Raw genomic sequence first — 72,089 nt, forward strand, 5'->3', positions numbered from 1 at the left:
TAAAAACTTCTAGCATTGCTTCTTATTAGAATTTTTCCCCTTAGGCTTTGTCTTTATTAGCAGCTTAAGAGTATATTTAGTACTGTCATATGTGAAATCTCTTCTGTTTGCTAAACTAATATGGGATAAAATGTCCTTTTTCTTTACAGTGTTACTCATTCATTCTATAAAAATGAAAGAAACTACTTTAGTGTGGATATAGAACAATTCACTATTTTTACGACAAAAGGAAGGTGACAATACATATCCCTTAGGCACCCCAGGGTATTATGTCAGAGTCATTAGTATAATTGATATCCATATAAAGTGTTGTATCAAACATGATTAAAATGTGCAATATATTATGGAGGTTCCAGTGTTCCAGCTGCTTTGCAGTAATTTTTCTTCAGATAGATATATCTCAACTTCCTTTGTGGGGAAAAAAAATAAAATCATTTCAGTAGAAAGCATCATCTTTTCTTTCTTTACTAATTTAAGGCTCCACTTGTGAAAGACTTATTATCCTATCTGTGACTTTTCCCATGTACTTTGAGATGCACATATACTGTATGTGCACTCATGCAACAACAAATTACCAAGAGAATTCTGTGTTTTATGACGACTCTTTATTAAGGATCATTTCAACAGACTGCTAATAGGCACCAGAAATTCTTGCAATAGAATAAGATAGTCTCTTGATGGCATTCTATACTTTGTTAAGAAACCTAAACACACAGACACATACTTGCTTACACCTGGGCAATGAGGCTGCTTTGCTGTTCCTGAGAAATAGGGGTCATGCAAGATCTCTAGACAGGAGTTTTAACTAGCTCTTTTATCTTGTTTAGCAAAGGTTATTTCTGGTAGCATGAGCCTTAACTTCTAGCTTTAGAAATAGTTTCTCCATTTTCATATGCCAAAAGACAACCCTTTCTTCAATCATGTCTCTCCTTTAAAATCTACTCTTTCCATAGAGACTTTGAGCAAAAATCGCCCAGAAAAACAATAAACTATTTTCAGATGTTGGCCCCAACTGGACAGTTTGGTGTAATCTGTGCCTATAATGTATTGTCTGTCTAGTTTGGACCACAAGCCCTTTGAGACAGAACCTTGTCCACCTGTGTATAGCTCTGAGCACGTTGTCATCTCAGTAGATAATAAGTCCTATAGTTATTCATGTTCCTTGTCACAGCCATGTGAGTTCAGAAATAAAAACTCCACACATTTTGTTTTTTGCTAAATTAATGGTTTGTAACTGTGTCAAATGTTAACTGATAGGGCTCAATTTTTCCATGCTTAGTGTCTGTCTGAGGCTCAATTTTCTTTTCTTTTTATTTCAGTTAAAATAGTTAAGCTGTGTCATAAAAATAAAGGGAAGGGTAAACCCCTTTGAAATCCCTCCTGGCCAGGGGAAAGCTCCTCTCACCTGTAAAGGGTTAAGAAGCTAAAGGTAACCTTGCTGGCACCTGACCAAAATGACCAATGAGGAGACAAGATACTTTCAAAAGCTGGGAGGAGTGAGAGAAACAAAGGGTCTGTGTGTCTGTCTATATTCTGTCTTTGCCGGGGATAGACCAGGAATGGAGTCTTAGAACTTTTAGTAAGTAATCTAGCTAGGTATGTGTTAGATTATGATTTCTTTAAATGGCTGAGAAAAGAATTGTGCTGAATAGAATAACTATTTCTGTCTGTGTATCTTTTTTGTAACTTAAGGTTTTGCCTAGAGGGGTTCTCTATGTTTTGAATCTAATTACCCTGTAAGGTATCTACCATCCTGATTTTACAGGGGGGATTTCTTATTTCTAATTACTTCTATTTTTATTAAAAGTCTTCTTGTAAGAAAACTGAATGCTTTTTCATTGTTCTCAGATCCAAGGGTTTGGGTCTGTGGTCACCTATGCAAATTGGTGAGGCTTTTTATCCAACATTTCCCAGAAAAGGGAGGGTGGAAGTGTTGGGAGGATTGTTCATTGTTCTTAGGATCCAAGGGTCTGGGTCTGTAGTCACCTAGGCAAATTGGTGAGGCTTTTTACCAAACCTTGTCCAGAAAGTGGGGTGCAAGGTTTTGGGAAGTATTTTGGGGGGAAAGACGTGTCCAAACAGCTCTTCCCCAGTAACCAGTATTTGTTTGGTGGTGGTAGCGGCCAATCCAAGGACAAAGGGTGGAATATTTTGTACCTTGGGGAAGTTTTGACCTAAGCTGGTAAAGATAAGCTTAGGAGGTTTTTCATGCAGGTCCCCACATCTGTACCCTAGGGTTCAGAGTGGGGGAGGAACCTTGACAAGCTGTAGAAAATACATTGCTTTATATATGTTAAGACGATTCTTATAGCCATTTTGTTGAAGTTCTAGGACCAGTTTAGTTGGGAGCAGGGACTTGAAATGTATCAGGGATGTGTAACCCTAGTATCAGGGATGTGTCTTGTGCCATCTCTGTGAAAATTCACCCAAATTTTGACCAAGTTACAAGCCACTGAGAAAGTTGCAGTTCCACATGCTCAGTAGAGACTCGTTAGTCTGGCAGTTAAATTGCCTGAAAAATATTTCATCTGTAGTGAGTATGCTCCAGCCCAGAGGTGCAGGGGCTAAGCTATTTCCCTGCAATTGCTCCTTCTCCAGAGGCTGCTGTGGTGGCGCTGGGCATGGGAATGGAGAGCAAGGAGACAGTCTGCTGAGCTCTGTGTCCTCCCTGCTGGCTGGCTCCAAGGTAGTGTGGAGGAGGAGGAAGCTGCCTGATGTGAATACAGAGAGGTGAGAAAGGGGGACAGGAGGGAAGATAGAGAGTAGAGGGAAGCAGGGTGGGGAGGAGCCCAGGTAGAGGGGATGTGATCTGGGGCACGGTGGTGGATAGGAACCAGAATGTGGGAGATAGATAGGAACAGAGCAGGAAGAGAGCCGGGATGGTGCAGATAAAAGGGAAGAGACAGGCTAGAGGGACGGGGCAGAAGTTCTATAACACTAGAGACACGCTCCTCCAGAGCCTGGAATTGAATCCAGGAGTTCTGAATCTTCTACATTCTTTTGCTATCCACAAATAGACAATTACTGCTACAAGTTACTCTGTTAGCTGAAGTGGTAGAGGTCTGTGCTGTGGAGCTAAAGGTCTGGACCAGAGGTTCCCAAACTTTTGTTGTTGCTGAGCCCCACTTCAGAGATTCATGTCCCACACATGCCCCCCCTTTTAATGAGGTTATTGGGGAGGAGTACCCTGTACCCATGGGGACCAGGGTGGGGTGCCCAGTACCACAGGGGGGTTGGGGTACTAGGTATATGGCAGTTGAGGAAATCTTCCACCCCCTGCCGCAGTCAGACTGTCTTGTCTGCCAGGACCTGGCTCCCTGTCTGTCTCGCTCCCCACCTGTGCAGGGGAAGTGAACAGGGCAGCGCAGAAGGGCCAGATTTAAGAGGGGAGTGGAAAGATGGACCCATGAGTACTGGCCCCCTGCTGGACAGGGCCCCCTGCTGACTTCAGCCATTGAGCGTGGCCCCTTCTGCTTTCCCTGTGCAGACTCTGTCTGGCAGGGCAAGTGAATGGGGCTGTGTGCCCTGGCACTGCACTGAAAGGCCAGGGTCAGGAAGGGGCTCTGTCTGGCAGGGGGGGTCAATACTCTTGGGGTGTAGCCTTTCTGCTCACAGAGTCTCTGCCAACATCCCCAGCAGAGGAGCATAACTGCTGGTTGTTGGCAGCTGCAGCAGTGGGGAAGTGAAGTGGGCATGGAGCCTGGTCTCAGCTGTCGAGACCCTCTGCACAGAGCCTTGTCTGCTTCCCCTTCTAGACAGAGACCCCTCTTGACTTTAGCCTTTCAGCATCTTTGTGCCCCCTGATAACCTTATCGCTCCCCACAGGGGACCGTGCTCCACAGTTTGGGAGCCTCTGGTCTGGATCCTGCTGATGACCCACTTTGAGGATCACTATGGCTCCATATGATAGGATTGTGACAGGTTGGTTCACAGAAGCCCCTTTGGGGCTGCCAACTGATTTGCCAAGACTACTTCTGTCCCTGCCAGCTTGGGACTCCAGAGCCCTGCCTTGTTGTGCCAGACACGCTTGCTGGCCACAAACACAGACCCAGGTCTGAACCATGTCCCACAAACTGCAAACTTAACTGAAAGCAGCTTAAGAAGTGTTCCTGTCTTTAACACTCAGATGCCCAACTCCCAATGGGGTTCAAACCCCAAATAAATTTGTTTTACCCTGTATAAAGCTTACACAGGGTAAACTCAAGTTGTTTGCCCTCTATAACACTGATCGAGAGATATGCACAGCTGTTTCCTCCCCCCACCCACCGGTATTAATACATACTCTGGATTAAATAATAAGTTAAAAAGTGATTTTATTAAATACAGAAAGTAGGATTTAAGTGGTTCCAAGTAGTAACAGACAGAACGAAGTGAATTACCAAGCAAAATAAAATACGCAAGCCTATGCCTAATACATTAAGAAGTTGAATACAGGTAAAATCTCACCCTCAGAGATGTTCCAGTAAGCCTCCTTTTACAGACTAGTCTCCTTCTAGTCTGGGTCCAACAATCACTCACACCCCTGTGGTTACTGTCTTTTGTTCCAGTTTTTCAGGTATCCTTTGGTGGGTGGAGAGGCTCTTTCTTGAGCCAGCTGAAGACAAAATGGAGTGATCTCCCCGGGGTTTAGACTCTCTCTTGTGGGTGGACACCCCTCCCTCCCCCTGTGTAGTATTCCAGCTACAAGATGGAGTTGTGGAGTCACATGTCCATGCAAGACTCAGAACTTAGAGGTAGCAACCATGGTTTACATGCTACCTTGAAAGTCCACAAGTAGACTTCTTATGTGGATTGGAGCCTTCCAAGATCCATTGTCCGTTAAGTGTTTCTTGATTGGGCACTTAATTTGCACATTCCTTTCTCAGGAAGCTGACCAAATGCTTTACTAAGGTTACTTAAAATCAAGCAAGTACACAGCCAATATTCATAACTTCAAGTACAAAAATGACACATGCATACAAATAGGATGGATATATTCAGTAGATCATAACTTTTACAGAGATATGTTACATGGTATATGTAGCATAAAATATTCCAGTTAGGTCATTCATATATATATAAATAAATAGCATATTCCCATAAAGCATTATGGGGTGCAACATCACAAGGATTTATGGCTTTCAGGTTTTTTATGAAGAAAAGTACACTTAAAAAATTAAGGTTGCAAAGTCAAGCTCTCAAAAGATAGGAAATGTGAGGATTAAGGCTGCCATAATTTGGCTCTATAACAGGGTCAGCACCCACCTCTGGTGAGCACCTCCTCTGGTTGGGTTTGGGTGTGTCTGTGGTCTTTAAACCAGTCCAGTCCTGGCATGGGGCTGTATCCCCATGACTTCCTCCCTGGAGACACTATCTTCCTGTAGTCCTCCCTAGGTTCAGTCCCTGCAGCCAGCAAGAAGCTCCCTCAATGCTCCCCTGGTCCCTGCAAGCAGACTGTCTTTGGCTCAGTCCTAGCAGCCAGCCAGCAGCCTCTCGCTCCCCAAGTCCCTGACAGCAGACTTAGCTGTCTGTAGTCCTGCTGCTTTTCCACCCAGGCACACAGTCCTTTCTTCTCCAGCTCCAAGCAGCAACTAACTGCTACGCTGTTCTGCAACTCCTTTTATATGGCCCTCCTGACCCCTGATTGGCTGTTCCAGCAACTCCTCTGTTTGGTTGCTTCCTCACAACCACTCTAGGCCACTTGAAGGACCTCTCCACTGCTCCTTTCTTGGGATGGGTGTGGCAGAACCCTGCGGCTTCCCTTTGGGCCTAGTCCCCCTCATCACACCCCTCTCCTCCCCAATAGGATTGGGATGGTAGTTCTACTACTGTCTCTTGTCCTGCTTTAGAAGGGTCTTCTTTCCCTGGTCTCTCTGTCTCGAGAAAGTGTTTTTCTCTGTTCTTTTACCCCCTTTAGTCAGGGTCTGCTCTCCCAGGTCTCTCTTACCTGGAGAGCATTTAAGAGCCCTTATAGTTCACCTTTGCCTCCTGGACTTCGGGGTCTCTGCACACCATAGCCTGTCTATCCCTGTACACTGAGCTTCCATCTTGAGGTCACATACTAAGTGGAGCAAGGTCTTTTTTTCCTCCTCAGCAAACTGGAGATGTGTGGCCAGCTGCTGTCTCCGGCACTTGAGATCCTTCACTTCATGCTCCGTTGACTCCCATTGCTTGGTTAGCTTGTCAACACTTAGGAGGGAACTTGTAGAACTGGCCTGCTCTACCTTTTTCCCTTGGGGCATCCCTGTCTGAGCCCCTACACTAACCTGTTCACTGTGAGGTCCAGCCTGGGTTCCCACCATAACTGGCTGACCTTGAAAATCTGTCTGTGTCCCAACTGTATCCCACTGCTCCTGGGATTCTGTCTGGGTCATTTAGGAGGGAAAAATCTGGTGCAAGGACCAGGGGATAATTCTTGTTTTGAGCAGGAGGGGAGACCTCAGTTAACCCTCACAGCTGTTTTTCCAAGCTCTCTTCACATGGCTGGCCATGCCCCGAATTGCATTTGAAGAACTGCCAAAACATTTAGAATGGTTTGGGCCATGAAATCTGTACAAGAATTAGGAGCTTCAATCATATGTGCCCTATGAGTTTAGAGAGGATTGTGCCCACCTGTTGGATGATTACCGTGTCTCAGTGGGGGTGGAGAGAGTTTTTGCCAGGCCTGAAGGGAAAGGGAGTCTTGCTGCCTCATTTTTCACCCCCACCCCCAAATCCAACAAGTTCTCATACAGCATTTTTTTTTCTTTTGCCTATCTGTAAATTTCTATTTCACTTATTGTCAATGGAAATATTTTTCATTGGTTGGTGTGTGTACAGTGAAATCGACTTTTACCAACACTTAGCGGTAAAAATGGAAACCTTCCTAACCTAAATATACGTTTGCTGGCTGTAGAGCAGAGCCATGCTGCTTCTGCTCTCCTGTTCCCTATGCTGTGTGAGGCAGCGGTGTTCCCTTCCCTGGCAGGCCTGCCAAAGCCTGTCCCCCTGTAGGCATTTAGCATCCGACATTTGCCTTTTTGTTTCTCTTACCTTGCTAGTACTGCTGTTAAATGCTATAATTATTCTCTTCTACTTTATTGTATTTTAGAATGGATGCTGACAGAAAGTCACTTTGTAACAGGTCCAAGTGAGAATGTCTGTTACAGTCCGCTCTGTTTGACCCCCACATGTCAGCTCTGAATGGATGTGGCATTATGTTGTACAGGAGAGGAGTCTGTGTCAATAAGGGACGTGTTAAAAAGAAAACACTTAATTGACATTAATAGAGCTAGTTGAAAAACATTGGTAAAACTGAAATAAAATGTCGCAAAATGTTTGAGTCTTGTTTTCCATTTTCCAAACACTGTAGCCACCTTACATGGCAGTACTACATACTTACCATTTACGAATGATGACCCATTCTGCTGTAGAAACCAGGCTACTGTGGGTGAGATAATAATATGGGCAACAAGTAGAATGAAGAGAAAGTGGAGGAAAGGAACAGCAGCATATCGCGCATAATCGCAGTCCGTTAGGGACTTTTGCAGCGTGGCATTTTAGCCCCTATTTAAATAACTGAATGTTGCCTGTGCTTTGTGGTGGGATGGTTAGAGACACTATTGTAAATATATATTGAAATTGTTTTGCAGTGCTGTATAAATGCTGAGTTTCTGTGAGATGACAGTGGTATAACAGCAGCACTTAAAATGTGAATTTTCTCTTTATATGACTAGTGTTATTGATTCTGGACAACCTCTTTCCAGCCAGCATAGTGCCTTTCCCCATCCTGTAGCGATTGCACATACACAACAGTTTCCTAAGGAGATCTGTGGTTTCCTGAGAGCAGTATAGCCCTCTGCTAAATTAGGTAACCTAATTTCAAATCTGGGGCTTCTGGTTTGCTATGAATAAAGTAGCGCAAGTCTGCACAAGATTGTATAGGGAAAAGGATGGATTATTTGCCGTGGTGGTGTTGTGTATTCTGTACAGTAAGTACTTGGATGCATCCATGTTTCTTTTTAACCTTAGTCCTAGTCGAATTTATAGCACCACTTGTGTAGGTGAAAAAAGCAATCTGCAGGTCAGGTTCAATGGAAAAAGAATTGGGTAAGTGCACTTATGCTCATACAAGTCTTTATTACTAAGTCTTTGTTTTCAAGAAAGAAAAATCCATACCACACAGCTTCAATGCAAATTCTGGAGCTTAGAGTTTTTAAAAGATTATCATACAGAACATTTCCATCGGCCAAGGTAATTAACAATTATCTTTCAGCTGTATCCTTCATTCAACTGATTATTCTTTCAAATTTATTTTCAGCCTCAGGACTTATTCACAAATGTATGATCTCCAAGGAAAAATTATTTTTAAAACAACAATGGATTTTTGCCTATCCAAATTCTAATGCATGCCCCTCTCAGAATTCAGATTGTTTTGTACACACAATAGCAACTAAATATCCAGATGGGAGCTTTGGAAAACAACCTGTGTCTGTGTTAGATGACATACCTTTCACATTCAGGTGAAAGCCTGAATTTCACAAACATGAGAACATACATTCACAGTCCACTTGGAAATCAGGGCTTAAGAATAAAACATACTTGATTACATTGGTTTCATTTTAAAAAGTCAAACCCCAAAAGGCTTTACTACCTGGGTGTGTGCTGATGAAATATCATGACTCTAAAGACTATTTAATATTCATAGGAAGTCTGAAATAATGCATGACTTTCTAGAGTAATGTTAGATGATGTATGGTAGTAAACAGTATCATTTACACTGAACCTTAAAAATTATTGACAAAGACAAGTTCCTAAACACTGACTAAACCTTGTATTTGTTGTTATGATTTCTTGGTTTTATACTTCAAGCAGACTTTCAATTAACTGCACTGTATTCAGAGTAATTATTCATTTATTATAGTCAGTTTAGATATGGTAAAGATTAGACGAGTAAAACAAATCATTCCAGTGACATAGGCTAGTGATACATTGTTGTTGTTCCGATTTCTTTGCCTCGTGCATAAGGAAGATTTATAGCATCCGTTTATGAATGCTAAGACTGATTCCTTGTTAGTCTGTATTTTTATAGGTGCACATTTGCTAATAGAGAGTGTTCCGGTTAACTAAGAGGCTATCTAAATTACGTAAAGTCATATTTTTTTCTTTCCCCCCAGAAGTATAATCATTCCTAGATTCAAGCCAAGAGAATGGGGATTTGTCTGGCATTCATACTGTGTATGTCTATTAATGAAAGAAATAATAGGTAATATGATGCACAACTATACTAAGATAACATGTATTGGATGGCGGGAAGTTAATGGCATGAGGCAAAGCAAAATGCTTTGTCACTCGAGATGTGTGGTTTTTCCGGTGTACTGTGACTGCATGCCCTGCAGTGTGTCATCTCACTTATAAAAGGGTTTTACATGCTTATAAAAGTGTGTTAAATATTGGTGAAGTTTATTTTATGCATTATGCATAAAAGTTGTCATTAGGATTTAACAAAGCAGCTTGCAGAGAAAGATTAGAAATAAAATCTCTGTATACAAAAATGATTTGGATGGTTTAGCTAGATGGTACTGACTTTAAAAAAATTAACATTTCATTTACTGTTCTGAAATGTTCAGAAAAAGAAGGAAAAACATCTCTAACTGAACAGAGTGAAATATATGTTATAGCAGTGCATGGTAGGATGCCTATTACAGAAGTTCTTCCAGCATTTACATTATAAATCCTATTTATTTGGCGTAACACTCGTAATTTCAAATCACATTTGGCTGTAACTTGGCAAAGTCTTCAGCAAAGAAATTCAGTTTATGTGTGTATTCACATTATATGTGTAGACTGTATTGCATACATACACGTGTGTGTACAGGCACATTGCTGATATATATAAGCAATAATTGTAGAATTATCTTGCCTTTTTTGTTCCACTGTCCTAATCATGAGTTTTAAAGGAGATTATAGATGGGATTTTTCAAAAGCACTCAGCACTGGCCTAACTGCTACCATTTAAATTAATCATGAAAGTTCCATTGACTACAATGGGAGTAAGTAAGTTCAATGAACCACCTACCCTACTAATTGATTTTGATGGGGCAAGCTTTTTGAACAGCCCAGATTTCTACATTTTTTTAAATGACCAGAAAAACTTTTTAATCCTTTTCAATTAATAGCAAAGACCCTTTAAAATGAGAGGGTATTTTTCATATTAAATTAAGGTATACATATGTAAATGCCCCAGATGAATATTACAGGTAGTGTAGAATGGTGGTAAGGTAAGTACACAGGTATGTATGTTGATAAGCATACAGAAAAATCAACTGGCAATCATAAAAATAATCAATATTTTCAACAGTATTGTTTTTATTTCTGTTGCATTTACCATATTTTCAAGATATATTTTAAGTAATGAGATGATTTTCTTTAGTGGTATTGCCCTACACATGCGGCCCTGGCCCTGTGTCTGGTATTATCTTACAATAACTACTGGTAAAAGGTAGAAGAAAACTTTAACTGTACCATCTGTACAATGCAGTTTTAGGCTGAATCAACTCAGTAATTCATGTCTTGTTTATTTGATCCTAGGCTGATTTTGTATTTGATTTTTAAATTTGCTTTTGTAGGTAAACATGATGCCAGCCAAGAAGCATCACATGAGAGATTCTCTCAGGTGTTCAGTGAAATGTCACTTTGTAGCCTACATGATATGTAATATTACTGTCTAGAAAGAAAGGGAAGAGTAGTTGGAGATTATTTTCCCTAGGGAAAGATACAACCCTTTGTTCCCCACTGTGTCCCTCGGAACTGCAACAGTGTCTATGTCACAGAAATACCACCCTATAAAGTGGATCTTCTAGTAATGGCATCACTATTCTGTCAATGTTGTAATGTTTGCTCAAGGTTAAGAATCTACAGGGCATTAAATCCAAAGGTGATTCCTTATTGAGGCTGTTGGGTGCTGGCTGAAACCCTACAGTCCTCTCAGGTTCCCAAACTAATTAATACAGCCTGCAGTATTCTTTCATTGCACAAGATTCTTCCGAAGTCCTGGCCCAGGCTGAGGAAGCATAAAATTGTCTGCTGACTGCACCATAAATACCACAATCAGAACCACTGGCTGGGGCAGCCATACATCTCAGGATATTGATCCAGAAAGCCAAGATCCTTTTGGTATGAGATCTCACTTGGACCCCAATTCGGCAACCCAGTTCCCTTTAGCAATGTGCAAAATCTCATTGACATCAATGGAATATAGGCCTGTGCTTAAACTTAAACATGTGCTTAAATGCTTTGCAGCATAGGGAGGGACTTGAGCACATGCTTAAATATTTAGCTGAAATTAAGTCTTGGCTTTGAGTTGGGGAAGACTTGCATCCCCCACTCAAACGTCAGATTTGGGATTCCATTTCAGGGGTTGTGTCCTGTGGATGCAGTTTCCAATGGCCAGTGTATGTTATGACTTGTGTGATGTTACAGAAATACCTTCAATTAACTTCAGTTTGTTAAGCACTATCAGTAACCATTGCTATACAAAGCCCGGTGGTTTACTCAAACCTTATTCTGCTTTTGCTTCTTCACTTTTCTAGATGTTAATGAAGGCTGATTATTCACAGACTTATGTGGCACCACTAAGCTTGTTCCAGGTAAATGCCTGCTTTGCTTGATCATGTACTGCACTTCTCGTTTCTATGCTGTAATTTTAAACCAATAAGAATGTTTTTATAAAAAGTCCATTTACACCAGAAAAGCAAGACAATTTAAGATATAGGTTACCATGGGTAATATCCTATGACGTTGAGGTTTTGCAACATATATTACACTTGAGTTGTTCATTGTTTTGAGTTTCCCCTAATGGAGGACAGTTTAGGCTACAGCATCCCCCAGTAGGCACAATAGATGGGATAAAGATGTTTCTAATAGCCTTATTCACATCTACTGTAAGCCAGTCCTTGCTTACAGACAGCCCCCCCCCATCTGAAGCAAATACTCACCAGGAACTACACACAACACAACAAAAACACGCAAAAGAATAAATGGACACAAATCAGACATCAAGAATTATAACATTCAAAAACCATTAGGAGAACACTTCAGTCTCCCTGGTCACTCAATAACAGACTTAAAAGTGGCAATTCGTCAACAAAAAAACCCTTCAAAAACAGACTCCAATGAGAAACTGCAGAACTGGAATTAATTTGCAAACAGGACACCATCAAATTAGGCCTGAATAAAGACTGGGAGTGGATCGGTCACTACAAAAACTAATTTCCCTCTACTAATACTTACACCTTCTTGTCAACTGCTTGAAATGGGCCACCTTGATTGCATTGGCCTCATTAGCACTACAAAAATGATTTTCCCTCCCTTGTCAACTGTTGAGAATAGGCCACTTCATTGAATTGGCTCGTTAGCACTGACATGTGCTGTGAATTTATATCTGCCTACTGTATTTTCCACTCCATGCATCTGATGAAGTGGGTTTTAGTCCACGAAACCTTTTGCTCAAATAAATGTGTTAGTCTCTAAGGTGCCACAAGGACTCCTCGTTGTTTTTGCTGATACAGACTAACACGGCTACCACTCTGAAATAAATCAAACATTACTTTTAATGTAGCTTTTGATTTTGTTCAGTACCTTCTTGATTCAGGTACTTTGCAGCATATTTAAGACTTTTTGTTAGTGCATTTTGAATAAAACAGATCTAAATGGTTTCACTTTAAAGCAGTTATTTTTATGGAAATGTCTGCTATGTAATACCAAGGAGGCTATTAGAATATAGTTATCAGAGGATTAGATGGCTTAGGATACTGAGAATGGGATTTGAAGCTTTTCACCCCAAGTCACAAGTCCATATTCCACCTGGGCAGAGTAATGACCACAAGTCCTGACCATAGCTGTTCTGGGGCCTATATATGAATGAGTTCTTGCTAGAGTCAAATTCCTAGGATGAGATTCTGGTTATTGGGCCACTTTTGCACCCTCCTGATCCTGCGTTACTCCAGGAACTGGAGAGGCCCCCAGCATAACTTAAACAGTCCAGTGGGACTGTCTGAATTATGGCAGCCTCCTTGGTATACCCCATGGGCTGTAGTATTGTTTGGAATCTCCATAGTGCTGTGGCCCAGCCCATGACATGTTCCCTTCACCAGCACTTGTGAAGGGGTCCTTGGAAAGCAGCCTTCTGCTTGTCTTCGTCAATGCCTGTGACAGGAGGATTCTCCCTTAGCCAGAACCAGCATTTTTAGGGCCCCATTATGCAGCTCAGGCCTTTTTAACTAGCATAAATGTGCTGGAGTGGGTGTGGGATCTTACCTCTGGTGCTTTACATCACAAAACTCATCATTATGATCAGACAAGTACTGAGTAGGTCATCAACATGAATTCCCCTTGCAGTTTCTGGAAGTGGTCCTTTTCAAGCAGCATTGAGAGACATTGCTAAGATGTTGTAGGAAAGTTGCTGCTATTGTGGCTCTTGTCTTGTTTTGTAAGCAACATTTTAGAGTGCCTAGTAAATAACATCAGCTTCTTTAGACTCACTATGGTCTGTTTTGTAAAAATGTTCAGACAGTTTTGGAAAATATTTATTTGTAACCCATGTATTTGAGAAGTAGATACAGGGTTAAAAGGACCACAAGGGTTATCTAGTCTAACCCTCTGCCAAGATACTGAATTTATGTCATGTCTAAACCATCCACGGCAGATAGCTATCCAGCCTCCTTTTGAAAACCTCCAGTGAAGAAGCTTCCAAAACCTCCCAAGGCAGCCTGTTCCATTGTCCTACTGACCCAAGAATATAACAACTCCAAAGATGTCATTACAGAAGAGAATTTCAAAGGAACAAATGGGAGTTGGATGCTTTAGGCCCCTTTGAAAATCCCCACCTCCATGGATGTTTGATTTGCTACATTACCTTGTAAGAGTTCATCTGGATTTTTGATAAGACATTGTGGCAGTGACACTTTACACTACCGCATTACTTAACCAAAATATTATTTAGGGAATAAATGTGTTAATTCAATAATTATTATTCATTATTATTATTATTCAGCAACTAAGGGAATGGGGGAGGAGGGTTTGCTGTAGAGCCAGTAGACAGACCCTGCTACTGCTTTGCAATCTGAGAGGGAGGCTTCCCTTTCTCCCTCCCTCACTGCATGGAATGCCCCTACACACAGCCCATTATTTGGGCTTTGTAAGAGGATGAGGGTTTGCCCAACCATTAATTTAACCATTTACATTGTTTGAGGATTGAAAGGCCAGATCACCAGGTGAATGAGAGCAGCACTTGGTAGAACTGAGGAGAGAGTGGGAGGTGGTTTACTGGCCTTCTGAACCTCGGGACTTGCAGGGGACAAAACAGTGCCCAATACAAATTGAGGCAGCCTCAGGCTTTTCGAACTGCGCTAGTGGGTAGCAGCTGCCATAGCGCTGCTCCGTCATCCATGATTACTCTTTGGCCATACCTCCTTCCTGGCCCTGGTCTTTCCAGAATTTTCCTGATGATGAGGTGGGTAGGGGAGGAGATGGTGTAGGGATAGCTATGCCAGCTGAAAATTGTTACACCAGGGGAATTTCCTCTCCCAGCTGTGCATTAAGATAGCTTTAAATCCTCTTTGCACTGCTAGACTAGCACAAAGGGGACTTCACAATATTTTAAAGCAATTTAGTTATTTCTATAGGGTTTTCATAATTATTTTAACAGAATTGCTTTGCTCTGCTTGAACCATTTATTTTTATTTTTTGTCTTCCTTTCATTTCTTTTGCTAATCAGACATTTTTTGTATTCTGCGAAAGAGAGAAACTTGCAGCAATCAGTGTTATGCCTTGCAATATCTTTTTTTGTGAAGTGGAATTGTCGCCTAACAAAAAGCGGAGATTACCCTCAGCTGCTGTATATTTACCAGGATATAGATGGTCAAAAAAGGTCTTAACAGCTGTAGCTTTTGCCCTAAAGCAGTGACCCAGTTGCATGTGTGTCATGGAAAGTGCTTGCAATTCCCCCCCCCCCCACGCCCCACAAAGCATAAGTAAGTAGGATGGTAAAAACAGCTTTGAGTAAATTATGCAATTGTTGGTGTTAATTTTCATAGTATTATAATCACCTTTCTGATTGCACCATAATAAATAAAGACTCAGAGTCAAAAATAGCAAAATCTATTTTTCCTTTTTTCGTGTGTGTGTGTGTGAGAAAGAGAGAGAGAGGCTTTTTTTCACAAACCAAGTACTAAGAGAAGGAAGCGATGGGAGTTCAACAGAAGGAACTGTTTAACCTGGAAATACAGTTATTCTTTCTTTGCTTGAGGACAGGATGGTTCATTTTGGCCCTGGTGCTGTGCCACTGAAGTTAGTGGAAGTAAAGTCATTGATTTCAAATGTAGCAGGATCAGTTCCTCATGACATTTCCTCAAAGTTGCGTGTACACCAAGGTTAATCTTTTTCTTGTGTGTTTGTACAGCATCTCACACAATAAGGTCTGGTTCAAGACTGGGGCTACCATAATACAAATTAATAATAATAATAATAATAAGACATTTACTTACACAGATTATTGGATCAATAACTGCAATTAGTAGGTAGCAATTACCCCTTAGATAAGGAGGCATTACAGGTTCTTCTGGTTAGGTAACAAATTATATCTGCCAATACTGTAGAAACAATTGGATTTCTGCTATAGCAACAGGCATGTGGCTGTGGCATTTAAAACTGCATTGTCAAGGTCTGTTGAGGGGCACCATAATAATAGCTTTAGTCTTCATGGGTCCCTTCTAGCACTGTATCTAGTAAAAGTCTTATTGTCACATTTCTCAGGGGTAAAGTTTGTCTCCATGCAGAGCATGCACAAGGCCTATACGCTGCTCTGTGCCTTCGCCACAGGACAATTCAGATTATGCAGACCCTGCTAAAACAATCTACACATAAGGAATGTACAAACCTATTTCAGCCCAGCTGTTGATTAGATGATGCAGAGTTACCCTACTACTGCAGGCCTGAGATTTGGAGATAAATTCCATTACCCAGCGTCTGCATAATACTTTTATGACAGAGTGTACCAGGCCTTTGATGCTCCACGGTCCTTCCATACCCTGCCCCAGAAAAGGAACAGTAAAGATGGGTCCTCCAAGCCTGCTTAGAGAGGCTGCACAGAAGCAGCCAATCAGAGCCAAGCAGGCTTAGATAAAAGGAGTTGCAGGACCTTAGCAGGTCAGTTCCTGGCTGGAACCAGAGGCGCAAGGAAGGGTGCTTCTCTTTGGAAACAGGAGCTTGATTAGCTGCATTTGCTCAAACTAGAGGAGAGAGGACCTGAGAACTTTAACCCTGAGATAAGGGGTGAAGTTAAAGGAGCCAGGTGGGAAGAGGCGCATGGAAGAAGCAGCAAATTATTGAAGGGAATGGTATATGTCTGCTATATACAGGGTCCCTGGATTGGAACCTGGAGGAGTTGGTTGGCCTGGATTCCCCAGCTCCGAGAAGGGGACAAGGCTTGTTTAGAAGCCCAAGCAAAGAACTGAATTTAAAGGCCCCAGAGCTGCGGTTGAAGACCCTGGTGAGAGCAGACGGACAATTTTGTTTGATTCTTTGTTATCTTAGAAAGTGGTCACTTTGACTGTGTGACCCAACTAGAGGGATGAACCACTGAAGACAGGGCAAGGGAGGTTGACAACCTGCAGGCAGTGCCAGGAGTGGGGAAAAGGCCTGCAGTATACCACACAGCAGCAGGAGGTGCTCAAGAGGTGAGCGTCCCCCATTACAACTTTCCATACAGTTCCTTTTCTAGGACCTTGTGCACTGGGATAGGGGTAGTGTGAACTGAATTTTAATTAGAAGCAGATAGGAGTGTAAGTAGAAAATTATCCTGCACACAAATACAAAATAACTTGGGGCTCAATGCTGAGTGCTTTGACCTCATCCAGCAAAGCATCTAACCATGTGAGTAGTTTTGTGGGATTAGGTTAGGCATCTTGCAGGATCAAGCCCCTGTAGAAGTACTAGGTACTTCTAGTTTATAAGGTAGTTACTAGTATGTTAGTTGTTATGGAGGTGCCAGTTGTGGCTTCATGGTTTATGCTGAGTTGAATATCATTTGGGTATGTTGGAAAAGAGCATAATTGGCTTAACTATACTATGCTAAATAATTTACGTGTTCTTCTTGTATATTATAAGCTATGTTTTCATGTAGGCACTAAACTATTTGTTAAATTAAATGATGCAAGAGGTTTTTTTTATTGCTAATGCATGCCATCCTATTGATATTAAAACAAAGATCAGAAGCAGCATGAGTGACTCAGTGAACAAAAATTGCTGTTGAAATGGTGGTGCATTAGCAGTATCTATCTGATCCATATTAGATGATGAGAAAAGTGAGGTGAAATAGAAGATTAATGAAAACAATCAACGGTAATTTCTGTCTCTTTCCTAAATAAGTGTCAATTTATAGTTTGTGTTGGAATCTAAGTATGGTATTGGGACCCTTGATCTTGGAAAGGAGCTCCATGCATGTGGACTTTTATATCTACATAGAACTCCTTGCAGGGCTGGGGCCTTGATATAAATAGAAAAGTTCTGTATTTGTAATGGTTGCCTGTAGACAAATCTTTTACTTTTTTATACAGTATGTATCTTTGAGCTAGCCAATATTGGTTTCTATCTCAAAGTCTGCACTAAGCTCTTCCTGTCCTTCAGTAAAAATGCTGCAGAAATATATTTCTTATTTAATTTCTACTACTCTTTGAAATAGCAGTTTGCAGAATGCATCTCGGTGTACAGCTAATGACCCATGAGCAATAAGCAACTGTTTAAGTAAAATGCACTATGAAAAAGCTTTTACCAAACAGCATTTTAATATTTTAAATAGATTTTCCATTGCAGGCTCTTTGTAACTGGATTAGTTCTCTGATGTGTTCTGACAGAGCTGTTGTTAGGGATACTCCATTAACTTTGTCTGTCATCTTATTTTCCCCAGTATCCAGCATAACACCCTTATATTTCATAATTTGTATTGCTATCAGTGCTGATTTGTAAATGTGCAAATTATAATTAACAATGGCCACTACTTCTATTAAATATTAAATCATTCTTGCAGCTTATATTTTCCACAGCAGATGGAGCCCTGCGGTATGCAAATCAACTTTCCGTAAGTAGTCAGCAGTTTTTACCTAAATTTTGGCTTTAAAAATACATTTTTTCTGTTTATGTTTTCTATAGCATTTAGGTTAATATTTATTCACTGCAGATTCCTTTTCTCCCAATAAGAATTTCATGGACTATTAGATTCTAGCACTGTGGTTTTGTTTCACTTCATTAATAGCTCCTTAATCATATAGCTTGCTTGTAAAGTACAAACGCCTGCTATTTGTACTTATGCTGCAGGATTGCATAAGGAGAGGCATTTAGTTATATTTTAATATGTATAGCAGGAGCAAAAAATGCTTCTACCAACGTAGTTTTTAATTTGAAAACCAATCTATGTGCACATTTTTTTTCCAGAATAAGCAAAAGCATTTAAGGTTTTATATTGTGTCTTAAACTTTCTATTAAATGTCATCAGCTGATTCAGGAAAATGTATTGCCAGAATATTAGAGACATAAAATGTGTAAATGTAATGGATGCTCAGTACATGGAGGGGAATGTAAAAGTCCCAAATTTATCAGGTAACTATAAAGCAGTAAGAAACACTGATATACTGTTACATTTTTCTGATATATAGTATCTTAAGCATGAAACTCTTATTTCTGGTATTTACTGCTGCACTTTTGTATTAAAGAACACTGATCCAAAATTAACACAGATATCCTGACTTCAGAAAAATCTGGAATACAAGCAGCTTTAGTCGGGAAATTATTTCACTGTCAATAGGAGCAATGGGAGAGGCGGCTTTTTCCAATGGTGGGCTCAGAGATTTTATCCAAAAATATGAACACCCTGATATGTGTGTGTGTGTGGTTTTAAATGGCTCAGGAAACGGAGAATTCAGAGGCATGAGCTGCCAAATTAAGCAGAGTAATGAAAACATCTCTGTGTCTGAGATCATCATTCAGTGAACTGTAATGCCTTGAGCAGGACAGAATTGAATGGTAACAAGTTAGGGTCTTCGCTTCCTGCAATTTTAGAAGAAAGTTTGAATGACATGTTAAACAACATTAGTAATAAGTAACTGGATCTGAGTGCACTGGAGCACATGGTACAATTGCACATTCACATCTTGCTTTATCTCATAATTCTGATTCCCTGTTTACTTTTAGGTATTTAGCAATAAGTTTTGACTTACATTAGGCCCAGGATAGTATTATGGAATGGAACTCTGGTCAGCTAGTGTGCATCAGTAAAGCCCATTGATGTCAGTGGGGCTATGAAGGTTTACACCTGCTGAGGATCTGGTCTGTTGCTCTCAGAAACACTCTTTGAAACAAATGTGGGGTCCCGCTACAAGTGGCAAGAAGAGAGGGATGTGGATAGCAGATGAAATTTATAAGTGTTGATGGCCATCTGGGAACTCTTACATAGTTTAGTTATATAGGATTATTTTCAGGCACATAGGACATGGATAATGCAGAAGATTTGTAAATCTGAATGGAAAGAAAGCAACTTCTGGATTTTTCTGACAATACAGTGGTAAGAAACATCCTTTGAAGAACATTGCAGGGGAGAGAGAAACATCTTTGCCCCACTTGACTTATTCATTTCCGTGTCCTTAGATAGGGAAAATCAAGCCATGAGCAGAAAAGTGCATACTGGGGGATCGTTAGGATTGTTCTCCCTAACATTTCAATTATTAGAGTTGGAGCTTTCACTTTCATCAAGGTTACACGACAATGTTGCAAATTGGAGAAATGGTTCAGGTCCCTGATCAAAGGGAAAAGGGCCTCATAAAGGGACTGAAACTGGACAGAGCGTACAAAAAATTAAGGCTGATGATCAGATGGTCTGTTTTCCTCTGATCAACTGGAGCTTAAGGACCCGTGCCTTGAAATTCTGATCAGATCAAACTATCTGTGAAGTGTTTGAGATGGGTTGCTATGTGTACTGATGGAGACCTGTCTGATGGACACCAGAAAAATATGAAGGAGTGCAAAATAAATTAATATAAGGCTGTATCCATGCTCTTCAGAAATCCAGTGTTAGGTATTCAGGAGAGAGCAAGGCTCAGGTGGCATGCCAAACTTGGATTGCCTGCATAGCCCCTGTCAAGGTTCCTTCCCCACTCTGAACTCTAGAGTACAGATGTGGGGACCTGCATGAAAAACCCCCTAAGCTTATTTTTACCAGCTTAGGTTAAAACTTCCCCAAGGTACAAACTATTTTACCTTTTGTCCCTGGACTTTATTGCTGCAACCACCAAGCGTCTAACAAATATAACCGGGAAAGAGCCCACTTGGAAACGTCTTTTCCCCAAAAATCCCCCCAAGCCCTACACCCCCTTTCCTGGGGAAGGCTTGATAAAAATCCTCACCAATTTGCATAGGTGAACACAGACCCAAACCCTTGGATCTTAAGAACAATGAAAAAGCAATCAGGTTCTTAAAAGAAGAATTTTAATTAAAGTAAAAGAATCACTTCTGTAAAATCAGGATGGTAAATACCTTACAGGGTAATCAAATTCAAAACATAGAGAATTCCTCTAGGCAAAACCTTAAGTTACACAAAGACACAAAAACAGGAATATACATTCCATTCAGCACAACTTATTTTATCAGCCATGTAAACAAAACAGAATCTAACGCATATCTAACTAGATTGCTTATTAACCCTTTACAGGAGTTCTGACCTGCATTCCTGCTCTGGTCCTGGCAAAAGCAACACACAGACAGAGAGAACCCTTTGTTTCCCCCCCCCCCCCACAGCTTTGAAAGTATCTTGTCTCCTCACTGGTCATTTTGGTCAGGTGCCAGCGAGGTTATCTTTAGCTTCTTAACCCTTTACAGGTGAAAGGGTTTTTCCTCTGGCCAGGAGGGATTTAAAGGTGGTTAGCCTTCCCTTTATATTTATGACAGCCCCAATCTCCTTTGATGTTTCTATCCAGTTAATAATACTGGGAGAGATTCAAAGATGAGGAAATTTGACCAGATCTATCAGCCGAACAGAGAGCTGAATTTTGGAGTCGTGTGGGGTGGTTCCATCTGGATGAGAAATTGGAGACAGAGTCCGGGTAATCCTTGGCATAATCAGTTTATTCTCAGAAAGAGAGACAGCCTTTCCACTGAACAGCAATAGGAATGTACAGCACATAAGCGCTTGCAGAAATCCTAAACCAGACACTTCATCTCTGTGCCCAGGAAACAGCTGTATCTCTGTCTTCCTCCTTAGAGGGTCACACTGCAACTGCTGATGCTGTTGACTCACTAAGCATGGAACCAAGTGCTTTCCCATGCTTTGGAATCTCGTAATACCTGTTAGCGCTGTACTTCGTCTCACTTCATGGGCTTGCAGTCTGGTTCCTGGCATCAGCCCCATTCTTTGTGTCCAGCTGCTTTGCACAAAGAGTCTCAGTTGCTCAGGCTATTGGGCACAAAGGAGAATGCTCCAGCACAGCCATTTATTTTAGTGAAGTCTCTGACTGTCTTATATGCGAGACTTCGGATGGTGGGCCATTAGCACTTCTCAGCGTATCGTGCCATTGGTGAAGAAGTTGGACTATATACAGACATGGTCTCATTTTTCAAAAAGTGTTGAGCACTCCTAGCTCCTACTCAAGTTAGTAGGAGCTGTGAGTGCTCAACACCTCTGAAGTTCTAGCTGTTGATGGCTAATGGAAAAAATTGTGTAAGCTGAAGAAGAAGAAGATGATTAGTCTTTGCAAGGCACCTGTGCTGTCTATTTTAATGCCAGACCAAACACACAGCTATAGCAAAAACGTAGAGCAGAAAGTTTGCTGTAGTTGTCTAGAAGAGACAAGGTTGTGTGCAAGTCATTAGACTTTCCGTACTTCGAAACACTCGTAGAGGAAGTCTTGTCTAGAGGAGCTAAAGAAACATGAGCATATCTCAGAACTGATCATTGCCATAATTGCACCTAAGTCTTATTTAAAATCTTCCTTATGAGGAGCTGATATGCAGAGTGAGGAAACTGTGCTAATGGGCCCAACTGGTAGAAGTTTCCCTTCCTAGGAATAGCTAGAGTTAAGAGGTATTCTGATTTAGTTTTCAGCTGCTAAAATAGCAAGGGTTAGGCAGCCCTTTTGATGGAAACTTGATAGTCTCAACATGGGAGGTTTGGGCTCTAAAAATCCTCTAGAAAGGATTTTTCAAAAATCTGGTTGTGTATCTTTTTGTTTTTGTTTTTTTTTTTAAAAAAGCATTAAAAGCATTAAAGAAGTGCTGTGCATTACTAAATTTGAAGTCATTCACTGCTTTTCAGACAACACAGTTACATGGGATGGCCAGTCCAGAAGAATTAAAAGTGTGGAAAGGAGAAACAAGATCTCAAAAAGGAAATGTCTGTAATTGTTCGTATTTCCAAAAAGTTCCAAGATTAGATGAGAACAGGAGGATGTTGTAAATGAAGGATGAAGTTTGTGCAGTAAGTGGAAAGGCAACAAACCACACTTTTGTTTAGTAGTGGTGAATGTAGGAACAATAAGTCATGTCAAAGCTACTACCTACTCTGGCTTCCACAAATGACTAATCTCCTTTAGAAGCCTCAGTGACTCATTGGTGGAACAAATAACCTCTAGCTTGACCCCAAAGTCCCTCAAATGACAGCCCATCTGAGCCCATGTTCCTGCTCGTTCTCAGGCAAATATTTTAACACTACACATACATACTCTTCCATGCCAGTATGCAGTGATGGAGTTCTTTTTGCCTCTCTCAAATTTTACCTGGATTTTGAAAGCAAATTCTCATCTTTTTTTTCCTGTAACTCACTGTATATTAGCAAGTGGGATAGACTATGGAATTTTCACTCATCCTTATCCTTGTGGTGTGTGGATAGTTAAACTACTGCAATTGGGCCAGAGCATCTTTCAAACTGTCCATCGCTGCTTAGTTGGGTTGACCCAAATTGTCTAATAGCCATGTAAGTGTGACTCACTTCCTGGGAGCAAGGAATGATGTATCTATATGGGGTGATGGTATATCTGTGAAGGTTGACGGTGCTTTGGCTGACCATGGCAACAAGATTTTTTTTTTTTACAATGACTTTAGAATCAGGCGTATAGGATTAAAGCTAAGGGCATTTGTTTTGGCAGTAGTTCAGTTTTGTTATAGATTTTAAATTCATGGTCTCTTGAAAAGCACGGGAATGAGAACTCAATGCATGTACAGAGTACATACATATTTCAGACATATTACATGTTTTTGAGTTGTGGAAAGGTTTGTGCACTTTCAGACTTCTCACCTTCATTTTCTTTTTTTTGGATTATCATTTTACTTTTGTTACATATAACGCCAGAGATCAACCATGTTAAGCTATTAGATACCAGATACTTGTTAGGAAGACAAGAAATTATGAATCCCTGTTTGGAACATGCTGGTTGGAGAATTGTTAAAAGTAGATTAGTTTTTCATTAGAGAAATTCCAAATTTGAGAAGCTCCGTTTACAGAGGATGTTTGATGATGCATCTGTGGTGAACTTTACCATACAGCAGTTTCATTTAATTAGATTGTGATCTCTTAATGACTTACTGAGAGAAAATTTGCTTGCAATGAGAGTTAGAAAATATTAGAAGGGATAAAGGACTTCTGAATCCTTGTCCAGAAGAGACTGATAAAAACAGCTGTGAGATGTTTTTAAAATTTTAAATGATTCCTCTTGTACTTTCACCAAAACAACTTTGCAGTATATCTTGCTTGGTAATCAGAGACACTATATCAAAATACTCTATTGTGTACTGTAATTGGATCTGGGAAACCTGTCAGGGCTCAATTTTCCCTTCCTCCTCCCTTAACCAACGGTTTTCCTTGTTCTAAGCACATGTGTCATCCCCAAGTGATTAACTGGGGCATTCAGATATGGTGAAGTGTGCTGTAAATGATCTAGAGGGACAGACACACTCACCCCACTGGCCCCATTTTAAAATATGCTAAGATGGGGAGCAGTGATGGTGGAAATAGCTCTTACAGAAAGGAAGTACATCATTGGTGATGCTTGGACCTGCAACCGCTGAGAAGTGTTGATAGAATGAGGAATGTCTGTACTCCGTGTGGTGACATAATATGGCTGTAAGGCCTGAGGGCTAGCTATTTAGGAGGCAGAACCACCTAAGGAAGAGGGGATGGTTGTGTCTGGGCTTTTTGGGGGGTGGGAGAGGGGAGAGTGTGGCTATAAAATTCCTGATTCCCCTCACTTGTTATCAAGATACCATCTAAGAGTCAAAATAAGCTCTAATAACCATTTACAGGATATAACTAGCCCACCCAACTGACAAGCAGCCCAGCCCCAGGAAGGGGAAACATTTCAAGGGGGGCTGGCTTATGCTCACTAGGTGTTGGCTAAGAGGAAGTCACCTTCTCAAGTCCAGCTTCACCCTAAAAACTGCAGTCTTCAAAGTCCAAAATGGCTGCTAGTTGTCTAGAGGACCAGGACTACAGACTAGCAGCAAGTGTCACAACATAGCATGGGGTCCGGTGCTGCTAAATGCAGCAAAAAATTACTGGAAATAGTGCGGTAACTCTAAGCCTAAACACAACTACGGAATATTACACCATTCTTTTTGTTCAGGAAAGATCCAGGTTTCCTGATGTGCTGACAATGCATAAACCTTTTCACTGCTCCAGAAACCTGTGTTAGCTTTATCTGTCTTCTGCAAATATTTGTGGTTCTCTCCAGATTCCTTGGTGCTGTCTGAATTGTGAGGCAGCATGACTTACAATACTGTGTGGGTTTTATTGATTGATTTATTTAAGTTCTTGAACATCTAATTGAATCATAAGTACCTCATTTACCTGCTGCCCAGTGGGTGTAAGTCTGAAGCAGCAATGTTCCCTTGCTTGTCAAAATGTGAACAAGTTACCCTAAAAGTCAATTATAAATACATGCAAAGGCTAGAGTGCCACATTGTAAAATAGCTTAACTGAAATAATAGTAGTTTTGGTTTCTGATGGTTTTTTTTTAAATGCAGATGTTTTGATTTAATACTTTCTCTCCCCTTGTAGCAACTCTATTAGAGTTTTACTTTCTTTGAGTGAGTCATCTTGCATATGATTCTGTAAGTGTGGAATATTCATTGTGATTGGCTGAGCATCCCCGAGAGCTTTACAAGCACACAGTAACACATAGTGCATATTCAGAGAGGGGTCAGTCATATCCTTTTTTGTGCTTCTTCTCTGGTAGTCAGTTCCTGCAGATCATGCAGAGAATTCCATAACCAGAAGAATCATCATGTCCTTGAAACAGTTGTTTACCTTTAAAATTAATAATTTTCCCTGTATACCAAAAGAACCCCAAACAATTTAAAAATAAAATTCTGTGCTGAGAGAATATTGTAAAGTTGGTGTCTGCTGACACAAAAGTGGCATGGCACTTACTATTGCATGTATGCAGCAACCTGGATGGCACATGCCACTACAGTACAGAAGAATCGACATGACTAACACTTAAAAAAAGGATGATGGTTCTAACTTGTTTGTTCACAATCACTGGTCCCACTAGAAATGGTCCTACTGGTTTGAAAGTTTAACTGGTTTGATAGATTTCCCCTTGTTATAATAGGAAATACTGGTAAAACTGTTGCAAGTTTCTTCTAGGATGAAAGCAACTCTGAAGACTTTAAACATTTGACATACTTTGTTTTCTTACTGCAGAAATAAAATAATTTATTCTCAGGCCTGTGTACTGAATTAAGAGCATTTCTGTGTGAAGAATTCTTAAAGAAAATATTTTTCAGTAGTGCCTTGAGCTCCTGGCCAAGATCATTGCTCCATTGTGCTAAGCACTGCAGAGACACACAGGTTGATATAGTCTCTGCCCCCAAAGAGCTTACATGCTAAATAGACAAGAGGGAGAAAAGAAGCATTGTTACCCTCTTTTTACAGATGGAGAAGCGAGGTCCTGAGAGATTGACTTGTCTGGGGCAGAACCAAGAACTGAACCCAGCTCTCCAGTCCAATGCCCTCACCTTAAGACCAACCTCTCTCTAATTCTCAGGTTTTGTTCTGGTGAATACAGAATAAACTCCACAGCATCCATGGTGTGCAAGATTGATGTAATGGTTATTTCACAGGGTGGCATTTGCTTCCATGCAGAGGGTCAGTACAACTCCTATGCTAATGTAAGTTCCCTGGGATCTGGCACTGGCCTCTTTGCACTCCAGTAAGGAGCTCTTTTGAATAGATACTTTGTAAAGGGAGAAATGGACATAATTGGAAGCTTTGCTTTGAATACTCTCCACTGTGGACAATATGAACTACATAACTTATAGGCAGACCCATTATTTCCCACATAACATCAGAAGGGCATACAGTATATGGGCCAAACTCATGCAAGTAGCCCCACTGAAGCCAAATCCCCCCTGCTTTACTAAAGCAATCAGGATTTGGTGCTGCATGCCCTTTTACTAGACCTCTGTCCTCTATTGCACTGTGCATTTTATGGGAGATAAATGGGTTATTTTCATTTATCGAGTTTATGAGGAATGCCTAAATCTGTAAAACAATGTTTTAGAAAATATAGCACAGTTTATAGTCTGTATTTGGGGTGGGAAGAAAAGCAGCTATGGATTAGGCCATCAAGACTCAAAAGCATAATTTGAAATGATAAACGTATCCATTTTAAGTTATACATTACTTTGCATAGTTAATATCACTATAATTAGTCATAGTTCCTGTAATTTATTGAGAAAGATGCTCAGCCCCTCTAGTGTACTACAGTGATGAATGTTGGAAGTGCAACTTTGGAAGCAGGAATCAAGAAAATTAGTAACAGTTGGAGAATTAGCATGTAAATCAACAATATCCTTTCTCTTGTATCTTGAAAACCAAGGGTATGCATCACATGCTGCATAACGAACGGGAGTGCAAAAGTTAGAATTGCAACCTGCTCTACATGAATAGGTCTGCTTTTACAGCAAGAAATGTTTAAAATCTTCTCAAATGTTAGAGTAAATCTGTAGTAAATATTTAAACTATGTATAACTCGTCACAAATAAATTAAGCTGATTTTATGCATTCTCTTTAATTAGAAGGGCACAGCATTTGTTGAAACGTGATTGGTATTATTCATTAAGCAAAAAATTCTCATTTGTATCTTATTATCACTATTCTGCATAAACCAACACAATTTGTCATGAACTCCCTCATTTGCTGTATCCTCAAAAAGCAGATTATGCTTATTTTTCATTTGGACAGTGGAAAATCAAGCCAGGTGTTTGGCAGCACCAGAGTGTTCAGGTGTAACTGTGCCAGTGATGGTACATTACTAGTAGCGTGGATGAAGAATGAGGCATGGAGAATCTTGGGAATGAGGTGCCTAGAGGCCCATTCCTTAGAGTGGTCCTGCTGATGAGACAGGTGGTGGTGTACAGAACCTTAAAAAAAAAAAAAAAAACCAACCTCCAAACACTTTTTTGTAATGTCAGCCTTTCCCATTCAGTTAGAAACTAAAAGTGCTTGCACATGCTGCTGCTGTGTTTAAGTATCAAGGTATGTTTGTGATTGAAGTCTTCATCGGGGTGATACCTTTGTCTTAAATATAAGGCTTAACAATTCTAATAGTTAAACACACACATAATGTACATCTTCCTAGAGGCACCATCATGAGCTTCACCCGTTGTGGGGTCTGAGAGCCACAGAGTACTGCATTAAATTGTACATACAGGACTGATAAATGATCTCGAATACAGTATATTATACAGGTTAGTTAATTTGTTGTATGTATATCTTTTGCCCTTATTTTTTCTTGACTTTTTAAAAATCTCCTTAAATATATCATACTTGATTCTCCTCTTATTTACATAAGTGTAAATTAGCAGTAATACTCCAGATGTCAGTGGAGTTGCACCAGTGTAAAATTGGTGCCACTGGAGTAGCAGGCTTCCCGTTTCAATTCAATTTTTGTAGCTTTCAGAACTACTGTGAGCATCATGGTCCAGTTGCAAGGGCATAGGAATGGGAGTTGTCATGTTATCAGGAGCGGCTCACATTTCAGAGGCCCAGCCTTATGGCAGACTATCAAAAAGCAGGGCAGACACCTCAAACTGTTTGTATTTTCTATAATTAGATTTCACCAACCCAGTAACAAATGTGAATTCCCAAAGTACTACAATAGTCTTATAATGGAGTCACAGACAGTTCCCTTTGATACTCCAGTGCATCTTGCAACCCAGGCAAGATGGACTTAGTCATAAATGATCACTTACACTAGCCATCACAAAATATCCAGGTTGCTCCTGGTCCAAGAGACTAGTCATTTACCCCAGGTCAATCTGTACGTTAGATCTCACACTAAAGACAATGCCTGTAGCTAAGCCTGTAGTAAATTAACTAAAGGTTTATCAACTAAGAAAAAGATGTGAGAGTTATTTACAGGTTCAAGCAAGCATGTCTACACAAATGAATTTCAGTCCGGTGATTCAAAAGGTGACAAAGTTGTAGTAATCTGTCAATTAAAAATGTTTTTCGGGGCTAACCCATGCCAAGCAGCATGGGGATCTCTTTGCTTATGTTTTGGAATCTTTGAATCTCTTATGCTGTATGGATTCTGAGAGGCAGTTTCTCCTTGTCAGGCATTTTTATCCCTTCCACTCCAGGGTCCAAATTGATGGGATGGGTTTATGCGTAGGTTTCTCCTTCCAGGAGGGAGTGAGGAATGCAGTCAACAGGGCCTCTGTCCTTTGATGCTACACAGTCTCTCATTTGCCTTCAGTGGGCCATCCGGTATGTGGGACAAGCACCTTACCTTAATTAATGCTGCTTTTCCTGTGTAGTGGTTTACAATGCAAACACTCAGTATACCTTTATACCATGGAGCACTGAGGTTATAAGTGATATCAATACATGCAGCATCCTACAACCATTTTTATAAAGCCTAAGCACTAAATACATTCATATCAACTTAAATCCAATATCAATTTTGATCATGCTAACACAGAGGTAAGGAAGACTGGTCTCCAGCTGTGCATTTGTAAGTGTTCAGTGAGGCCTGGGGCCTTGGCATGAGCTGGCACCTGGTCCGTCAGCGTCACATGAAACCTGGGTTCTAGTTCTGGTTCTGCCATTAACTGTGTGAAACTGGCAAGTAATTTTACTGATCTGTTCCTTAGTTTCCTTATCTTCTAATTAGGGATAATTATATTTAATACTCATCTTGGTAAACCTGTGGTTGGAAAGTGCTGTAGAAGCGCTAAGTGTTGTTGTTGTCTACTTGGTGTGGAAACAGCAGCCTAGGCTCTCAGATACTATAATGATGAAGATGGTATAGGAATCTATACCAAATAACTTGTAGAAGTGGGAAGCCAAATAAGCAGGGGTGCTGGAACAATTTTTATAGTGGAGATGCTGATGATGGAAACCATGTATTTGGTATTTGTTTATTACTACTTCAGGCTGGTGGTGTGGCCCCCCCCCCCCTAGTTCCAGCACCACTGCAAAGAAGATTTTTAATACATGTGTATCCTAGAGTTGGGTACCCAAAGTTGGGGCATGGAAGGCAAAGACTGTTGAATTCTACTCCCAGGAGAAAGTTGGGAGAATCCCATGATGATGCCCCCAGGCTTTCTGTCCTAAACTGTTGCATTGCCGTGAGCTGTGAAACAGCAGATCCGCAAAGTGTCATGAATCTTGTGTCCTACTTGCTCATATGGCAATTCTGTCACACATTCCCACAGCTTAGCTGGATCATCACACATCCAGCTGACCTGAGGGCAAGAGCTGTGGTTTCTCCTACCAGCTGATGGAAGCTACTGTGGCAGCCAGCCAGTGGGGCGCCCCATGAGCAGGAGAAGGTATCAACAGCAACAATTGACAGGAACTGAGGAATGGGGGCAGAAGGGGCCGGGACTGAAAAGAGATGGGAGCAGAATGAGAGAGAGTGATGAGGGGAAGGAAAGAATGGGGGAGGCTCTCCCAAACCTATAACAATCCCCAGGTTGCCACTGCCCACCCACCAGCTGAGATTGTGCCAGTCTATACCTGCCAGTTGCACCTTTAACTCAAATAGAAGTGAATGGGAAAGTCCTGGTGTAACGGGTTGTATCCCTGGAGTGCAGTCTGGGAGCTGTTGGAACCACTGTGCCCCCTAACAATTCAGCTGGGTTGGCCTCTCTCACATTGCTCTGCTATTGATACCCAGCCAGCCTCTGCCGGCCCTGTTATCACCCAACATGACAGCAGGTGGTGTCACAAACCCAACTGAGTGACCTTAGTGTTTTACCTAAACCACTCATGGACCATCAATAAAGGCACCAGCCAATTTCCCAGCTCCCCAGTCTTGCACCCCTGCTGGAGTATAAACCCAGAATTATACTGTCTTGCACTGCACAGGGCTCTGTACAGTGCAAGCTCATTAAATAGTCCTTTTCCCCCTCGATGTGGGGAAGATATGCACAAGCCTTTGTTAACAGAGCTAGGATTCCCTAACACTTCACTCAATGACACACTGGTTAATATAAAACAGGTTTATTAACTACAGAAAGATAGATTTGTGATTATAAGTGATAGCAAACAGATCAAAGCAGGTTACCAAGAAAATTAAACAAAATTGTAATATAAGTCTCATACACACTGGATAGGATTTGAATCAGCAATATCTCACCTGAACTGATGATACAAGCAGGTTTTAGCTTCCTTACACAGGCAGGGCTTTCTTCTTTCCCACTTGGGATCCGCCTTCCCAAGTTCAGTCTTTGTTCCTCTGGTGTTTCCAGGTGTAGTCTTGCAGGGAAGTGAGTCCTAGTCATTATGTCACTTCCCCCTTATATAGTTTTTCCATAGGACAGGAGCCCCTTTGTTCCAAACCAGGTTCCCATCCCAGTTGTGGAAAAATACAGGTACCAAAATGGAGTTCAGTATGATGTGGGCTGGTCACATGCCCTTTCATTCCTTGCTGAGTCATAGCAGCCGTTAGTCATAGACTGGCTGAAGCATTCTCAGGTGAGGACAAGCCTTTTCCATGGTCCATTGTCTTTGTTGATGGGCTATTAGCACTGTTTAGTTTCTTCATTGTTGTACCTGAGGCTAGTTGTGAGTGTTTCCAGCTACAACATCTTTCAGTAACACATACATAGCAAAACTTCATAACTTCACATACAATGACAGGACATACAGTCCAACGAGATATTAGTGTTTAGCAGATCAGGACTTTTAGAATGATACCTCACAAGGCATACTTTGTACAAAACATATCATAATTACATCACCATGGTAAATATGGGGTGCTCTGGAGTGCAGAATGTCATACCTGGGTTCAAATCTTGATGACTACCCAAATGGGGGGGAAACAGTATGTGATTATGTAATGAGAGATCACAACACATAGATACAAGGGGGATGAGTTCAGGTTGCACAAATAACTAATCCTGACATTTCCCACTTTATAGGTGCTTGACTTTGCAGTCTTACATAGGGTTGTGTGTGTATTGGGGTAGGGGGTAAGCATTTACTGGGGAACTATAGGCCACTAGTTTGCATCCAGGCCAGCTCAGCAGGGAACTGAGGGCTGTAATCATGTAATGAATGTTTTTTAGCTCATATGTGACATGAGTTTGGTGGGTCTGAGCTCCAGCTCCCACATCAGAAACCTTCCACCATGCTTTGCACTTAGTGGCACACTCAGCAGAAAGGCCAAGACCTCCATGGACCACAAAGACTTAACTATTCTACTATCTCTAGAGAAAGTTCCCAACCCCCCCCAAGATGAGACTTCTGGCAGGACAATGAAGCTTTCTCTGCTACTGCCCTGTATAAACAAGAGGAATTCATTACCACACTAGCGTTAAAATCTCACAATTAGTTTAAAGTTGAAATGTGTAGTTATATAGTAATAATTTGCAAATATACAAATTAGCTCATTAAATAATTTGCATTAAATAGAATACATAGCAGCTATGAAACAGCTGCTACATTGCATCCCAGAGGTGGCTGCCTTTCAGTGCTGGGTGAAATTATTTTTGTAGACAGTGTATATTTTATTAAACCACTTCTAGGATCCTTCAGTAAGAATGACAGGTTTCAGAGTAACAGCCGTGTTAGTCTGTATTCGTAAAAAGAAAAAAGAAAAGGAGTACTTGTGGCACCTTAGAGACTAACCAGTTTATTTGAGCATGAGCTTTCGTGAGCTACAGCTCACTTCATCGGATGCATAGCATATCGTGGAAACTGCAGAAGACATTATATACACACAGAGACCATGAGGAAACTGCAGAAACATGCAGAGACCATGAGGTCTCTGTGTGTATATAATGTCTTCTGCAGTTTCCACGATATGCTATGCATCCGATGAAGTGAGCTGTAGCTCACGAAAGCTCATGCTCAAATAAACTGGTTAGTCTCTAAGGTGCCACAAGTACTCCTTTTCTTTTTTTTTTTTTTTTTTTTTTTTTTTTCCAGTAAGAATGGCACTTAATCAATGTTCCTTGATAATAAAAACTTAAAGGAGCCTGATCTATTTTATCCAATAGAGCACAGTTGTATCAACAGTAATGTCTAAACATTACAAGCAGAAGGTAAGTGTGTTTCATGTTGTTTGTGCTGATGGGTAGAGTGAGTGGAATTGGTTAGGCTGCCTTAGGATCACTGTCTTGCAGGTGAAATTCAGTTAGCTCCATCCCATACCTCCCTTAGAATTCTGGATCCTAGTAATTCCAGCATTATCTGTGTTTTTTAAAGACACCAGATCCTTAACGGAAAAACTGCTGTTAGCTATGCATTCATTAGAATTGGAAACGGAGAGTCACTTTTCTAGCCTGGAGCCAGAAGATGGGCTATCTTGGAGGCAGGGTTGATAGCTTTTGAATACCAGATGAAGTCTATAGATACAAGACTGGTATCATATGACAAGAGCCTTGAGCAGATGGATGACTGTGTGTATGCACTATAGGCTGTTCTTAATTTACTATCAAGAGACAATGCTTCTTTAAAATTAAAAATGAGTCATTGGAAAACAGCCTGAGAGGTCACAACCTGTGGATTTGAAGCTTCCTGGTAGGCCTGGGCTGAGGGGCTATATGCTGTTTGGAGTTATGAAAACTGCATTTTATAAAACAAGGAAATGTAATTTTCTCTTGCTAGCTTTACAGAGGCATCTAAACTATGCTCAAATGACTATTCATAATCTGTATTTGTAATGTAAAGGTTCATGTTACTAAATGGAATAAGTAGGCCTTGGTACTCAGACCAGGTATAGATTATAAAAGGCAAAGCTTTGTAAGATGAATGAATTGTAAAGTGCTAAAGTGAGAGGTTTAAGTGTCTAACTGTACTTTTAAAACTCTTGCATTTTCCATTTACAAGAAAAGCTCCCATTTGTTACTCCTTCTTGCAGACCTCTGGACATTTTTGGGTGTGTCAGGGAAAGGCATGTTCATGCTTTAATCTTTGGGTGAGAAGCTCCTCTTGTATCTCTTGAAGAAATGGCAACAGATCCCAATTTCAGTACTTCAGGGCTTCTCTAGAGGCTTCCATGCTCCAAATGGAACAAATCACACATCAGGTCCTGTGTAGAATTCCTGAAAATGAGTTGTGTGGCCAAGAAAGAGACCATTTCACCAGTCAGGGAGAATAGGGAGCTCTGGAGACCAAGGACTTTCCCAAGCCATGGAGAAGGGCACTCTTCTGCTGTTTGCAGAGGAGGGGGAGCACAGCTCCCTCTAACTTTCTACCAGCTGTCCCATTGCTTATGTGATTTCATTTTCTCTGAGAAAAGCAACTGGCTGAGACTAAGAGCTTGTCTTCACTACTGGGGTTAGTCAACCTAAGTTATGCTACTCCAGCTATGTGAATAACGTAGCTGGAGTCGACATAGCTTAGATCAACTTATCCCAGTGTCTTCACTGCTCTGCATCGATGGGAGATGCTCTTCAGTCGACTTCCCTTACTCTTCTAGGAGAGCTGGAGTACTGGGGTCGACCAGAGAGCACTCTGCCATTGATTTAGTGGGTCTTCATGAGACCCGCTAAATGGACACTCGCTGCATCGATCTCCCCAGAAGCAAAGACCAGCCCTAAGCCTGAGGAAGATGACTAGGGAGAGCAGATAATACAATAGGCAGTGTATTTTATCTTACGGCAGAGCCCATTCCTGGACCCTCAGGTGCTGATGAGGTGGAGGCCCATGAAGACTCTACACAGCTCATAGCTGGTGTGGCAGCAGATACGACATTTTGGATGGCCCTGGCCTCCTGCAGATTCTAGGGATCTGCCAGGTTTGGGAATCATAGAAGATTAGAGTCAGAAGAGACCTCAGGAGGCCATCTAGTCCAACCCTCTTCTCAAAGCAGGACCAACCCCCCTAAATCATCCCAGCCAGGGCTTTGTCAAGCTGGGCCTGAAAAACCTCTAAGGATGGAGATTCTACCACCTCCCTAGGTAACCCATTCCAGTGCTTCACCACCCTCCTAGTGAAATAGTTTTTCCTAATATCCAACCTAGACGTCCCCCATTGCAACTTGAGACCATTGCTCCTTGTTCTGTTATCTGCCACCACTGAGAACACCCTAGCTCCAGCCTCTTTGGAACCCACGTTCAAGTAGTTGAAGGCTGCTATCAAATCCCCACTCGCTCTTCTCTTCTTCAGACTAAATAAGACCAATTCCCTCAGCCTCTCCTCATAAGTCATGTGCCCCAGCCCCCTAATCATTTTTGTTGCCCTCCACTGGACTTTCTCCAATCTGTCCACATCCTTTCTGTGGGGGGCCCAAAACTGGATGCACTACTCCAGATGTGGCCTCACCAGTGCTGAATAGAGGGGAATAATCACTTGCCTCGATCCGCTGGCAATGCTCCTACTAATGCAGCTCAATATGCCGTTAGCCTTCTTGGCAATAAGGACACACTGTTAAATCATGTCCAGCTTCTCGTCCCCTGTAATCCCCAGGTCCCCAGGAAGGCTCCATGTTGGGGGGGAGAGGGGGAAGGTCAATGCCATATTCCAGAGGGGACACAAGGGGATCCTTGAAGAGATCCTTCTCCACAGCTCCCTTTCTCAAGTATCAGAGGAGTGGTGGATCTGGGCCTAAGTGAGGAAAGATTAAGCGTGTATCACATACTTGCCATTAGAAATCATGGTCAGATAGACTAGGCACATGAGAATCAAGCCAGAAATCTGATAGACTAGGCACATGAGAATCAATAGGCACATGAGAATCAACAACATTCTTTAAAGAACATTAATTGGATGGAGTGGAGTGCCACATCATGTTTCCTTCTGTCCTCAGGTTGGAGAAGTAAATGACTCACCTCATTCCAGCTCCTTTGTTTTGTCACTTTATGATCTGTGCAATGAAAGAGCAGTTTGTGAAAAATTTCTAGGTTTTGATGGGCAGGTTGCGTTTGGGTTTTGTTGTTTGTTTGGTACATGACAAAGTCTATTGTTCACGTTTCGATTATTCTTCTATAGTCAAAGTGATGTTGCACCACCTGCAGTAGGGAAAGAGCCTTCCCAGGGGATAGTTAACTGGGGTCCCTGACTCCAACTCCTCTTTCAGGAGACTATTTTTTTGGAGGGGGTTGTGTGGAGAGAGGTGGAGGGCAGAATTATATTGGTGCCACTTCACAGATTATACCTGGGCTTCAGCATGCGTTAGTCCCATGATGATGTCAGTGTATTCAGTGACGAAGAGAAATAAACATAAAGGTCCCTTTCTGATTTTGGCAACTAGAATAAGACATTGGGGATGACAGACATATTATAAGCACACCCCAGATCTGGAAGTAGCTTATTAAAAAGAGACTGTGTGTAAAGTAAGTATGAATGTATGACAAGCAGATATGCAACACCTAAATGCAAAAGGGATCCAGAGGATGATTCTAAATTAAATCTACTGTCTCTCTGGGCTGAGAGGCCATTAGGCCATGGTAGGGTTTCACCCAATGGGACACATCCTCAGCTGGTGTATAGCTTCATTGCTATGTTTATGCCGGGTGATAACATGACCCTTATTGCCCAAATTTGGACCACATAATTCTGACTTCAGTCATTATAGGATTAGCGTTTGAGTTTTGACTGAGTCAGGTCTGCAGGATTGGATATTTAAACAGTGTCTGAAATCTTTTGACTTCCTTTCCAGTGCATAGAATTAGAGCCACAGTGAAACTTAAACTCTATGTGGAAAGAATGAAAAGTCAATGTGCTGTGTATTGAGGAATACAATGACAGTACCAAAAGGACTGATGGTAAGTATATGTTTTATTTACTTATACACAACACACTCAGTGGTACCAGTCATTTTCCTAATGACAGGTTTCAGAGTAACAGCCGTGTTAGTCTGTATTCATAAAAAGAAAAAAGAAAAGGAGTACTTGTGGCACCTTAGAGACTAACCAGTTTATTTGAGCATGAGCTTTCGTGAGCTACAGCTATGCATCCGATGAAGTGAGCTGTAGCTCACAAAAGCTCATGCTCAAATAAACTGGTTAGTCTCTAAGGTGCCACAAGTACTCCTTTTCTTTTTTCTTTTTAGTCATTTTCCTGTACTTTTCATGATGAATGCAAGTGATTTTTTCCCCCCTTCATCGGCCTAGTTTTGTGAAAACAGGCTAGGGAAACTTTTTGTTTTAAAGTCAAACATGAAATTGCACAGGATTCTAATACCTTAGAGAAGATTTTTTTCGTTGTTCTATAAACCAATGTTTTTTCAGTTGGATAATGCAAAAGCAAATGTTTCCTTCACTTCTGTAAATAAGCAAAATATTTTTTAAAATGATGCTCAGCTTTCATAATATGTTACAACCACACTAAATTAGAAGAGAAATCAGTTTTGATTTTTACTCTAGCAGAAAACAACATTCTTTTAAGAACATAATTTAAAATAAAATGACTAATGTGGCTCCAATTATATAGTGTGGAAAGCAATAAAAATGGAAGCAAATTAATCATGTTTTTATTTTCAGCTGCCCAGTTATGTGCTAGGCCCTTCACCAAACACTTATTCACTTGCTTAATTTTAAACATGTGAGTATTTTCACTGAAGTGAGTTGACTATTGTCATGATTAAAGCTAAGCATACTTTTTTTTGCTGGTTTGGGGCCCAAATAAAGACATGGTCCCTGTCCTGAGAGCTTAGAATCTAAGTGTTACAGGACACAGATAAGGGCCAGACCAAACCACAATAAAGGGGTGAGGAAGGAGAAAGCAAAAACAAAGATGACAACACAAAGATCACTGGTAGCTCACTGAGGTACAAAGGCACTTTGACTCCATTCATACTTTTTATTTTAAAATACATTTCCTCCATCTTCACTTCTTGCAGCCGAGATGCAGAAATGAGATTTTTTTTTTAAGTGGATGGGGCCTGGGAGATGACTTAGGGGAACTGTTTGTGAAGGATGTTCTAAGCAACAGGGACACCTTGGAAGAAGGTGAGAAAAGTTTGTGAGAGAAGGAGATGAAAGAGGTACTGAAGCTGGTGTCTTTGGGGCCAGTGTTCCTTGATTCACAGACTGTAAGGCTAGGAGGGACTATTGTGATAATCTCTAGTTTGATCCTCCTGCATAACACAGGCCACAGAACTTCTCTGAACTAATTCCTGTTTGAAGTAGAGTGTGTCTTTTAGAAAAAAATCCAATCTTGATTTTAAAACTGCCAATGATGGGGAATCCACCACAGACAGCCCTGGTGAATTGTTCCAATTGTTAGTTACCCTTACTGCTAAAAATGCGTTTGGGAATGATCCTACAAACTCCAGTAGTCCATGGGACAATACTCAATAAAAACCACTCTGCTGGATAGTGTTTGCAGAATCAGACCCAATGTTAATAGAAAACAATGAACAACTATTGGAATTTTAGAAACTATTTTACTTTCCACCTCTCAGTTGGGATCGCAATGTAATAAAACCAACATTCAACTGCAAAATATTTTACAAACTTGCAAAACTTCTCTAGACCGAGAGAAGAGTCAGGTGCATCACAACACCACTCTGTAGGTACGCAGTCATATTGCCATTTTACAGATGAAACGTGGAAGCAGAGATCAAATGGTTTGCTCAAAGCTACAGAGGAATCAGGTATCGGAGCCAAGATTAGAACTGAGAAGTTTCTGGTTCCCAGTTCAGTATTCAATTCACAGCACAGTGACATTTCCAGAGCAAACCATTGTAAATATGTACATAAATGATAAATAAAAACCTGTACCTTATTGTGTCCAGTGTGTGGTTATTCGTAGACAATGAGTATTGGAGAGGTAATAACTAATCCTATATGTAAGGAGTCCTGAACACCTATGGTGGTGTATAAATAATGATCCATTTTATAAAAGAATGTATACTATGTAGGTCTTCCTAGCAACAAACATAGTCTTTTGTATTTACTTACAACTAGTAGGGCTGCATCTATAGACCAAATTATGCATGCAGTGTCTCTGATCTTTTATTGGATCTTTTATGTATTGTTTGTGATATGTATTGTGCATTTGATTCATTGGACTGAGTTTATCAAAGAGATAGTGGGTAGATACTGTATTTTGTCTTTCAAATTATAATGAATAAATGGCATTCCTATTTGTTAAAACTGGAAAGCTGATAAATGATAAATACCAGATTTCTATTTTCATGGAAAAACATCACATATGTAGATAATAGCACAATTTTATTTTTATAGTATGGAGTGCTAGTTTCTATGAATACAAAATTTTACCAGCTTACACACTACTATTGCTTATTGGATTTGCTGTTTAGTTTACATGGTCTCTTGTACCACAGGGTGGGAAGTGATGCAGGAAGATAAGTTCTGAGTCAGAGGTCATTAAAGTCAATGAAGAGACTCCTATTGACTTCCTTGAGCTTGGGATCCCCTACCCCAGAGCCTACACCCCCAATCAATGTGTTCACCCCCTCCTGCTCCCCAATCTCCTGTCCCAGCCCAGTGAAAATGAGCGAGTGAGTGAGGGTGGGGGAGAGCGAGTGACAGAGGGAGTGGGGATGGAGTGAGCCTGGGCGGAGCCTCTGAGAAGGGTGGGGCAGGGCCTCAGGGAAGGGGATGGGGCAAGGGTGTTTAGTTTTGTGCAATTAGAAAGTTGGCAACCCTATATCCTGTCCTTCGCTCTTACCTCTCTCACCCCCAATACTCAATAGCCCAGTGATTAGGGCACTCACCTAGGTTATTTATTGGGCCAAAGAGAGAGAATGAGAATCACTATTGTTGACCTATGACCTTTCTCTTCTTCCCCTGCATTTGCTATTTCAATAAGAGTAATGATATTATCAGAGGTGTATGACTGATCTTGCTGTGTTGCTTATTAGTTTGAAACATACATGGGCACAAGTAGATGAACATACGTAATTGGGTTATCAGGCTTGCTGCATTAAGGATTTGCTGTATTAGCAGGAATTTTATTAGAAGTAGTTATGCTAAGAGCTGGGTTTTAGTTATAAGAGTACAGGCCTAAAGGAATATAACCCGAGGTCATATTTTTGCATCTTCGTTCAGAGAGGATAAACAGGAGACCACGAAAGCGATAATACACCACACACGTCTTGTGAAAAAGGAGTTTTGGCAGTTAGGCCACTAGGCAGTAGTAGCTTGTGTTGACACATAGGAATTGTTAGGAAATAATTGAAAAAGGATTGACATAAATGGTTAATAATAATGATTAGGGTTAATTATGTACACTCAGAATGCCACAGCTGGAATAGGGGCAGACATTATCCTTATGATGTTTGGGGTATCAGAACAAATATGGGTATACATCCATGACATCTGCGTAACGTGGGGTATGAAGAACTACACCCAGTTCCCTTTCCTGGTTGAGATGTGGAGCCCTAAGGTGATTAGACTCAGGGATGACTCATGAGACTCTAAGATGGACTCATTACAGGTGGTTAGGGCATTCAGCTGGGATGGGGGACACACCTGTTCTAGTCCTTGCTTTGATTACTATTTAATTATTTATACAAAGTTGAGCCGCTTCAAAGGCAAGACAGAGAGAGACCCACCCCAGAATACCCAATACCTACTATTGAGAGCATCCCACCTGAAATGTGGAAGACCCAAATCTTTGCTCCTGATTTGAATCTGGATCTCCTGTATTCCAGACAAGTGCCCGAGCCACTGGGCTATTGAAAAGGAGTACTTGTGGCACCTTAGAGAGTAACCAATTTATTTGAGGATAAGCTTTCGTGAGCTACAGCTCACTTCATCTGATGCATAAAAGTGGAAAATGCAGTGAGGATGTTTTTATACACACAGACCATGAAAAAAATGGGTGTTTATCATTTCAAAAGGTTTTCTCCCCCCACCCCACTCTCCTGCTGGTAATAGCTTATCTAAAGTGATCACTCTCCTTACAATGTGTATGATAATCAAGGTGGGCCATTTCCAGCACAAATCCAGGGTTTAACAAGAACGTCTGAGGAACTGGGGGGGGACAGGTAGGAAAAAACAAGGGGAAATAGGTTACCTTGCATAATGACTTAGCCACTCCCAGTCTCTATTCAAGCCTAAGTTAATTGTATCCAATTTGCAAATGAATTCCAATTCAGCAGTCTCTCGCTGGACTCTGGTTTTGAAGTTTTTCTGTTGTAATATCGCAACTTTCATGTCTGTAATCGCGTGACCAGAGAGATTGAAGTGTTCTCCGACTGGTTTATGAATGTTGTAATTCTTGACATCTGATTTGTGTCCATTTATTCTTTTACGTAGAGACTGTCCAGTTTGACCAATGTACATGGCAGAGGGGCATTGCTTGCACATGATGGCATATATCACATTGATAGATGTGCAGGTGAACGAGCCCTGATAGTGTGGCTGATGTGATTAGGCCCTATGATGGTGTCCCCTGTATAGATATGTGGGCACAGTTGGCAACGGGCTTTGTTGCAAGGATAGGTTCCTGGGTTAGTGGTTCTGTTGTGTGGTATGTAGTTGCTGGTGAGTATTTGCTTCAGGTTGGGGGGCTGTCTGTAAGCAAGGACTGGCCTGTCTCCCAAGATTTGTGAGAGTGATGGGTCGTCCTTCAGGATAGGTTGTAGATCCTTGATAATGTGTTGGAGAGGTTTTAGTTGGGGGCCTTCAGCCTTTTGAAGTGATTAAACACCCATTTTTTCATGGTCTGTGTGTATAAAAACATCCTCTCTGCATTTTTCGCTTTTATGCATCAGATGAAGTGAGCTGTAGCTCACGAAAGCTTATGCTCAAATAAATTGGTTAGTCTCTAAGGTGCCACAAGTCCTCCTTTTCTTTTTTCGAATACAGACTAACATGGCTGCTACTCTGAAACCTGTCATAGAGTACTTTATGATTTTAGGTATATGCTTCAATATGCACTTCTTAGATTTCTGGTACAAATCTGATTAAATAACTTCTGCCCTTGTACAGTTGGTTTCTTGTTGCATCCTTGGGCCTTCCATTATAGACAGGAGCTAGTTGATTTTTCTTTCACAGGGAGGCTTCAATTCATTTCTGTCATTCAGTCACTGGCTGAGCATCTGAATTAAGCTTATTCTATGGGACTTTGTGCACTTAAGCATTTATGCATTAACCAGTGCGATGGATCTGAGATTCTAGATTTTGTTGTCTCATGGTCATGTCATATGGTATAGAAAGCATTTTTTTCATGACCTATTTTTTAACAAATGGTTTTACCTTTATAACCACCGCTCCTCTATTTCTTAATAACGATGTGGTTGGTCCTTGCTTTTTGTTTTAGGTTTTTTTGTCATAATTATTGACATTATTCATGAAACACTGAAGATGATAGTCTGTTATGATGGCAGATAGATATTGATGAGTCTAAGCCTTGGCCCCAAAACTGAGCAATATCAGGTTCCCAAGGGGCGTATGAGAGTTAAGAAGTCTAGGTTTGTGTCTGTAAATGTTTTCCTTTGTGTAGTTGTAACCTTTTGACACAAATATTTCAATTACCAGAACATTAGCATTGCTACTATTTTAAAAAATTTGTTACTGGACTTTGGGTATTGTCTTCTTTGGGAGCAGATTTGGGTCCCTAGTATCCTATGGTGAGGGCGGAGGTGTGTATGTGATCTATATCTAGAGCAAGACATAGATAGTTGTATTTATTATATAATTACTCAGTAGGCTTTGTAAAACACTTAGTTCCAAGTGTGTCTCAGGCTTGTCAGTGGATATATGGTAGGATTCTTTTATAGTGATTACATTAGATTTACCTCTGTATTTTTCCTTACTTATCACAGTATATGGACATATAGGGTGAAATGCACCCGAATCCTGACAGCCAGCACAGGTGCTATGCACCATTTAAGACCTCCTAATTCATGTGCCCTCATATTCATGGTAATAAGTCTTTGGAGACTAAATTTGGCCCTATATGTTTTCCTCCATCTAGATGGAGGAATAATAATACAGTGCATGCTATGTGGTCTCAAGGTACTATGAGATGAAAAGAAAAGGAGAAACCACAATTTTCCTGGGATATCGAATTGCAGAAAGGCATTTCACTGAACATGCAGAGTTTGTTCCTGAACATACAACTGACAGTTCCTACTTTGTGCAAGTTTGATGTGATTTTGAAATTTGCAAAATTATTGATCAGGGGCATTGTAAAGGTCAGCTGGCATCCTTGATCAGTCAAGATGGTGCTGGCACCTTTCCCCCTTGCCACGGTACCTTGGAATAGGAATAAATCTCTCCTGAACTCTTAACACATGCTACACAGAACTGTAGGAAATATGAAATGTCTTGTAAAATGGAAATCTCTCAGGTTATATTAAAGAATCATAGAAGATTAGGGTTGGAAGAAACCTCAGGAGGTCATCCAGTTCAACCCCCTGCTCAAAGGAGCACCAACACCAACTAAATCATCCCAGCCAGAGGCAAACATAAGATTATCATTAAGTTTGTGCTCTGAAATATGTTCCCTAGCAGATTGGAATTCACACAAATCCATATAAATAATTTGGCATTGTGTTTGCTTGGTTCTAATCATTCTTTGTAATGTCTAATAGTAACACATTCTTCACATATGGTATGTGCTATTGCTCATGTTCACATGTCCACAGCAGTGGGAGTTAATATAAAGCATGTTGGAATAATGACTCACATAAGATGTGCTAAAGGTTTTTCTTTGCATGTCTGTGTGTGGACATGTTCCTCAGTCAATAGCCAAAAAAAAAAAAAAAAAAAAAAAAGCAAAGCAAGAAACAAATAGAAATAAAGCCCAACAATCCAACAGCAGAAGTACATGCAGATCTTAAACTCTGATGTGCTTTATATTACAGTAATGAATTAGTAGGACTGGGTAGTGTTTAAAAAAAAACAAACCAAACACCGCCCCCCAAACCAACCCCTGCTTTGATTACTGAACATGCTCGTGGCAAGTTCTGCTTCAGACTGCAAGAGATAAAGTATGCTAATGCGTATTGGTTAGTCTAACTTATTCAGTGTCATTGCCATATCACAACCTTGTGTTTGATTTTCTTTATAAACTAATAATTTCCTGAATGAACTAATACTGCCACAACCACTAGTATCTCTGCCTTGTAGAAGTTTTTTATTGTTGTGTATGCAACTAAATTGAAATATCTTTCACTTGAAATATTGACTTTAATATCTCATTTGAAAAATTCATGAAGCCTTTGATGTTAAATCCATACTCAATTTAGCCAAATGCCATTAGAATATGCAATTCGCCTGAATACAGAAAGCATTATTGTCTGTGTTTCTGCAGAAGAATTACATTTTATGACTGTAACGTCAGGATCTTTTTTGGATTTGTGCATGAGCAAAAGAAAGGGAAAGGCAGCACATTAGAAGCTAAATGAAAAGTGGTATTGATTAGGCTCTCATTTACCCTCTCTTTGCTTCAATCCCTAACTGCATGGAAATAAGGGTTGTGCCATAGCAAGGAACAATGCTCTGTAATGAATGGAACAATCTTTAGAAAATTAGTGTAAGCATGTATGATAGTGCACAGATGTTGCTCCTAGTAACTGTCATACATTTCTTTTACATCTCCATTTACATAAGTCTCTTTATTTCCTAATGGTATCATAATAGGAACATGACAATAGTTAATGATTTCATAAAACATATAGCATAAAGACTGTCAGAGGCAGAACATTAATTGAAACCTATAGCTATAGTACATTAGAATTACATCTCCTAAATGACTCATGATAAAAATATCTCTTTTACTGAGAAAAACAAAGGCAGGTAACTAGCTAAATAAATAAATAAAACCCTAGGCTTTCAGTAAATTAATTTTTTTTCCAGCAAAACACAGACTGGCAAATGTTGCAAAATCTCCTGAGTGCTAATAGAATGGTATTTGCCTTTAGTAATTTATGGGCACTTTCCCCCCAGCTATCGATCACATTTAAAAAAGTAAACTGCATTAACATTTTAGACAATAATGGCTCCAGAAAATGTTTGATTTTTATCACTACCAAAACTGATGTCATGCTACTTGCTTCTGTAGCAGACATGTGAGAGTGAATAATTCTCCGGAAGTTAAAGTGCTCTGCATGTAATGCGTTTACACAGGAAACCTGGGACTAATCTAATGAGTGGGATGTAAAACAATGCTTTGAACTTGCTATGCTATCTTAAAAATATAACATGTTGGTGGCATTAGGCAGGAGACCCTTACTTGACAATCTAATTAGGTGCCCTGAGGAGCATGGGGTCTGTTATGGATAAGATTATTGTCATCAAAATAGAAAAGAGGAAGGCCAACACTTGCTGATTGCTCTCCAGCACCATCTTCTGGCCAGTTCATGGAAAGTAAACATCCTCACTTTCGGTTCCAAGATGGGATAGCTGCCTCTTGCCTATACCAGAAGGAAGATGATGGTACTAACAGCCACTTAAAGAAATTCAGCATTCTACTAGTGAAAAATGACAAATGTTTTATTCAAGTTAGTGAGAGGGAACTGGACTTTTAACAAACACATTACACTACAAATGTGTATCTAAGTGACTATTCAACATGTAAAATCTGTGAGACTATGGAAGCTGAAAGTTCATTTAATGAATTAACACATTTTAGAATATGACTGTACTGGAAATTTTTTATCCTGACATGGTTGTTCATTGCCAGATATTGCTGAAATATGTTACAGAAAATTAATCAAATCCATTATAGTGACTGAGTTAGACAATCTGCACAATGTTAGCTGTGTCTCTGCGGGAAAAAAAATTGTTTTCAATATACATACATATGTACATACACATGGAGTTGATGATGTGTAAAGCCCTGATCCTACAAGCATGAGAAAACCGTTATGTCCATGCAGAGCGCCACTGCTTTTGGTGGGACTCCACAGAGATGTAGCTTGGAGGACTTGGTGATCCTTTAACAAGCTTTTCCCCAGTTGTTGCTTTTCACTGAGTTGCTCTCATTTAATTATTTGGTGCACACATTTAGAGTCTAGTAAAACCACTGGGAGGCACTGACTTTCTGGGTGTCCTTGGGCAAGTCACTTTGCCACTCTGTGCCTCAATTTCCCCATCTGTAAAATGGGGATAATGATACTGACCTACTTTGTAAAGTGCTTTGAGACCTACTGCTGAAAAGCATTATGTAAGAGCTGCATATAATAATAATGAGAGAGAATAATATGGTAGAAAGGTCTTTGATGCCCATGCAGTTAATTCTGGAAGAAACAAATGTATGGGACCCACATATCAGATCTGAAAAATCCCTAAGGAATATTGTAGTGAGGCTGAGGTGGTCTCCCTCCGAGCAGGAGAGCGAGGGACCATTACACTCCCCTTGGAGGGCCAAGCGTAGATCGCCCCGCCCCCCTCGCCAGAAGTACCGGGGCCTGGCCGGAAGCATAAAAGGCAAGCCCTGCAGCACAGCTGGGGCAGAGCCTGTGGAGGAGAAGGACACTCCGCCTGTTCTGCAACATTCCAGAGGGGAACCTACGCCTGGCTGTTCCCAATCCCAGATGCAGACGAGGACTGGCCCAGAGTGCCGGCCGCCATGTACCCTGAAGAGCTGGAAGAGGCCTGGAGGCCACAGGTACCAAATGCCGGGGAGAGGAAGTGGCTCAGGGGCAGCCACGGATGCCAGCCAGGTGTGGCTCAGTCAGCGTGTTACGGCTGGATCCCCACCAATGCAGGGGGAGCCGTTCCTGCCCCTGCCAGGGCCCTGGGCTGGGACGCGGTGGAGTAGGATGGGCCTGCGTCCCCCTGCCACCTCACCCCAGGGCGGCTGACTCCCTACACTGTGCAAGGAAGCTCTAACCCGGAAGAAGGAGCCTCCCTTACCAGCGCCCGTACAGACTGTTTGCTTTGCTGTCTGCCTGAGCCCCACCCAGGCTAAAGCAAGCCTTAAGACTGGTTGCTTGCTGGCCGCCTGAGCCTCCTCAAGCCCAGGCCCCAGCTCACCCATAGACTGTTTGTTTGCTGTCTGCCTGAGCTCTGCCCAGGTTAAAGCCACCCCTGAGACTGTTTTGTGGCTGGCTGCTTGAGCCTCCTGAAGCCCAGGCCCCCAGCTCACTTATAGACTCTGTTTAAGTGCTGACAGCTTGAGCCACCCAAACCCGGGCTTAAACCTGGCAGTGACTATTGGTCGCCATCCCTATTGTAGGCTCTTGACTGTCCTGCCAGATGGGACTGGATTGAGAGGCCTCCCTCCCCATGGGAAAGCGAGGGACCATTACAAATATTGACAGTTATATAGAAATATTTCTTGATTAGGCACACTTTTTTTTTCTTCCGAACAGGTAGAATCATGTATGCTATGATTGACCACAAATGGTAGATACTCGTTCTTACCCCTGAGTGGAAATTGGTGTTTTGTGAAGGGCATAATTGGTAGTTGGTTGCTCCTGTCTCCTGTATTGTCTATACAATACAGAAAAAATTAATTGATTTGCTTGTTTTTTATATAGCCTTCGTCCTGCAAACTAGAACCCGGGCGAATATTCCTATTGGGATCCAGTATTCATGGGATTTGGGTCTATGTTGTTAACATAGTGCCTGATCCTGCAAACGCTTACTTTTATGGATAAACCCATTCAAGGCAATGGGGTTACTCATATAATTAAAGCATGACTAAAGCTCTGAAAGATCTAGCTCCTCTTCCATTCAAATGAAGACAGGACATAACTTTTACCTTAAGGGAAATAAATAATTTCAGTAAGTCTCTACCACAACAGGGCAGATTATTTTATGTTACACCAAGTAATATGAAATAACCTGATGTATGTAGTCAGGATGCAGTATATAGTTTGTATGTGCTGCTGAATCTGATATTGATGAATGAAAACTTTATTAGAGAAATACATTTTACGTGATTGAAAACTTTGTGAATGTTTTACTCATGTGAATATTATTTCAAAATCTGAAGTGTTTGCAGGGTAACAAAGACTAGTGAGAAAGATTACAAAAAAATTCCGAAAAGAAGGAACTCTTAAATTGCATATAAAAATATAGTGCAAATCAGCACATTGGTGTATGCCTACATACACACCCACACATGCTTTCTTATGCAAATTACTGCCAATATTTAATAAATCTCATCCTCCATGTTCCTGAATTTTTAATTTGTAGTTTAGTGTAGGGTTTTTTGTTTAGTTTTTGTTTGGTTGGTTTATTTTTTTAAATAAAAGGGCTAATCTGTCAAGTGATGCAGTGTGGAACACCAAGTAAGATGAGATGGACTGTTCAACCCATGTTATTAAAGAAATTGGTTCACCTTTTTGATTTCATGTCATTGTAGTTCTACCCCTTCATTTGTTCAATAAACAGTTTGGTATGTTCTGGGAAATAATGAATATTGATCAAAAAATCGATCACTTATTAAGAAACAGACTAAGGGAAATTGTTTATCCAATCAATTTTTAATTTTTGATTTGTTATTTATATTTTCCAATTTAATCCACCCCTCCCTTAGGCTCCACAACTACCAAGCAAACCAGGAGGAAGGGCAGAGATACACTGGCTGTACCTACAGAATGAACACAAAACCCAATACATTCATTATAGATCACACTAGTTGAAATAGGCCATAATCAAAGAGATTGTGATTGAGAATTGTAGATACATTACCTCATATACCTTTGTTTATTGGACTGAAACTTTAACTTTTAATGGAATTTTTTAGGCTCTATGCTTACAGCTTATTATGTCAGTCAGAGCTGACACTTTCAAAATACAATAGTTACAAAATATTAGACTCTGTATCCAAGTTAAAGATTCTGAACGCTGTTGGAAAGAGTTTGATTATCTAGGCTGGCTAAAAGAGACTATTTGTTTTAAAGGTTTAGGTCTTTGCTTATCACACAATTTTAAAGGAAATTAATTCGGCAATGTTTTCTTAAGGTACTAAGTAAAATTGGTTCATTATGAGTGAAATTGACCCCTGTGAAGGGGATCAGCACAAGGCCTGTGCACCACGAAAGTCTCACTTAAGCACTCAAAATAGGGGTCATGTGCTGGCTCACTGCTTAAGGATGAATTTCACTTTTAAGTGTGAAAAGAACATAGTAGCCATCCAAGTCGTGCTTCATCTCTGAGTGCCTGCTATGGTTCTAGTTTCTTTGTTTAGTTACACTAATAAAAAAGACTCAGGGAACCAATGCATAAAATGATTGTTTTCATGACTAGATGAGAGTCCAGCTCTTTGCTGTTTTAATAAATCTGTACAATGGATAAAATGTATCTGCATCCCCAGTGGGATTTGAATACACAAGTTGGGTATACTTTGCACTTACTCAATTTCTTTTTAAGTAAAAAGATTTTTTGTCATGCAATAGTTAACCTGACTGAATGTATTTCTCCCTCTTTATTATTGTGGAGAGAAGATAGATGTCCATAATTAAGGTTGGAGTTAGCCTTTTATTATATATTCAGTTTTCACCTATGCTAAATCAATCCACCTCAAATTTCAGAACCATAATTTTATGCTAGGATGTGTTTGTTTGGTTTCCCCCTCTGGAAATGTTGAGGTAAATTGGACAAAATGTTGAGAAGATGCAACAAAGGAATGAATAAGGAAATGATCTTGCTTCCTGAACAATTTCGTAGCTTGTTGCTTTTTTTCCATGTCATGATAGAGTTATTAAGAAACACAAAATGAACGTTAATCTGTTGGGTTTAGTAAGGACTGCTGCTTTTGATTGTTTAAGAGGGAGGTCAGGATGTTGGTGGAAACATTTATTAAAAGCAGATCTGATCATAATCTCCAGAGCTCACAAAATAAAGTGTGCATGGCCCCAGTGTGGATGGCTAAAGGGGATGAACTGTACACAGGAAACTGCATGGGGAGAACAAGAGGCCAGGACCAAGAGCCACAGTGAGGAAGCAGTCCAGTCTGAGGACTGCAAAGGAAGAAGCACATGCTTAGTGGCAGACAGCCTAAGAAGGAGCAGTCTTCATCCCTACACAGCTTGGAAGCTTTGACAGTGGTTCTCAACCTATTTATCATTGTGGGTCTCAGGTTGAGAACCATGCCCCCGCTCCCCAACCCTTCCACAGATCCCTATGCCCAGCGCCGCCCACCCAGAGACCCCTCTACAGAGTGGGGCCAGAAGCGGAGCCCTAGGCATGGGCCAGGCAGCCAGGACCCCGCCCCCCTGCTGCCCTTTAGCACACTGTAGAACTGGGTTCTATTCCCATGTTTGCCACTGGCCTGCTAGGTGACCTTCGGCAAGTCACCTCACTTCTGTGCCCGTTTTCTCATATGTAAAATGGGGATAATGATGCTGACCTCCGTTGTAAAACACATACAGATCTACTGAGCTGATGAAAAGCACTCGGTGAGAGCCATAGGTTATTACTATTACATTACTCTTGTTGATGGAGAGATTGTATGTCTAGTATTTAAATCAGGGGCGGGCAAACTTTTTGGCCTGAGGGCCACATCGGGTTTTCAAAATTGTATGGATGACCGGTTAGGGGAGGCTGTGTCTCCCCAAACAGCCAGGTGTGGCCTGGCCCCTGCCTCCTATCTGACCCCCCCACACACTGCTTCTCGCCCCCTGATGGCCCCCCCGGGACTCCTACCCCCTCCACCACCCCCTGCTCCCCGTCCCCTGACCACCACTGGACCCCCCAACCCTGACTGCCCCCTGCTGCCCCATCCAACACCCCCTCTCATTCCTGACTTGCCCCCCAGGACTCTTGCCCCATCCAACCACCTCTTCTCCCTCGCCCCTCACTGCCCCCCGAAACCCCTTCTACTTCCTGACTTCCCTCTTGGGATCCCTGCCCCATCCAACCCCCCCGTTCCCCACCCTCTGACCACCCCCCACAACTCCCCTGCCCTGTATCCAATCCCCCCTTCTCCCTGCCCCCTTACTGCGCTGCCTGGAGCACTGGTGGCTGGCGGCGCTACAGTCGCACTGTCCAGAGCACCAGGTGAGGCCACGGCTCTGCAGCTGCGCCTCCTGGCCGCACAGAACATTGTGCCGGACTGAGGCTGCGGGGGAGGGGGAACAGCGGGGGAGGGGCCGGGGGCTAGCTTCCTGGGCCAGGAGCTCAGGGGCTGGCCAAGAGGGTCCCGTGGGCCAGATGTGGCCTGCGGGCCGTAGTTTGCCCACCTCTGATTTAAATTGAAGTCTTTACAGCAAGCCAGTAGGTTACTTCTGGCTTCTTTAAGTGCAATCACTGGAAAAAGACAACTCTTCACCAAAAAGCACATACATTCTGTGCAATTGTTACCCAAAAGAATGCAGATCACAAACCTGAAATCATGGTCATACCGTGTGACTTAGCATGGGAACACAAGTTGGAATTTTCCAAATGGAGCAGGCGATTTAGCTATACATCTTCCATTACTTTTAATGAAAGGCGTGTGACTAAATCCTTTGCAGCTGCTTCAAAAATCTCAGCCATGCCCACTTTGTATGTGGGGCCACCAATCTCTTAAGGGATGCATCAAAAATGAGGTGGTTTCATCCACCAGAGATTTAAAGTGGTGGGGGAATTGCATTCAATAGACACATGTACAAAATTTAACTTGAGGCAAAATCTCTTTCATCAGAATGTCTCCATTATACATACAAGAGGCAGTAAGTGTGTATAGTAGCAGATGGGAGTGGGAGGTTGTTTGGGTAACTGCTTTTTCATACTTTCTCATATCTTGAGTTTTCTTAAAGTGTACCCTTAAAACTGATTTTCAGGCTTGGTAATATTCAGTTTTTGGCAAAATGTAAGAAAACGGTCTTAAAGATTTTGTTCTCCATAGCTATTTACTACCAGTAACCATTGTCTCTGCTGTTTCAGAGTGATAGGATTGCCCTAGTGTCATTTTGCTCTGCTTTGGCATCCCTGGTGGCTGGGCTTCCATCTGCAGCCTGCATTTATGATGAGCCTATGCTGGAAGGCACTTATGTGGCTACAGGTATCATTTTGTCTGGAAGTAATGATGACGATCTGTGTCATTTCTGAATTATTATTATTATTATTATTAATGATAGCACTTACCTCTGTACTTCTTGCTCTTGCCATCACCACATCAAGACTTGACCACAACTTGGTGTTCTCTATTGTCCTTGAATCTTTTATTTTCTCGTATTCCCACTAATTTGTATTTATTACTTCCTCTTTCCCCATCCAATTGTCCTGATCTTCTTTAATAGCAGTTTAATGATACTATTGATGTTAATCCTTTAGTGGTAACTCTTTGTAATTCTTTTTTTAATCTAAAGCTAATTTGTTCACGATATTTCTTTTGATTCCATCTTTTGGTTACTTGCTCAGTTCCATTTTACGCATGCCTGTGTATCTCTTTCCTTCCATTTCTAAATCAGACTTGTAATCTGAAGGAGTGTTTATCTACTAAACTAAAGCATGCTGCCTCCAGTTATTTCTTTAAACTTCCACTCTGAATAGGCTGCCTCCTCATAGCTGCTTTCTGATTGGTGCAGGGAGAGACCTGGTTCAAACATGCAGATATTTTTCACACCCAAAAAAGTGTGAAAAATGTTTCTTCTTCTCCACCCCCACCTTTTTTCCCTCCAAATTTCAAATTTTGTCATCTGCCTCTACCCGTGGCACTTCCTGTTGCTCTATTGTGTCTGTCTCCAGCTGTCGTTTGTTTAGATTGCCCTTCATCAGGATGCTGAATCAATTGTTTTGGCCCTCAACCATCATTCCGTATGCTTTTCTGCAATCATGTGGATCTCTTATTGTGGTTAGGTTCCATGGAACTGGTGATCTGGGAGAAGGGAGCAAGTAGTAGAAGAAACTTGAAAAATAGCTTGATGGAGAATAAATTAGGGCCTGATGTATCCATGGGTTTGTCTTACATGGCCAAAAAGCACCAAGAGCTTGATCCAAAGCCCCATTGACAGCAATGGGCTTTGTACCACACCCTTAGATACTGTGGGGGTGATCATTATAGAAAAACCTAAACTATATAGAATTCTACCTTAACTTGCACTCTGTGAAGTCCTACCCTGATCAGTAGGCTTTCAGGGAGAGTAAGGCAATTCCAAATTGCTTTACTTCTAAAAATTAAACCATATCCACTGTGTGTTTGTTCCAAGAGGCCGCATTCGTAGAGCCTGATGTACAAATTCCTCAAATATGGAAATTCATACAGATCTAAGCTCCAAATCAGAATAATTTAAAGACAGAGGTTCCCCATTTCAGAAATACACTTCAGTGAGTACATAAGTTTTATTATGTTCTCTCTTACAGCATCTATGAGGCAGGCCCCTAGCCATCCAGATTCTTGTTTTTCTGCCATGACCCAGATGTTCTGTTGCAAAATTACTCCTGGATCCTAATTCCACTGATCACATGCAGCAGCCCCATAGGAATAGAGTTAGTCTAGGCTGGGGGAATGTGTTTTGTGTGTGCATGCGTGTGTTTGAATGCACACTCTGTTACACTGTTTAAAAAGAATCTTTTTCTAGTTTCTCCTCAGAAATATTTCAGTCAGGCTTAAAGGAACAGTTGTTGGACCAGCACTTTCCCTGCATCCTTTTCCTTCACTGTGCTCTTGGCAGGGAGCCATTTTCTTTGGCTGGACCTAATCAGAAACCAAGACAAAGGGGAAAGGAAGCCCTGCTATGTTATGGCAACTCACTGAGCCAGTTCTATGGAGAATGCTGGACATGATACTGTGACGTCATACACAGAGCACAACGGATTATGCTGAGAAATGCAATTTGAATGGGGGGATTTTTTTAAACAAGGTGAAACAACCCTTTAATTCTTGGAGAAATATGACAATCCAGAATCCTTAGGAATTATATCTCCAGCAGCAGTAAGCTTTTATTTAGTATAACGTAGTGACTGAGTACTAAATGCACTTTGGCTATGGGCCCACTCTCTTATGCCAGTCTATATTGATGTAGCTCTAGTGAAATTACTCTAGCATAATACAAATGTAACAGACTGGAAAATCAGGCTCAGTTTATTTGTTTTAAGGGAAGACCTCGGTCTAATATGAAATACTATATGTTAAAATGTATTAATTTTCATGTTCCTGGGCACCCATCCTTTTGAAAAACCTATGACTGTAACCTTAAGTCTTGTGAAGCTCCCATAGATTTTTCTTAGGGTCTTATCTAGCAAGCACTACTGGGTTATAATGCTTAATCCCATGAGTAGTCCTGCTGTAGTCATTTGTGGTAGTAAGCACTACAGGAAGTGGCATCGGGCCCTTCGTTTAATAGAGATAATTGATGTATGGATCATTTTGATAGGTTGCTGGGATTTTCTTGTGTTAGAACCTTATTTGTGAAAGTTGATGATATAGCTGATAAGGAGGTATAGTCTGTTCGTGATGAGCAGAATGACACATAATGTATTAGGTCGGATGGGAGTGCTGTGTTAGTCTCCTGTCGTGAGGGGGGACTATATCCCTAAACATGGGACATCATCGTATTGTTCTATTTTCTTATATTTCCTATTCTAATCTTCTCCAGATGAGTGGAATTGTATCCCTTTTTGCTTGACAGCCAAAGACAAACACCAAGCTGTCCAGAAGACAGAGTGCCATTTTATTCCTCTGTCGAAATTCCTGATGAGATGGGCAAAACATCAGGAAACACTCAAGAGAAGACCTCCTTAACCTTCCAATTATTCTTGTTGGCATCTTTAGATAGATAAGGTATGTTGTGTTTTTTTTTTTTTACAATAATTTCCTTTTTGCGGGACTATTAACAGTCTTTCATGCTATGAAAATGCTTTGTTTTATTTAATTGTCAGGTGGTCAAAGCCTGGAATTGACAATATTTCTGATTTAAATGAAATTTCTTTCCAGAGTGTTGCATTTTTCTCCAGTAGAATCTTAGAATTTGAAGCAATATGTACAGAGCTTAAAATAGCTATTTAAAATGTATATGTATGATTGTTTAAAGCTTAAACCGACTTTATTCCCAGACTCATATTCTGTATCCTTTTTATCACGCTGCTACTGTACATTTGTGGCAACACATCTTAGAATATTACTTATGCTTTGCTCCATTCAGTACACCTATCATGCACATTATTCAAAATGTAAAACTATTAAAGAACTCGTATTCAAATATGCCTTTTCTAAAGTATTGAATTGACAGTGTTAGTTGGATTCAAACAAAGACTCGTAAAGACAAGTAACTTTTATTTTCAAACACCATTTTCTCTTCCTGTGTTACTTATACAGATGCAGTGTTTGATCAAGAGAAGTGTTACATTATCCTTAGCAGGGTAAATATCTACTGTGGTTGCTTCTCAAATTTCCATAGCCATCTTTTTCTTTTCATAGATGAAAGTAATGTCACTGTTTAAGGGAAGAAGACCCTTATAGCTTCTCTTTTAAGTGCTGTGATGTTTGTGGAAGATGCTTCCCTCCATCCTGTATATCTCTGTAAACGTAAGCCTTGTGCTATCTAAATATGATAGCTGAATGTACCTACAGCATGTGAAAACCATACATTGCTTCCATTTCTCTACCTCCCCCTTTGATTAGTTGCATTTAGGATCATTGCCACCTACTAACAAAATTTTGTAGAGAAATGTATTCTTCAGAATTCAGGAAGTTTGGGCATCTGTTTTGAGTGGGTTAGCTTGATTACTGGGTAAAAAATATTCCATAATGTTAACCTGAGAGAGCAATTTAAAGGAATGGAAAATAGTGTGTATATTCACATGCACAGTGACAAAACTAAGTATGTACAATACACAGTTTGGAGGCCTAATAAGTCCAAGTCCCGATGAATTGGTTCTTGACAGTTATGAATGGTGGACTAGCTGCATTAAAGCAGTGAGAGAGCTAACAGCAGGTTTGAAAACTGGGTTTGAATAAATCATCAACCAAACACATAACCGCATTGTAACAGTAGGCCAAAACCTATGCAGCCATGTGATTGCTAGTTGCCAGGAGACCATGAATCTTGGGCATTCTAAAAATATTGAAAGAATTTTAGCAGTTTCAAGTTTACTGACCTCTTTTAAAAATCTAATATATTTAAATACATTAAAATAGAGCTAGTTTGGTAGACTGCATATAAAGTTGTAATACTGAGTCAGCGTCTATTGTACAGTGGTCAGTGTCTTCTTCTGTATATTTTTACTATACTTAAAAATTACTATATATATATTTAATATATTAAAATGTAATGTTTTAGTATCACTTGAATATTTGCACAAAATGTTGCACACTTAAGTCTCCATCCTGCAATCACTTACTCACAAGAGTAACAGTATGCTTGTTAGTAGTCCCATTGACTTCACAGGCTCTACTCACATGTTAAAGTTAATCGCATGCATGAGTGGCTGCAACATAAGGGCCTAATATCCTTTCTGAGATTACATCACTTCCAAAATACAGTTATCAAATGTATATCAGAGTTAGAAGCACTACAAATTGTTTTTAATTTTTTTTTTGCTAAAACCCTTCCTACAATAAGTTAATTTACTTGTGTATGTGTAAATAGTGGGCCTGATCAACAGCTGAGTCTCTGTCTGGTCTCTCATTTTGTTGGTGAAATTTTGAGTTGAATTGCAGGGACAAATAGTAGTAGTGAAACATTCACCTACCTGACTTCTTGTAGGCACAAATAAGCAGGGAGCAGGATATTTCTATACAGGCTGCTCATCCTGCTCTGTTCATGAGCCATCCATTTTCAAAGAAGCAGCATGCACCTCACAGCTAGCACACGCTACAATTCAGGATAATCAGACACCTGAGAGATTGTTCAGAACCCCTTCCAGCCACAGGGCTCTAGTTAGAAGAGTAGTTCTGAGTTCAGTTTCCCTCTTGGCCATAGATTCCATGTGTGACCTTGGGCCACTTAATCTCTCGTTGGCGGAGTTCCTCATCTGTAAAATGGGAATAAGAATACCTCCCTACGTCACAAGAGTATTGGAAGGGCGAATTATTCAATGATTATAAGGCTATCTGATATTCTGGTGGTAACCATATGAGTAGATAGGTGGATAATGCAGTAGGTTTAGATTAAAAGTCGTAGCAGGAGAAAGCCTTAAAATCTGATGAGCCAATCAAGTGTACATTCATAGTGCATTTGTATTATGTCTTAAGTAGATATAACAAATACACCAATTACTTTTTTTTTGTAAACTAGCTACAGATTTAAGTATTTCTTTAATGTAGTATTTTTTTAGGTGGGAAGTTCAGTCAACTGAGACTTTCTTTTTCAGAACACTTTAGTTTGCATAAAATAGCTGCATAATAATAATAAAGCACCAGCCAAAATTTGGGAGAGAGAAATAGAGAGAGTGAAACTAAGGGCATGTGAAGAACAGTCAGTATCCAGCAACAGCAGCAAAACAGTTTCAATTTTCTGGATTATTAATTCAAATTCACACGCACATGCCAGTTAAAATTAAAGGCCTTTTTTTACTGCTCTAGTTTAAATTAAAGATTATATTCTGCTCCACGAGTCTGAATTAAATAGCTTATTTTGCACACCAAGCTCTCATTTTAAAACTAATAAAGAAAAGACATAGCATGTACGTGCAAGTTTGAGACAGGAAGGGCCTAAATTACTACACCTGTTTCACTTGGGAGCTACTTTATTAGTGTTACAAAACTTGGCTTTCAATTTGGCAGTCAGAAGAACATTTAGAACAAGCATTTCTTTGTTTTGACAGAAAGGCTGTGGTAAATGAATGACGTTGGAGCTAGGTGTGAAATGTGAAGGTACAAAATTAACTGGTAAGATAATTACTGTTCTAATTCTGCATAAACATGCATTTTGAAAATCATTAATAGTTCAGGGAAATAATGTTAGTGATTAAATAAGGTGTTTTGCATCACTGAGCACAACTAAGCTGCTTTAATTACATTTGAAAGCAAGGGAAAGCAGCTAATTAAAATTAGCACAGGGTTCCTGAATGACCAGCACTGCATTGTTGGTCTAACCTGTTTAATTGTGTGTTTGTTAATGTCTTCATTTCCCCCTCTTTTACATTTAACAAAATTATTAAAGAAACTTAAACCTGTAAGAAGTGAACGATTGTGTGTCATTATCAAAATATGCACTGCAGATATAACTGGGGAATTGTTTACAAAGAAAGTCATCATCATTCAAAAGTCATAACTTTTCTTCAGTCACATCCACATGTCACTCACATCCGTAGACTAGAAAAATGGTACTTGGCACCATCACAGATTGCAGTGTTTTGCAACTGTGTTTATTTTAAAAACCTCTTGAACACCAAGTTGTTGGTTAAAATATAGCTAATAAATCAACAGTAATATATTGAAAATACAGGGCAAAAATAGTATATAAATTAAATTGATCCTTTATAATAGCTCAGTCTTGTTCAGTAAAAGCTGCACTAACTTGGTTACCTGCAATAGGTAGCATTGTTTTAAAAAGATAAAACATTTTAATGCATCCCAAGGTTTCCTATACAATTTTATTTGACCTTTAGTTAAAGATGCGCTCTAATAGGCAGTCAACTTTTCCCCCCTTGTTCCCTTGGGTGACCAGTTAAGATAGGTTTCATTTTATCAGCATACAGACATGTAAAGATAGTTGGTTTATATTCTATACATTTTTAACAAATGCACAATATAATACAATGAAGACAACTAAAAATAGATTAAAATGCTAATTTATATTTAGGTATAATCAAGTCAAGTTAAAGCAGACGCGATGTTTTCCACATTGATTCAGTATTTATACTGAACCTCTGATGTGAGACTCAGATGAATAATAATTTACATACATATACATTTTAAACAGAAAAAATTGGTGAAAAATATAAAGTTCTATATGGAACGGTAGCAGATCCTAAGAAAAGCAGCTTAAGTCATGGGAATTATGCTTATGAAACTGATAAGCAATTAAAGCAAGAAGTTAAATTTAACTCCATGAATAGTACAGAATATTCAGCAGATGATACATACATTATTTTATCGGTGCACATCTCTTTGAACATATAGTGTGTCAGGCACTGCCCCTCTGGCAGTAAGGCCTAGTGGTTGGAGCAGAAATTGACGCCGGACATAGGGTCGGCACTGGATTCAAGATCTGGGGACAGCCCAGGGTCAGAACAGAGATCAGAGTCTGCAGACAAGCTGAAATCAGTAATGTAGCCAGAGTCACTACCATAAACAGGGTCCAGGTCTAGGCAGAAGGCTGAAGTCAGGTAGTCAGAATCTGAGGGTCTGGAAATGGAGGCCAGCCTGGTGCGGGTCAGTAACAGGGCTGGAGCAAGGTCAGAGTATGGTTGGAACAGTGCTCAGGCTAGGCTAGGGCAGGAACAGGATCAAGAGCGGGCTGGGAGTCTTGAAAGACTCATACACTGTAAGGCTGAAGAAGGATTCCTTTCTGGGTAGTGCTGTTGCACACACTGATCTGCAACTCTGGAGAAGGTGGGGAAATACCTGGGTCTGGGTATCATCTGACCCAGACTCTGTTCTGGGGTAGGCTGCTGCCGCATGCCTGAAGGCTGAGTCACAGAAGGCTTTGTGGGAAGAGTATGGGCGGATCTACACTTAAAATACTGCATTGGCACAGCTGCACTGCCACAGCACTTTAATGAAGATGATCTAAGCCGACAGGAGAAGCTTCTCACATTGAGGTAGTTAATCCACTTCTGTGAGAGGCAAAAGCTATGTTGGCGGGAGGTCTCCCACCAACATTGAACTGTCTACACACCAGCCCTTAGGTCATGACGTAGTTATAGCAAAGTAATTCTGTAGTGCAGACCAGAGCTAAGTCAGTGCAGCTGGGTCATTGCATGCCTGAATGGTGACTCACTGCATCTCTTTTGGAGGGGAACCTGAGCACGTAGCCTCTGTTCTTGGTTATGAGGGTGGAAATTAGGAGTCAGTTCATTCATTGATTTCAATGGTGTTTTACCTGCTTTACTCTGCTGTTCAATATCTGATCAAAATTTTAGCCCAGAGTATGCAACAGCATTAAAACTTATTTCTGTTATAGACATAGTGTTTTGTGCTTTGTTAACCCCTAAAATCTTAGCATTCAATATTTGAAAACATCGAAGGTAGGGAAAATATCTAGTAGTGTTTTATAAATAACAAAAATTCACCAATGCTTTTAAAAATCTGCATGCTAACTTTTTTACAAAAGCAAACAAACACAAAAAAGAAATGAAAAGAAGCTAGCAGATTGAATAAACAACTAATTAAGTCTCATAAAGAATTTTTAGTAGCATCTCATTGCATCTTGCATCATCAAGGGGTACATGACGACAATTTAGTAATCGATGAGATATAATCAATGGTGGCATTCCTTTGTGTTGTAGCAATAGTTATAAATAAAAGTTTGGTGTGTGTTTGTTTTTTGTTTTCAATTGAAAGCTCATATTTCCTTTGGTCATTTGTTTGGTTGTGGCCATCGAAATCATGACGAAAACCTTTAATTAATCTTTCTCTAATTTCCTCTCTTATTTTAATATCAGTAAAAGTATAAAAGCCACAAAAATATGCTCTATTAAGTAGAGAAATACCTAAGTTACCAGCATTCATTTCTGTAGGTGGGAAAATAAGGGTTTGTGGTTTTCAATATCATTTTATGCTATTATCACTTTTACTTGTTTAATGAATTTAGGGCGGAGACACATACTGTCTGGAATGACCCACGTACAACCAATCAGAAAACGATTCCTTTTTCTGACATGTCGTGCTATGTAATACTGGTTTACATCGTATATGATGTAAAACAATGTGGTCTTAGATAGCCCAACATGAAGTGCAACAGTACTGTGGATATATATTAAAAGAAATGTGTTTGTACTGCAGATACCTGTTGTGAATTGGTCATGCTTTGGTGGGTAAAGGCAACCCAGAAATTGCACATTCTTTCAAAACACACAAAAAATCTGGGGATTTAGTTACTTGATGCTGGCACATCTAATGTTAACAAAGATTGATGAATTTGGTTTTTTTGGTACATTCCTTTCACCCATTCTTCATCTGTTTTTGTCTCTTTAGATTGTATGCTTTGGAGGCATGACCTATGTATTTCTCTGTTTTTTAAGCACGCAGGTTACTATGTCAATCTAGATAATATCTATGAATGGTATGTCTATGGCTCCGTTGTTGTTAGTTTGTGGTAGAGTAGAGACTTGAGCTTGGGTGCCTAGACGAATGCCCTAACCACTGGACCATTCTTCCTCTCAGATGGCAAGCCCAATCTCCTTCCATCTCCTAATATCCTAAATCAGGACATCAGACTATTCCAAGAAAAGAGCAGACTGTCTGTACGTTAATTTATTCATCATTTTGTTCCATCACACAAGTGCTAGCATTATAAATATTTTGTAATTGAATTTTATAAACATGCTGAAGGGGCCAAATCCTAAAAGATGCTGAGTTCCCGCACTGTTCAGTGGGAGATTCAAGTGCTCAGAACTTCCCAGGGTTTGGCCCAAGAAGCTTGCTTACATTTTAGCAGAGCCATAGAAATAAACATTTGTGTCTTATTGAAGGAAGAGGACATGACTGACTCTGACGTAGTGCCAGACATGCCTTTGGCATATGATGAGGTAAGCAGAGCGCTTCCAGCTTGCATCAAAAGTACCAATAGGACAGCTGGGTCCACTTGGACCAAGTTTGCTATCAGGACAGTAAAATGGAGGCGGCAGGTGGAAATGGTTTATATTTTGTGTAGTTAAAAAGCCATCTTTCAATATCAAAATTTACCAAGAATGTATAAATAGTTCCTACATTTTATTAAAAATTAATTTGCATAACATCTAAAATACTCTGATTTAATAAAGATGAATAAAAACATGACTATCTTGTAGAACATTCCAAAAGGGAGACGTGAGAGCTTCTTAGTAATGAGTGTGATATGATTAATTGTGGCATTTCAGTTCATTATGGCGATAGGGATAAATAAGAATGTGTTTGAGGTAGTTTAATTGTTAAAGCTGCCATCTCTCTTGCCCCTTGGCTTCACTGTGGTCATTACAATCAAGATTGAAACCTTTCATTAACCTTTCTCTATTTAATTCAATCTTTTGAGTTTATAGCAGAATCCAAGATTCACAAAATACGTGGGCCATTTTACGTAAAGAAGAGCTTCACCTTCCTGTCTTTGCACAGCTGGTGAAAAAGGTACAATACGACCTTGCTTGATAACAGTATGAATTGTTTAATTTCCTTATTGCTTTTACTCATATTAGGCCTGATTCTTCACACATTGCTACCTCACCATAACAGCATGAAATGGTGTAAAACATCTAACCAAACTGGACTGTCTACATGAACCATGAAAACCTGAGTAATAATGCCTGCTGCAAAGACCCTCATACCGCACTGAAAAAAGGAAACAAAATCCAGAACACCCTCACTAGGGCAACAGATCAATAACAAAAAGAGTTGGAGCATGCCACCAGCACCTATCTATCTAAACCAACCATTCATTGGGAGGCACTAAAATTGACAAAGGAAATCTGTGCCAATACATGGCAGCCAAACACTTGCTCCTCCTGTCTGGTGAAAGCACTTACAGAGCACGTGGGCCTCTCCTCAGTGATGACATCAGTATACGCATCATGGAGGGAGCCCAAAAAAGGCCCTGAAGCAGGCAACAATACACTTGATATTTATATATATATATATATATATAATCCTAAAAATCTTACTTCCCACTTTGTTCACAAATCTAAGTCAGTCTTACTGAGAAGAGAGTTGCAACCTGCCTCTAACAGCATCCGACTTCTGCCAATATCCTCAACCACTCTAAGCCAGGTTTCAGACCCAGCAAGGAGACAGTGTGGATTACACTGACCCATGATCCCTTTTGTAGCCAAAAGCAATGGTGGCCACAAGGAACCAGCTAGCCACAAGGAACTGCTAGATCATCCGTAGAATATGGAAGCAGGAGTCAAGAGAAAAGTGCTCGTTTTGCTTAGGAGGGCCATGAGTGACAGCTTCCACTCCTCAAGGAAAACAACCACTGGTGGAGATGGAGCCCTACAAGGCAGGGTGATTTCTCTGCTCCTATTCAATATTTACATTGCATTACTAAAGACTTTGAGATGCTATAGGCTTAAATACCAGAAATATGTTGCTGATATATATGTTGGGCCCTACCAAATTCATGGTCCATTTTGATCAATTTAACAGCCAGAGGGTTTTTTAATTGGTCAGTTTCACTTTTTCAGCTATTTACATCTGAAATTTCATAGTGTTGTAACCATGGGGTCACAGCCAAAAGGTACCCAGAAGTGGATCTGATCTCCCACTCCCTTCCCCCCCCATCCCCAGCTGCCATGCAAGGGAAGGACAAGTCCTGTCTCTCCCCAGCCCAGCAGGGACTCACAGCTAGGAGCTCCCTGGCTGGGGTGCTTCCAGGAGCAGGGGGTTATCAGACCCATCTCCACAAGTCTCCTTCAATTGCAGGAACCTCCAGTGCTGGGCAGGGAGCTTTCTGCAGCAGGGGTTGGCACTCGGAGGTGGGTCTGATCTGCCCACTCCACCTCAGAGCTGCCATGCAAGGGAAAGAGAAATCCTGTCTCTCCCCAGCCCAGCAGAAACTCTCCGCTTAGGAGCTCCCTGGCTGGGGTGCTTCCAGGAGCAGGGGGATATTGCACTCACCTCCACAAGTCTCCTCCAGCTGCAGGAATGTCCAGGGTTGGAGCTTCCTGCAGCAGGGGGAGGCATTCCACAGTCTGATCTCCCCTGAGAGCAAGAGTGGCCATGAAGGGGAAGGACAAGTTCCTCCCTCCTCAGGCCAGCTGGCACTTGCATCTAGGAGTCCCCTGACTGGGGCGCTCCCAGCAACAAGGGGGAGATCATATTTCACAGGGAAGGGCTTATTTCACAATCGGTGACACATTTTTCACGGCAGGGAAATTGGTAGGGGTCTATATATATGTATCGCTATGATATAGATAGCTATAGCGTTCACATTTTCTAGGCCATCACCCAACTTCCCTGGGGCTAGGAGATATACTGAAAGTGTCTGGATGCAACAGCTGGCTTCTAATCAGTCCAAGCAAGGTGGAGGTTATGTTGGTGCACAGCGGGCAGGATTTTGAAGATTTTCTAGAAATCATGACCAGCAACTCTGTCAAAAGCATGAGTCCATTGATTGTCAAACAGGTGCAATCATGGAATCTTACCTGACTTCACATTACAGTTGGACACCGAAGCCAAAACAGTAGCCAGAAATTCCTTTTTCTACCGCTAATTGGCCAAAAGCTATGCCTGCACCTCACAAAGTTCCAACAACACCAGTTCTGCTACTTCAGGCATGAACAGCTACAGTGCTATATGCTTTGGACTAACAATGCCCCATCTCCTAAGTGGAACAGGTAGGCATGAACACATTCTACTTTAAGTGGCTCTCCTATTCATTAGTGCATCCAGTTCAATACTGGGGCCTGTCATAAATATAAAGGGAAGGGTAAACCCCTTTAAAATTCGTCCTGGCCAGAGGAAAAATCCTCTTACCTGTTAAGGGTTAAGAAGCTAACGGTAACCTCGCTGGCACCTGACCAAAATGACCAATGAGGAGACAAGATACTTTCAAAAGCTGGGAGGAGGGAGAAAAACAAAGGGTATGTGTCTGTCTGTATGCTGCTTTTGCCGGGGACAGAACAGGAATGGAGTCTTAGAACTTTTAGTAAGTAATCTAGCTAGGTATGTGTTAGATTATGATTTCTGTAAATGGCTGAATAGAGCTGTGCTGAATAGAATGACTATTCCTGTCTGTGTGTCTTTTTTGTAACTTAAGGTTTTGCCTAGAGGGATTCTCTATGTTTTGAATCTAATTACCCTGTAAAGTATCTACCATCCTGATTTTACAGAGGTGATTCCTTTACTTCTATTAAAAGTCTTCTTGTAAGAAAACTGAATGCTTTTTCATTGTCCTCAGATCCAAGGGTTTGGGTCTGTGGTCACCTATGCAAATTGGTGAGGATTTTTACCAAACCTTCCCCAGGAAGTGGGGTGCAAGGGTTGGGAGGATTTTAGGGGGAAAGATGTGTCCAAACCATGTTTCCCAGTAAACCCAGATAAAGTTTGGTGGTGGCAGTGGAAATCCAAGGGTAAAATAATTTTGTACCTTGGGGAAGTTTTAACCTAAGCTGGTAAAAGTAAGCTTAGGAGGTTTTCATGCAGGTCCCCACATCTGTACCCTAGAGTTCAGAGTGGGGAAGGAACCTTGACAGGGCCCAATTACAGGAGAGGCCATCTCATCCTCTACATCACAGGTATAAGAGTACAAATCAGATGTCAAGAATTATAACATTCATAAGCCAGTCGGAGAACACTTCAATCTCTCTGGTCACGCAGTCAGAGACATGAAGGTCGCTATCTTACAACAAAAAAACTTCAAATCCAGAGTCCAGCGAGAAACTGCTGAATTGGAATTCATTTGCAAATTGGATACTATTAATTTTAGGCTTAAATAGAGACTGGGAGTGGCTAAGTCATTATGCAAGGTAGCCTATTTCCACTTGTTTTTTCCTACCCCCCCCCCCCCCGGCCTTCTGGTTAAACTTGGATTTATGCTGGAAGTGGCCCACCTTGATTGTCATGCACATTGTGGGGAGAGTGGTCAGTTTGGATGAGCTATTGCCAGCAGGAGAGTGAGTTTGTGTGGGGGGGGGGGGCGGGGCGAGAAAACCTGGATTTGTGCTGGAAATGGCCCACCTTGATTTTCATGCACGTTGTAAGGAGAGAGTGGTCACTTTGGATAGGCTATTACCAGCAGGAGAGTGAGTTTGTGTGTGTATGGGGGTGAGGGGGTGAGAGAACCTGGATTTCTGCAGGAAATGGCCCACCTTGATTATCATACACATTGTGAAGAGAGTGGTCACTTTGGATGGGCTATTACCAGCAAGAGAGTGAGTTTGTCTGTGGGGGGGGGCGGAGGGTGAGAAAACCTGGATTTGTGCTGGAAATGGCCCATCTTGATGATCACTTTAGATAAGCTATTACCAGCAGGAGAGTGGGGTGGGAGGAGGTATTGTTTCATGGTGTCTGTGTATATAATAATGTCTTCTGCTATTTCCACAGTATGCATCCGATGAAGTGAGCTGTAGCTCACGAAAGCTCATGCTCAAATAAATTGGTTAGTCTCTAAGGTGCCACAAGTACTCCTTTTCTTATCACAGGTATAATGCAGCTAATGTTACCCAGAATAAAGTGTGAGTGGGACACAAGGCATTTACAGCAAAGAGCAACCTGTTGTGTAACTGTTTGTTTGCCACAGTAGATGAAGATGATCACATCTTGCTTTTTTCAGGACCTGATACAAGACTCACAAATTGCAAACCCTGTCACCCATAAATGCACAAGCCCCCAGTGTGCAGTAGAAAGCACAGTCCCAACCAGGATCACGCTGAAACTCAAACGTTGCTGTATATGATGCCTAGATATTACACTGATTGACACAATAAAAATACTTTGGGTGAAATCCTGGCCACACTGAAGTCGATGAGACTTTTGCCATTGACATTAGTGAGGCCAGGATTTCACTCACAGATGGAGGTAGTCCCAAACAGGCAGTAGCATTGAGAGCTGCACCCCACTGCTATCACAGCGCTGTTCTGGAGGAGCCCCTACACAGGGAGAGAAGATTGAATACGATGACTGAACTACTCCATGGTCTCTAAGCTGAGAAAGCAATATCAGAAAGTGTCTAGCTCAAAGTTTTACCTGAAGCAGGTTTTAGAAACACTGTTTTTCCTTCTATCAGCAGTGTGTCTGGTGTTGTAAATTACTCCTGCAACTACTGAAGTCAGTGGCAGAACTCCCATTGAGTCCAATCATATCGGATCAGATCCTTGTTGGATAGTTACCTGGGAGGTGAGATGAATCATTCTGATTGTCTACCTTCTGAGATGCCCAAAAGTGCCAGTTGTGATCGTCTTTTTCATGTGCATACTTGCTCACTGGTAACTGGGCTTAGACTTCCAAATCATTACATAAACTAGTGAACAGATCTGGGATGTATAACTTTCAGTCACTATTAACTCTGATGGACTCAGTCTCTATACTTGTTTGTTTTTATTGTAAGTAGTGCGAACAGCTTGTGATTTTTCTCCATATCTAGCCACAGTTGTGAGCTGGAAGCCTCTGTTTTGAATTACCTGGCTTTGGGGCTTTAAACTGGACCTTTAACATTGCTGTTTGTATTTAGTTTTACATAAAATTGAGCTGTTACTTTGCCCTAAGCTGTGGAAGTTACCACTGTTCTTTCAATTGCTTCTTTTTAGCATTCCGTCCTTGACATAATCCTGAAGGACCCAGCTTGGAAATCTCCTTCTGGCAGAACAAGATCTCTTCATCTTTGAGGTCACGTTCCAGGCCTTTGTTCAGTCACAAGTTCTGTTTGGATTTATCTTCACTGTGTCTACTTGAATATTCAAAAAATCATCAGCTAGTCTAATTTGTTTTTTTTTAAAGTCATGTAAAAGACTGATTTGCTTTGACAGGTGGATCAGAAACAGAATTGGAGCTATTTTGTCTGGACCTAATTAAACAACCTTCATTACTGGCAGGTATGTGTTTGTGATGACTTAAAATTAGCTTGATTAGAATTAAAACTCAAAATATAAGGGATTGAATAGGTGGGTTGAAAATTATGGTTTAAAAATACATTCTATGTAGAACGTTTTAAATGGGGCAACTGCACTTGTAAATTTTAAATCACCATGCCAAATCCCATTTTGTGTTCTATGTTAATGGCACTTGTCACGGGTATTCATGAGGGTATGGCCAATGCTTATAAAATTGTTCCACGCTAGATCACAATTATGAAACTTTAATAAAACATTAGTAATTCTCATTTGTCTGTTAGAAGCACAGAAGTTCTGTCTGAGTTTTGTGTAGCCTACTTTGAGTGACATTAACCCCTGTGAGTAGGACCCACCAGCATGAGGCTTATTCACCACTTATGTCCCCAAAGTAGGGCTTAAATTGAGACTTAAGTGGTGCATAGGGCATGTGCTGACCCCTGCACAGGACTGACTTTCACCACTTGGGAGTAATTGTGTTCTATAAAGGTGAAATTAACTCTTTCAACCTAGGCCTATGACAGCATTTTCCCCCGCCAGTTACTATTACAGCCTATGGTGTAGACGTCTCAGCCCCTCAGTATCACCTGAATAGAGTGTTGGCGCCATGGGGTCCTGTGGTCCTTTCCTGACTATCCCAATTGCAACTCTGGTAGACAAAACCAAATACTCTAATAGGTTCTAAAACATTCCTCTGACCCTGACCATTCACCCGGGCCAAGTAAACTGCTGCATTCCTATATATAAAAAACAATACTCTACCATTGAGATATCAGTTTAGCACATAGTGCTGCTAATGCTATACGTGAATGTACCTACTCTGAGAGGGAAGAGGGTTTGTGCAGGAAGCTCTGGGAGAGGTGCTTCAGTGCACTGCTGAAGCAATGCTTGGGGTGTGTGTTTGGCACAGCACCATAGTTTTAACAGAACACAGTCTTTTTAGGTGGATGCACTATAGCATTGCAGGGGAAATATATTGTGCCTAAAATGGATTAGCCCAATGGGGTAGGGCCACAGGATTGTTCTAGGGGAAATGGGTATAGTTTTCTAACTAACAATATTGGAGCAAGATTATATCTGTCACAAGTGAAAATACTATATTGATATCTCATTGCTTTATGGACCTATAGTCCTCTGGAGTGTTAAATATCCAGATGATATCCCTGAGAACTGGATTTTGCATTTGGATCCCTGATTTAGCTGACAGAAGTGAAAAATCATATGTAGTCAGGCAACTATGTATTGACAATGGAGCTCAACTTATTCCAGTTACTGTCAACATTAATTTAAGAATAAAATATCCACCCCGCCTCCAGATCTACTGACATCAGATGATGGCATACAAACACTTATAGCCCCCCTTTCCCCCATTAAACCAGGCTTCTTTTGGGGCCTCAGCCCATATGTGTCAAAAGCACATGGATATGGAGATATTGCATGCCCTTTTGAAGGACCCTAACATACCAACAGACCCTTAGCTAAGCAGTAAGGACAGGGAATTGTCAGGCTACTTCCAGCAATCCACAGTGCAGCTCTGATGGGCAGACCCAGGCCCATTTATTAATTTTATAATTCAATTTTATAATAGTGTCTGTTTTTCTTTTTAAACATTAAAAAGGCATTTATTTATTTTTAATTCACCACTGATTACAAAAGGTCTCAGGTGTGGGTGAATCATCTAACACAACAAATTACATTTTTGATTTCAAATGAAAACAAAAAGACCAGCAACAAAACATTGCCATCCACTCCCAAACCAAATGCCACTGTGTCAGCAAAGATCTGAGAAGAGATGCACATTACACTGTCCCTGAAAGATAAACAAACCACTGGCTTCCCCCTTTTCCTGGATGGGTTTGGCCAGTCTTTACACTTGTCTGTATCTAATTTTCCAGCCCAACCAAACCAAATCATCTGGTAGGTCCTAGTAGCATGGTAAGGCCTCTGCCTGGAATTAGGGCAAAATAGCCTTGTTAGCTATCATAAAGATATCACTAGACTGGCGTACCAGCCGCAAACCTGAATAGGATTCAGCCCCCTTGTCACAAGTAGCAGTAATCTCCCTAACTAAAATATCCCTTTAAGATATTTCTCTATAAGTAAATCAGAATCTTTTAGCATAAAGAATAATTGCAGTATCAGCAAAATGGGAAGGCAGCATGATCATGCAGACAGAGCACTGAATTGAGTCAGGAGGCGTATGTTCTATTCCAGGCTCTGTCACTGGCTTCTTGGGTGACCTCGGGAAAGTCATGTCACTTCTGTGCCTCAGTTTCTCTGCCTTTGTAAACCCCTTTGAGATATACGTGGAAAAGTGCTACATGAACTAGGTATTATTATTTTCACATATTGACTTACAGATTGTAACAATACTGTCATATGGCCTTGCCAAGATTGGCATTGTATTGGAAATGCCGGTGTTCTGTACTTTCTATATCGCCTACAAAACATTTTACTGGTTGATTTACTAGCAATGACCTAGAGCAGGCACAAATGTCTGTTTCACAGAGCTGCTATGCATTAACGGTTGCATTAATTAATATTCCCTTACCAGTTGAATAGTGTCTGTGAACCCCATTCAGTAGTGACTTATGCACTACTTATAAGGAATTCTTAGAGAATTAATTTAGGGGGAAAATGTGAATCACTGTGCGTGTGTGCATGCGTGTGTATATACATCATTAGTTTAATCTCTTGGATAGTTCTTTTCCCATATGCATTTGGGTTACTGGTACCAGGCAATGATCAATGTGTAAGCCATGAAAACAGACAAAACCACTGAAAAAGCAGCCCTGTGCCTGATTAAGAAAGAAGAAAAACTTTTCCAATTGATTTAGTGCTTCATAAATTAGCCTAGGGACAGCTTTAAATTGTGCTCTTATAATGCATACAGGATTCTATTCCTCTAATAATTTTGCTATTCAATAAAAAGATGTTTTGAATAGCAACCAAATATGCCATAAAAATACAGTATCTGAATTCTGTCAAGAGGATAAATGTGAATGAATGGATTGGAAGTGTCCCCCAAAGTGATTTTTCTCTTATTTACTCTAATATAACTTTTCATTTAAAAAAATATATTGGGAAATAGTCTAAAAGTGGGAGTTTTAGGGAAATTATTATACACGTTATTTCATTTATTAATAGTGTGCCCACTTAGGTGTCAAGAGGGGCTACAATTATATTTCAGTTCCCATCCAAAGCAAGTAACCAAACACATTAACATATGAAATAAGCAAATTATGCTAGCCCTAAAGGAGGTAAGAAGGTATGTTCTAGATTGTGCCAGTCAGAGAAATTCTCAGAAGGTTCCTCCTTCAGAATCCCCAGTCCATGAGGGGACTCCATCCACTTTTAAGCCAAAGTTAAATCTCTTTGTGGCTGCCTGAAGATATCACTATTTTTAAAAGGGCATTTTCTGGAATCTTTTAAAATATAAAAGTAATATAAGCAAAGACTTCCTCAGCATTTTCATTTAAACTACAGGAAATTGTAGAGTAATGGTGTTCAGTCCATATGTGGTCCCAAAGGATTTTACTAAGGCGATGAACAACTCGTCTTATGCCCGAACGCCCATGGCAGTGAAAACGCTTATTTACTTAGTACCGTAATCACAGCAAAGGTAACCCAGCATATCTTGGCCAGAATCCATCTGGTAAAGGCCCTAGCCATAGGGTTTCTAGTAAATACAGAGAAATCTATATGTTAACCACTTTTCCCAGTTTAAACTTCTTGGGATTCATGGTAGATGCTGAGGCTTTGGTCTTAAACTTGCACTGGTTTAAAATAGAAATCCATATTTAAAACAAAAAAAAGTGTCAATGATAGATGTTTGCTTCATCTTTCTTACAACGTAAAGTTGTTGGGGTCTCTGGTAACACTGCTTCCTGCTTGGTGTGCCTGTTCTCTGTTATAGAAGCATGCTAATGTGATTGATGAGGAAAAGAAAAGGGAAAGCAGTTTAGGAGCAAACAGTTGCATGTCACAGGTGGCGACCTTGTTAGAGTTAATATGGGGGAACTAAAACTTAATACTGTTAGAACCCCATTCCTTTTTTAGACCTGCTTGCTCCAAAGATCCTAGAGATAAGTAAGTGTCTCAGTCTGGCTGGGTTGGTTCATATTAAGGTGTGCTAAAGGGCCTTCTGAGCATAAACTTGAATGACTATCTAGAAAGTCCTAACTGGTTACAAAAAACTTAGGGCATCAAGTCCCAGTTTTGTCAGATAACTGTTCTGCAGTGCCCTCTCTCTCCAAACGAGGAGGAACCAAATAAGAGTGGCCATAAGTTAACACTCTGGAACAATCTGAAGCATATGGAAGTATTGCCAGAACTGGAAACAGTCTCTAAATGCTCCGTACATTCCAGTGATGAAGAACATGGTAGCCAACATCTCGTCCAGAACTAAGACCAGAGGGAAATAGCATTCCTGAATAGGGTGTTATTCCTCAAACTATTCCCAATAGGAAATTCAAGTGCTGACTCTGTTTGCCAGGCCTCACAATCAGAAAACTCTGAAATGTTTCCTGAGAATCCTATGCATAGCTGAAGCAGGGAGAGATGCAGACTTAATTGTACAGGATTACAGTTTCCCTATCTGTCCCCACCATAGTTTTTAAGGCCAAAAGAAAACACTGTGGTTATCTAGCCTGACCTCCTATATAACATAGAACTTCCCTGAATTAATTCCTGCTTCAAGTACAGTAGTTACGGTTGAACTTTTAGAAAACATCCAATCTTGATTTTAAAATTTACAGTGATAGAGGAGCACCATAACCCTTGGTAAGTTTGTCCAGTGCTCCAGAAAGTCCTAGCAAAGGTCATAGATGTGCCAAAATGGTGCCTCTTGATTTCTTCGCCACTTGCCGTCCAGAGAGTGATTTCACAGTCTTTTATAGTACAATTCCTGACACATTTCTCCATAGTCCTGGATGAGTTAAGCAGAACAGAGATGGGACAGAGACATGTCTGCAGTCAAGGACTCTGATGATAATGTCTGCTGTCTGCAAACACAGGATTTTGGGGAAAATATAGTTAAATGCCTACCTTTGGTTTATAGTGATATTTTTAGTAGACATAAAATGTAGAAGCATTTGGGAACATATTTCAGGGCTAAATCTCCAATAACTGACTGCAATCAAAGAGGGAAAGATTTAAGTCTACAGCTACTATCAAGCCAAATGCCTTTTTATTGGTCTGTTTTCCTTGGAGTA

At 40.8% G+C, this 72,089-nt stretch overlaps 1 long non-coding RNA gene across 1 annotated transcript; it reads left to right on the top strand.

The window, feature by feature from the left end:
* The first annotated feature begins 16,463 nt into the window (after nt 1–16,463).
* On the top strand, nt 16,464–54,028 carry LOC141992903 (uncharacterized). Its single transcript, XR_012640689.1, has 4 exons — nt 16,464–16,507; nt 18,044–18,094; nt 36,114–36,219; nt 53,883–54,028. It is a non-coding gene; the product is annotated as an uncharacterized LOC141992903 (long non-coding RNA).
* Nucleotides 54,029–72,089: the final 18,061 nt, after the last annotated feature.

This window comes from Natator depressus, chromosome 8, assembly GCF_965152275.1.
Source record: "Natator depressus isolate rNatDep1 chromosome 8, rNatDep2.hap1, whole genome shotgun sequence".
In the NCBI taxonomy this organism is placed as follows: Eukaryota; Metazoa; Chordata; order Testudines; family Cheloniidae; genus Natator; species Natator depressus.